Below are 71333 nucleotides of genomic sequence, written 5' to 3' on the forward strand. Positions count from 1 at the left end.
GATGTACAAGAAGAGCGATGTTTCTCCCAACCTCAAACATGCCAAATAAAGCTAAAACATCCCAATCACCTCAATCCATCTTTTTTTCCCTGTCAACACCCCAATCCAAACAACTACGGTGGACCAATAACCTTGTGCATTGTCTTCCGCGCCACCAACCTTTGCCCATAAAACCCAGCCCCGCGCGCGCGCACCCACCCTCTTTTTTTTTTGTTTTTGCCGAAAGAAAGAGGAAGGGGGGAGGAAGGGACAACCCACCCTCGCGTAGAAGCCCTCACTAGGTCCCATCCTGCCAGAAGAATGTTCGATATGGATAAAAATGACCGTATGTTGAGCATTCCTGCTGGTTTTACTCATATCCTTTCCACTGGTGGGCCCGACTCCATTACTCCTCTAGGCTCCGACATGAATACCACGTGTGAATGCGTCACACCTGACACCTCCGAGGCTACCAGCATAGCGATATGTTCTTACAGACCCCGTGTCCAAGCAGAGAGCATCTGGTTTCCACAATTTAATCGACGTCCGTGCGTTTCGAATTCGAAACCACTTGGTTGGAAGTAAGATCACGCTCCCACTAGGCTACCACCTCAGGTGCACCCAACCTCTTTATCACCAACTTGAAACTAATTAAGACTAGCCATTAACCCAAGTTGAATCAAGTGTGAACAGGATAAATGAGTAAGAACTAAGAAGTGGGTCCCGCCCACAGTAGCAACCTCCCTCCCACTTGCTCCTACTTAACCCTAAGTTCCAAACCTTAACCCCTCTCTAACCCTAGTTTTAAATAGAATAATCATTTTAGTAATCTCTCTCTCTCTCTTTCTAATATTTTATTTGTTTCATCAACTTCTAGGCAGCACCCACTATCGTCTCCATTTCTCCAAAGACTGAAGCTCGCTTAAGCCCTCCTTTCTCTGCACTCATCCCCCAAACTTTTTTCTATATTTCTGCCTTACCTGTAGAGTTCCACTCCTCATCCCTCTTTTTTTAGTTCTTTATTCCTCCCAAAAATATAAAAAAAATCCCTTTTTAAATTGATTTCCCACTCTTTTTGTCCTTTTTTTATTTCAAAAAAATCCAACTCAACTTTTTTTTTCTCCCTCTTACCAGAAATTACTCTATTTCTTTGGATGCTGGCATGGCGGGCCTAGATCTCGGCACAGCCTCCCGGTTCGTCCACCCACTCCTCCACCGCCGCCCCGACCTCCACCTCCAGCGCTCTGACGCTGATGACTCCGCAGGCGTCGGGGATGAGTCCTCCGCTGCCGCCGCCGCCGCCTCCGCAGGGCTGGAGTTGATGGATCCCCCCGGCGGGTCCTCGGCCGCGGGGCCGGGCGATGTCGTCGCCCGGCGCCCCCGCGGCCGACCCCCGGGGTCGAAGAACAAGCCAAAGCCCCCCGTTATCATCACCCGGGAGAGTGCCAACACCCTTCAGGCCCACATCCTCGAGGTTGGCAGCGGCTGCGACGTCTTCGACTGCGTCGCGACGTACGCGCGCCGCCGCCAGCGCGGCGTCTGCATCCTCAGCGGCAGCGGCTCCGTCACCAACGTCAGCCTCCGCCAGCCGGCTTCCGCGGGCTCCGTCGTCACCCTCCATGGCCGCTTCGAGATCCTCTCCCTCTCCGGCTCCTTCCTCCCGCCCCCAGCCCCGCCGGGGGCCACCAGCCTCACCATCTTCCTAGCTGGCGGGCAGGGGCAGGTCGTAGGAGGGAGCGTAGTGGGCGCGCTCATCGCTGCCGGCCCGGTCATCGTGATCGCCGCGTCGTTCACCAACGTCGCGTACGAGCGGCTTCCTCTTGAAGATGAGGAGCCGCCACCGCTCCAGATGCAGCCACCTGTTTCGCAGGGCCCGGGAAGTGGCGGCGGAGGTGGTGGCGGGACTAACGGTGGCGGTGGTGGTGGAGGTGGGAATCCGTTCCCGGACCCTTCGAGCTTGCCGTTCTTTAATCTGCCGCTCAACATGCCACAGTTGCCAATGGACGGACACGCCGGGTGGCCTGGGAGTGCTGCAGGCCGGCCACCCTACTGATCACAGGTGAAACTTGGTCGTATTTAACCGTCGATCCATCGACTGAGATAATCATGAGAAGATGGCGGAGCAAATTCATGGCAGAGGCAAAGGTTAGACATTAATTTATGAGGATGTCGATGAACGATCTCTCTCTCTCTCTCTCGTTTTGATCTTTTGATCATTTGAGTTCTCTTGTTCATTTCCTTCTGATAATCTTCTTGTTTGCTGTCCAATATGGAAACCAAAGTCTTTTTGCATAAAACAATGGGTTTGAGACTACTACATGCCCTAGCACTTGGATTTAACTCTATCTCTACTTGTAGTACTCTCTGACCTTCTACGTATAGATATCTTTCTGAAATTAGTTTGCAATTTTTTTTTGCTGATATTTTAGGCTTCTCTGTGAAAGAAAGAATAATATAACAAATTAAGCATATGATACACGAAGAAGCTGGTTTTTTTTTATTTATTTCTGAGAGTTGTTTTGGATATTATTACATGATTTTGTATCCAAATTCTTACAAGGATAAAAGCAACCTGCTAAATGACTGGTGCTTTCTTATATTATTTCTATTATCACATTCTATATTTATATTTTTTTGATAATCGGTGCGGCTTCTACTTTTGCGATGAAGAAAACAATATATATATATATAGCAAAGATTAAGATATACGGAAGATTGGGGTTTATTATATATTAAGGATGGTTTAGAGATTAGTGAGAAGGGGGATGTGCGAGACAGGAGGAGGACATGGGAAGTGAGTTTTTAACTGAATGCACGTGTGCATATCTTCGTTATAAGTCCTTCTTGCTTTTGGCCTCTCCAAGCCAACACCTTGGAAATTAATCTTCTCCCTCGATCTATATTTGCTCTTCTAAAATCTAAAATCTTTGGAACATGAAACACTTGGATTCTTTTGAGTTGAATTGAATGGCAATGATACCAAAAGAAGCAAATCTTGGCTCTTATATCAATGATAATGTTTTGTCCTTTTGACTCATATCGGTCATTCCAAAGCCAAGGTTTCCTCATGTCTCTTTGTTTCTTTTTCCTTTAGGAGATCAAAAAATCTTAGACAGCACTTTCACCACTTTTTGATAATTTTTGGGGTGCATTATTTATTTTTGCAAGTGATTTTGTTAATTTTGTTATCACTCAAACACTTAATATTGTTAGGACTGAAGGGTCAAGTATAATATATTGCACATAAACCTATTTGATATTCTCTTCCCTTAATGATATGCTGCTCCTTAGAGTTCCTGGTGGCTCCATTAATCCATCATGTGGCCACAGCTAAAAACACAGTGCAAGGTCGTGTAGGGAGTAGTGTTCTTGTTTTATGTCCTTCGTTCTTGTAAAATCTGGTTTGGCAGTGTATTTGTTTGGCGTTTGAGTTTGGTAAAATCATAAAATCTGGCTATATGAGGTAGAGGTAAAAGGTTACAAGGCTTTTTGGGTGCTTGGTCCTATTATCACCTTGATTGATCTTGAGAAAAAGCATTAAGATCTACCAATTCATGGTTTGCTAGAGAGTCCTTCTGCTACAGTGCTTTTGTCGCATGATCATGTTATCTTTTGGGTGCATCACTTAGTTCTTGATTTCTCTTAGTCCTCTAACCCCAAGTTTACACACACCACCTTCTTAGAACAATTTGCATTTCAATGATTGTCTGCTTGATATTATGCATAATTAACAACTCTTCATGACCGTTATTGACTCCACCATGTTGATCTGTACAACTTTTGATGAATACCTAAAATAAAAATAGCTGAAGGAGGGAAAATGCATGATTGCCATTCCTACTGGGCTAATCACATATCTCTTCGCATCGCAATCAAGATACACAAGGTAAGTAAATTTATATAGACACCAAATTAAGTCTGCACTTAAAAGCCTATATACAGAAACTCTTTAACATGAAGTGGTTCCTTTAATTTCTTTTTAATTAAGAATATTTTTTTCTTTATTTCTATTTGTCTTTCCTGGCCAAAAACCAAAAGATTAGAATATGGAACTCATGACATTTAACCTTATGCTTGAACCATATGAGAATTCCTGAGATTGTTTTCTCCTGTGGATTGAAGTTGATATTAGAAGTGAGTTAAGCCTATGCTAATGTTTGTGCTTGTTCACTCTCTTCTTCCATCTATAGTATGGGCAAATGTTTTCTTTCTAACATGAGAAGTAGAGAAATATGAACACAAGAACAGACGACATCTTCAAATTTGCTTCATTCAGAGGAAGATTTAATTCTGATAGTCACTTTGCTAGATTATTTCTAATCAGGTTTCTTCTGCCAACCATTTAATAATTCTCATTCTAACTAAAGCGTCATGCTTACTTGGAGTAATAAGTTTGTGTATTTTTAACATGCTCTCTTTGTTTTTACATTGACTACTAAAAGTTCATAGGAACACATACACAGTAATATGCTTTGTCCCGTTACACAATTCATTTTGGCATTTCCCTTTGTTAGGCTTTTGGATCAGATTAGTTCTAAATTGCATCAGATAACTTGTGATCTAACAACATCACTGTTTCTTCTCTACCTTGAGTGCATGACAAAAATGAACCCCAACTAGGAAAAGGGTAGCACACCCATGTTCATATGCCGCAATATTGTCCAGCTGGAAACGGTACATTTTTAATCAACTCTTGAGGATTACATGTACATGTACGCTCAAATCTTTTCGTTTGCTTCTTTTTTTGTAAGATTCTTTTCAGGTCTAGGAGAGTTTGGGAGGTTTCATTTTGTTTGCTGTAATTTTAGAATGCCTTAGAACTGAGGTAGTGATTAGCCTTCAGATTTCATGCTTGAGCCTCTTTCAAGACGATTTCTCTAATTATTTGTCAAGATTATTTGCAAACTAAGGAACAATTTGAATTGAAGAAACTTTGGGAAACTTCTTAAAGGTTTTGATCTCATGCCATTTGGCTAAATAAATTAATTTCTGTATTACCTTCGGATTCTTGACAAATGTTACATATATCAAAGTTCCTATACAATAATTTACAAAGACGTACTGCGTCTTTCTTCTACTCTCCTTGATGTGGTTCCTCGTCATCTTAGTCTAGAGGCTTAGATATCAATATCTCCTGCTTTTTCCCATAAGTTTTAAAATCTGGTTTTGAAAACAAAGTGGCCTTCATTTTGACTTTGCATTTTTTTTGCCTCAGATATCCATCATATGACCTGATGATCCATATATAGATTCCTCACCATCTAGGCGTCCATCTACAAGCCTTTCGTTACATAATTGCATGTAGATTGGGTAAGGGGTCTGGTCTAAGTCATTTTTGAAGTTGCAAGAGTAAGTCCATAGCCCATTGCATTCTTTTGTACCTCTAATGAACTTGGATAAAACTTGACAGCCATCCCTGCTTAATGAAGGAGAAAATGTATAAATTGTATATAAGGTTTTACTTCAACTTACAAACCAATCATAAAGTAAAGGTATATAGCTTTCTTGTTGGAGCGCTCTTCATGGGAACTTACCTTGGATTATTATTGGGAGATTTCAGCATTTTGCTAATTATGTATATTGAGTTATGAAATAGCAACAGTAGCTTCATTGTATTTTTTTGCTTCTTACAAGGTAGCAATATTCCTACTGCAGCTAACCCGAAAAAAGAAAAAGAAAACAAAGCTTTAGAATGGAATCGTACAGACATGACTAAAGAGTTGAGTGCAATTTTCATCAAAAAAAAAAAAAGAGTTGAGTGCAATCGAAACAAAAGAAGATAAAGCTTGCTTTAAGCATATTTGGCGACATGGTTGGTGGGATTTGTAGAGTATGGTTCACAACTTTTTAATACAACCAAGATCTTCTATGGTGCGGGCCATGCATCATAAAGTACTGTGCAATCTTGAATGGCAGCCATCAAACAACACATGCATGGTACATACTTGTGGACTGCCTTGTTTCATGGTCATCCATCTTTTAATAGCGGCCACCCACGACTGCACGACACTCTATGGTGCCATGCGTGCACTGCAGAGGACCCGTGCTCCTTTAGTAATTTGTACTCATGTAGTACCACCCTCTATGGGTGGTTCTCTATGTTTGGGAGAACAATGTCTTTTTCACACCACAAGAGGCATGCATGTGAAAGATGGGGGTTGCGTCTTTTGCACAAAAGAAGGATTAACCTTCCTTTGTGCAAATCTACTATTGGATCGCGCAGTAGTCACTTTCAGATATGTACATATAGATGAATGAAGGAGTTCAGAGTACTTTGAGATCTATGCAGGGCGCAATGCAATGGTCAATGTTGCAAAAAAAGGATCAATCATTCTTTCGCATAAAAACTACACCCAAACGAAAGAGTGTTTTTTTTCTAATTATGTTGTCCTGTGCTATCAATTAGCAAGTGAAACTAAATCATTTGATTCCGTTCCTGCATAGAAATTGGATTGAGACCATATTTCCATCAACTTAGCAGAGATGCGTGTTTCATGCAATGATAAGATATATAAATTTACAAAGGTTTAATGCATTTCATTTTTACAAAGAAGTAATTATTCCTATACTACTGAATTAAATTTGCCAATCCAAGCAGTGTGATAGCAAGGTCCAACTCAAATTACTCTGCCCCTTTCTCCAAAAAATTAAGAAAGAGTTCTTCCTCATTATTTAAAAATATGCACATTTCATGTTTCTCTAGAAAATGTACACATTTTTTGAGCCTAGGAGGAACGAAAGATTACCTATTACTTCAAGCACAAGATACAAGGTAGTTGTTTTGAAGTAGAAATGTGGTTTGTGATGGCTTTAACACATACCGCTTATGCTGATATATATTCTTTCCTCCATTCCAATTCCAGCATCAAAAGGATCAAACCATATTGGAACTAGGCAGAAATAAAAATTGCACAATTTTAGATAAAAATGAACCACAATAGAAATGATTTTCTCATGCCTAACACATGCATGTGAATGGTCCAAAGATTTTGATAGATTCTAGTATAAATGTTAGTTCAGATACTCCGCACTGCAAATTAAGGGCTTTACAACATTGGATAGCTACCACGTCAGCCATCTTAAAAAAACGAGCAGCTTTCGTTCAATACAAGACATGATGCATTGCAGAGATGAAGGAGAGCTATCCATCTCCAAGATAGATGACATGATGGCTATTCAAGGTTGTACAGCTCTCTACAGTGCAAAACATGCACCATAGAGGATCTCAACTCAATGTGGGAACCCTTAACCAGTAAACAAGACCTCCTCCATAGACTTGTGAGAAATAATCAATAGACTTCTTACACTAGTTTCTTCCACTAAACCCGTTGAATATACTCATAGTGAGTTGGTTAAAATAGTCGGTGGTGAAGCCTACCCTCTCATTTGTAATCAACGAGTTAAAGCGATGGAGCTTGCTGTCTTGAAGTGTGAGTAGGAGTCCTTCCCTCACCAGTTCAACAACCATATAACCATCTAAAATCCTACACCTTTTGTATGCCTGTTCGGTCCACTAGGATGAAAGTTGCCGTCTTAATATTGACCCTAAGCATTATGATCCTCAACGAATGCTACTCTTGAAGCACAAAAAACTTGAGTGAAGTGATCATCCAAACATAGCACTGTACAAAACGAGGAGCATATGCATCTATGGTCGTGCCAAGCACTGTCATAAATCCTTCTCACCCCTGCAGATAGGGCAGAGGAGAAATGAGAGCATTGGTTTCTTAGCAGGTATTTAAGATATTGAAGTTCAGAACTTGTTGATGGTTATCCAACAGTCCTTATCCACATCTCTCTAAATAAAAAGTGATTCCTAGATGCCCTACAAGATATAAAGCACCAGGCCATTACAATATCAGATGGCGTTCATCTCTGCAACAACGTAGTGAACTTACATTTTATGAAGAGGATCAAAAGAGAGCCCCGTGCATGTCATTGCAATTCGAACATGGAGGAGGAGAACATGACATCCTAAGATGTTCCTTGGAATAAAGAGAAAGCATGTTAATTTTCCAACGAAATGATGATTAGAAGTTTTATCGATAACAAAGAGTCGCTGCAGAGTGAATACGGTAAAAGGAACTTGTCTTGAAATCTTTTGTTGATCTGACAATATGATCAGGGTTTTTTATGCATGTTGTTAAGTTGGTTGGAATGACCAAACATGTAAGAGAGATGCGAGGATTTGAAATTCGCCATGCTCTTTCACTAAATTTTATAATAGTAATTTATAAATTCAAGAAATTACTGCTTACAAATGGCGAATGCTGCGAGTTATCCAAGAGAACTTGATTTAATAGCTGAAATTTGAATTTTGTTAAAAATCAACTGATTAAATTGGGCAGATCAGATTATTCAATTGAGCTGGAGGAGTCGGGTTGATTGGCAGCATATTTGATAAACTTAGTTAGGTTGGATGGATTCAAGGAATCATCAAAGGTTAAAGCCATGAGATCCACAGTGGTGCCTGGGGCTAAATGGGGAAGGGGTGGGGCGTGATGGTAATGCGATGGGTCATGGATTTACGCATAAGCAGATAAAAATTAAGGTTTCTTTGGCTTGTTCAGGGCTATGAAACTATGTTAGGGGACCAGTTAGACCAAGGATACCTCCCATTGTTGTCGACAATCATGATATTTTATCATCTATATCCCAGTTAGACCAGTTAGACCACTAATACAAGACTAGTTTGGCGTGGCATTGGAAATTAGGTAGTTATAGTTTGTTTAAGTTAGGACTATAGAAAATAATAGCCAGCTTTGCCGTGTTCAATTCAATAATCTGTACATCAACTTGAAGTAAAACCTCATAAGCAAAAGCCAAAATAAACAACCTGCCATCCAGCATTTACAAAACATTATACTGATCTTGCACCACAAGGAATCAGACAACAGCACACATACAGACTGTTTGCTATAAAGAGAGAAAAAAAATGGAGGCGAAGCAAAGGAGCACAAGGGGCGGCTCCTCATCTAAAGGCTGTTTTGCAGGCACAGGAATGCATGATCATGAAGTAATAAAGTATCCTGATATCAACATTGTTCAGTTGGAGAGCTGGGGAGCCGCCTAAACAGTTCCGTCGATGTGCATGAAAGCAGTCACAGATTCTAACATCTTATCTCATATGACCCGGCTTTTGTGATATAACGAACCCACTCTACGGTGTTGTATCCACTCTTCTCCCAAACCTGCAGAGATTTTGGAGAAATGAGGACTTAATTTTAGTCAGGTCCTAAAGCCACAGAAGGCACCTGAAGCTGCATTAGTTCCAAACAAACCTTGAGAAATCGGACTCGTAATCCTGATGCAGTGAACATAGGAACCTACAAAACCAAAAAGATTTCAAACATTAGTTTTAAAATGTGCTAAGAAAGCATGCAGAGACTCCAGACAGATAAAAAACACAAGTGAATCTAGGCTCCAAAGTTAGTCCAGGCAAATAAAACAGAATTATTTTGTACATTAAGCAACCTATTATGTTGGTATCAGCATAGAAAATGTTGCAATATGTTGCTGACTCATGATGGCGGAATAGTATAAGGCAACACTCAGTGATTCCAGAAACTAATAGCAGACTAAATAGTTCCACTTGGGCAGAGCAAGAGTTATGAATTTATATTGCAACTCCATACAACGGTCTCATTTTTGCACAGAGCATGTACAGTTCACTTGGTTATGGTGATTGGCCAAAGAATGAGAAAAAAAGAAAACAAGAAAATGGCAAAAAAAGAAAAAGTTTCAAGAAAAGAAATATCTAACAGCTAAGGCAACTCCACAAAAAAAGTTCCTAAATATATAGACGCATCTTATATATAGACTTTCCATGCCTGATTCAGGCTTCAAAGCAGGAACTCTCTCTAAATGGCCATACCAGTTCAAGTTAAAACTCCCTTTTACGAATAATTAACACTGTTTTTATAATTATAATGGTGAAAATTCCAACAGGAAACCTGGATTTGTTTCGTGAAGCTCCACCATGGGGTGATCTAGAAAATTTTACATTTCCTTTTTTTAGTGGAAAAAATCTACAGTTTCATGCCACAGTACTACCTAACTTGCAATGGAATATGAAAACTGAAGGTCCGTTTGTTGAATTGAACATGCCCCGCTTATGATACAGTACGGGAAACAGTGTGAAAACAAGCTATTGATTTTAATCTATTGTGATGTGTGTATGATCTATTTAACTCAGGAAACAAGAACAGGAAAAGTGTTTCCTCGAGTAAAGCATGCAAAGCAATTTGCATTTTTATCAAAAGAACTTGCAGTCAAGATTTTAGTCAAACCTGAAATTCCATTTGAATTGGAGGTCGAGTCCATGGCTTCTTTTCTGCCATTGTAGAAATCAACTCAACTTCTGCACTCATAGTTGTTTCAGTTTGCCCTGGAAATTTTCTTATCCTGCATGTTGAATATTTAAAGTGTAAAGCAATTAACAAATTCAAATCAACACAATGTTTCTCTAGATAGTGCCTACTAAAGTCTACTGTTATAGCTCAAATAGCACTTAATAACTTCATTCTCTTTAATATATCAACTTTGAAAAAAGCCAACACCAAACATGAATTTCAACATGTCCTAAAGAACTTACGAGGGTAAAGTGGGGATAAGTAATTTAAATGTTTAGTGGTAAACAAGTTTAAAATAAAGGGTCCCTGCCGATAACACCCCTACAGAAGCATCTAAGAGCATTCATCATTAGATTCTCAAAGAAGACAGCTCAGATTCTGCTCTACATCAAGAAAAGCCACTATTTGGTTATATCCAAAAACTGAATCAGCTAAATGCACTGCTCCTAGGAAGACTTTAACACCTTGTATTCATAATTAAGAAAAGCAAAAGAATACCTTAAAGGAAACTTAACAAGCAAAAAGCTTAAAACTCTAATGGCCATCTTCAGTACTGATCACATCATACAAACAATGCTCCAATCAACATTGTGGATATAAAATTTTTAAATTCAAAGGGAACTGAAAAATGATGCTAATTTCCTCAATAAATAGGGCCTCACTATCAAAAAAGAAGAAAAGGTCTTCCCCTCCAAAGTTCTCATGAAATCACTTCATGGATAAACTCCTAATTGTTTTGCCACAATGCGAAGCTTGCAGTGCGACTAAATAGCATTTCCTTGATTAAGCAAGAAAACAACCCACAAACTCCATAATTTAAGTTCAATACACCACCAAGGTTGCAAGTAATGCTGATTAACTTGAACTTCAGATCAAATGTTTCTTTTTGCAAAGGTACACAAATAGTCGTGGCGCACACATAAAATGTAAGGCGGATCACGAGGACAGAAATAAGCTCGGCATTTTGACTAACTAATTGGAGAAATTGAGGCATTAACATTCAAAAATTATACCGTGTGACAAAATGTTGAGCACTTACTTCCAAACCAAGCAATCAATTGAAGCATTATATTTGGCTCGACCCGATGTCACTTGGAAGCTTGCCTTGGCAGTTTGCTTTGGTACTGGAACCTTAACCACAACTCCAAGTGCAAACATTTTTGCACCAAAGACACTCTTCACCTGCAGAATAAAGGAAACGAGGTAAATATGAGCATAAGAAATATGCATCTATCATAACATTGATGACAAACCTTGACATTAACTTCCATGCGTGTCCTCCCCAATTCTTTGATTGTTGGCAACACTCGGAATGGAAGATTTACACCCTCAGTAATACGGTACCTAAGAATACAGAATATTATCATTGGAACAAGAAAGAGGAAGCAATCATTCTTCATGTATTTTGGCTATGGCACTTCTTTAACATTGTTAGGTTATATAAATGCATGAAAATGCGAAGTCGTGAATGAGGAATCTGATTAAGATAAAGACAAGGCATATAATCCCTTCTAGTGTACCATATGTTGTTTAGTTTAGACATAGGGGAAAAGGCATTTCTACATATGAGACACAATAACGCTAGAAGTTGTATTTAAACAAAATAACGAGTGAATAAAGTGAATTGAATTTTTAAAAATATAGAAGTATGAATTCAAGGTAGTTATATGTGACATGTTGACTAAGCCAAAGAAGTTGGAGTATGAGGTAAGAACAGGGTCAAACTAAGATCGGTGTGCAGCAATTCTATAAAATCAAGTTTAGGCAAAAGGTGCTTAATTTAGCTTTTGATTTGATAAAACAAACTATATTACTGTCATAAGCGGCTCTGCCAACCAAGATAGATAGTTTCCTTCAGGCAAGCAAACCCCACATAAAACTCTTCTTGAACAAATGCCAGTACAATTCTATAAACATTTTTTGTTATGTGTCAGGAATTCTAGGCATTTTTTCTTTAATTAAATCCAAAATCAATATCCTGAAATAAGTGTTTAAATAGTTTGAATATGAAACAGAATAACTAACTTTGACCACAAAGGAAAGCAACATCACAGATATTAAAAAACAACACAAGGCATATGCACAAATATGGCAAAAAGCAAATGGCTTTGACAGGCTTCATAGCAAGAACAGAACATGGCAATATATTTCATGACTTAGAAGAAAGGTGGCATAAGGAAAATGTAGTACGATTACTTCATCAATTCAAATTCACCATCAGGAGGCACGAAGCTGACTGTCTTTTCTGAGTTGAACCTCGTCAGGTTTACACACTGATGAAAAGTAACATCATCAAGTTCGATGGTCTTTCCACTGAGTAAGGAGGGAAAAAAAAGATGCCAAAAGTTATCAATGATGCTAGAAGGGTCCATGTGGCAAATACTTCAACAACAATTTCAATAAACTAAAAATAAGTCATATTTGAGATTCACTTATGATTCAATGTAGGAGAAACTTTTTGTAGATTATTGAAAGACTACAAGAACAATGCAAATTGCTAAGGCAAGAGCATATTTCATATTAGAAATTTCATAAAACGGACAGCCTTTTAGTTCCACAAATCATTTTATGACTTGGCCTGACAAACAAATAAATTTACTATATGAACATTAGACTCCGGGGTGGAGAGAAAAATTTGTGTGGAAAGAATCCTAAATATTTGAGACCATACTTACTAAACCTTCTTAAGCACTGTATCACTGCTCATTGGCATAAATTTAGGTATTTAAAACTACTCTTTCCAAACCCCATACAGAAATACAAAACACTCCCTTTAGTAGCATCTGCTCAGAATTTCACTGTGGATGCCCATACTGTCATGGCAACATCTAGCAGACAAAAAGTTGAAAGCTGGTTAAAAAAGAAAAAAAAAACTTCCCAGAACTATTATCTGAGCAAATAAATCCATATGATACAAACAATTTGAACCAAGGAAATCATAGAATGTATATAAAGTTTTTTCTTCAGAAGGACATGAAAGGGCTATTTAGTTGTCTGTGAGGTCCATTAAAACAATAATCATAAAACCTGATTTTTTGTAAAATGGTACAAAAACAAGGGTAGACCTGAAAAGTCTCTTTTTTTTAATTTTGACAAGCCAATATTTACAAAATCATTTATATGGAAAATAACCAAATGAGTGTTTTTTTTATAAAATTCATTCAGTTTAGGTTTTGTATAAAAATATTTTAGTAAAAATTTGACAACCAGACAGCCCTACAACTTTCATGAGCTTACCTTTTTGCTGGCCTGGACTTGAGTTGTGATTCTTTTTCAAGCCCAATTTTGTCATTTAAGCCTAGTTTTAGATCAGGCATCCCAGAGAGGAAGCATTTCATGAGAATCTTTCCAGTCACATCACAACGTAGAACACTCCCTAAATAACCAGCAAATTCACCAAAGAGGGATAAGTTTATTAATAAAAAATATATTGCTGTATAACAACATAAATCAGGAGCTAATGCTTTTCACTGGTCACCTTTAGAAGACATAAGAAGATTAACACTTTCCACAATGTCCAAGAAAACCTGAACCATACTAGCTTGAGAAAATGTGCATTTGTTATACAGAACTCACAGCAGGAAGGTATAAAATAAGAGTCACCTCGTTCTTCTTATATACAAGACCCTCACGTCTCCAACCAACAGCACCTGTAACTTGTAGTGTTGCATTTGGGACTGGCTTTTCTGATGGCTATAAACATAGAAAGACAGGGAAATTATAATAAATGATACCTTCAAAATCATATAAAATCAATAAAGCACACTATCTACATACGCTAAGAGATCAATTCAACCACATAAATTGAAGTTTGACATCTGACCTTGGATGAGAATGAAGAACGAACCCCTTCTTGAGTGATGTAAAGCTTCAAAATTTCAGGTGAAAGATTTTGGGGATAACCAAAATCCATAATTTCTGCAGATTAAGTTGGGGCATAAAATATGCAAGTACTTAGTATTACTAACATCAACTGATAACAATAGTAAGAGTTCCAGCATTTTCTCTTGAAGCATGATAAAATGACATGATGGTGACATTAAGCTCAGCATACTTCCAGAAAACTCATGAGTCATGAGCACATTGACTAATCAGTAAGACCAGTTTCAGCACCTTTATTTACTTTAAAAAAGAATCATCCTAGCGTTTTAAGTAACCATAACATGTGCTAAAGATTGCTGATAGTTCTACATCTTTTGACGGAATTGGGCACCTACATAACTAGTGGCCTTAAGCAGAAGGAATTGGACCTAATTAATTGTAACAGACCCCTGAGTTGCCGACAAACACTCAAGGGATTGGGCTCCTATCCACTTAACCAATAACATTATGATAAGGGGGAGATGCACAGCCTGATGGAACAAACCGTGCATCTCCTCTCTCACCTTGTTTCCTTTCTTCTTCCATCTCCTGTTACTCTCTTCCTTTTACATTCCCTCAATTCTTTCATCTAGAGATCCTTTCTTATAGTTCCCATTATCAGAGGTCATAAGCCACAAATTAAAACAGCATGGGCTGAAACTACATGCCAGTGTTTGAGACCTTAAGGCGAAACAAGATACCAAAACCCAATCTAGTCTATCTACCACATACTTTCTTCTTAATGCATGATTTTCATGTTCTCCACTTTTCTGTATTTAGATTATTAGATAACATTTGTTAATTAATCACAAGAACTTGGAATCTCATTCCAAAAAATTGCAACAGCCTCTGGTTTCATAATGTGAGAACAGGTAGAATCATGTTCCCTGTGGCTCAGAAGTCCGTGTGCACACCCATACACACTTAAAATCAGCAAGCAAATGTTGATGTTGCTGTGTCTTTGTTCACATAAGCAGTTGTTTATTGAGATTCTAGTACCCAGAAGACATATGTTGCACATAAACTCTAGGGTTGATCAAATCACATCATGTTAATTAGTCTCAGATAATATAAATGATAAAGCTCTAAAACCAAGCTTCTTTCTAGATCAATGTGGGAGAAACCTCTTATTACTTGAAAACTTGCCACACTTTGTTGTCCCAGATGGTATTGGGTCATTCAGTTGTGGGAAGCAATCTAGCAGTTTACTTGTGTAATTCGCAAAGTCAAACAGCAAACTTTGTTGCATTATTTAATAAGGGAGTTAATGGCAGGTTACTTCTTTATAGACTAAGCATATCAAAATTATCTTCAATGGGCTAGATCTCCTTAACCATGAAGCAAGTACAAGTATACAATGGAGTTGATATTACCAACTTTTTAATAGGTAGTTGCAGAATGTACCCAACCAAATGACCACATAATGATCATAGAAAACAGATGCCTGGGTGGATGATAGTTAAAGTAAAAGACCAAAAGTAGAAAGGAACAAAGAAATAAAGGAAAAAGTTATTCAGCAAACAATTTCCATTTGCTTGAACCTTATTAATGTAATATTACATGTTAATTAGTAAAATTACAAATTTCCCTGAAAGTTATGCAATGTATTAATTAAACATTCATAAAGCATGCTCAATGTCTCATGCGATTAAATGCAACAACTCTACCAAATAATAAATAATATATTCAAAGATCAAGAATTAGTGGAACTTGCCACCAAGTAAGGTGTTTGGGCACTACTGCAAAAGAAATAGGTTTATGATCCAGTGGTCTAATACCCTCGTCTGCCCCAAAATAAGTCCAAACCTGACCTCAGGCATTGGCTGATTGCCTAGGTACCCAATAGGTGGCCAGCAAATAAAGGTTGTCTGATAGGTTCGGCCCTTTAAGAGGGATGGCTAGGTAACAGTCCAAGGCTAGGCAGACCAAGCAACCACTTTCTATGATGGTGCATATCACAATGAAAGTAAAAATGTTGAATGCAATCAAAGCAAACTACCAAGTCATGCCGCTGCATTGGAGTTTGGAACAATATGGACCCCTCAACTGCGATAACATCATGTTCTATGGGGGCAGCCAAAGAAGTATCAAGAGCCTTCGGCTACATGCACTCTTAAAATTTGATGTATTTTTCGTTTACAGTGTTTCAGTTAATCTCAACTCATTATAAACAACTTTGGTCAAATATAATTTCCTTAATATGCCATTTAAAAACATAAAACATCCAAAAGCAGGATGAGTTATGATGAGAACAGACCTGATTTAGCATTGTTTTGGATAAGTCTTCAGATCAGACCACAAAAGTTTTGGATATTCTCGATCCAGTGACATTCCTAGGGTTGAGGCTTGTTGACAAATATTTACAGGGGCGTTTGGTAACCCCAACAGGATCACCACGGTGATCTAAGATCCTCGGTGATTCGAATGCTGGGGTGATTTGATCCCCAGTGATTTAAGATCAATATGTTTGGTAGGCCATGATCCAGTGATTAAAAATCCCCGAGTATCCATGAGTAACTTGTTTGGTATAGTACGGGGATCCAAGATCATCGACCACATAATACTACAAATAATCATGATATATCTTAGATGGATTTTTTTATGTGTTTTTAATTCTCATGAATCAAAAATATAAGTCAATATGCTAATTCCTATAATAGCTCCATAATTTTGTCACATATTCTACTTTAAGTAGCCCTTATCATATATTTATTAATCATATAAAATATATTATAATAAAATATTAATATATTTATCAATATATTAATTATTAATATATTCTATAAAAATATATTTATTACTCCTATAAATTATTAACCTTATAAAAATATGTTATTTTTCATTATAGAATTAATATTTTTATTTATACTTATAATAGATTTTTTAATAGTAATAATTATTTTGCTTAGGAAAATAAGGTAAATAGGAGTAATATATTAAATATTTTCATTATATAAATATAAAATATAATAATAGATTTCTTCTATAATTTAAAATTATCCTTCAATAATAATAGGATAATAATATGATTAGTAGTATATTATAATATAATATATATCATTAATATAATATATAATATCAACATAATATTATATATATATATAACATTGATATAATATATTGATGGTATATTGATATATCAATTTTTCTGCTAAATTAAGAGGTATTTTTGTCTTTAATTTTTAATCCAGGATCACTGCCCTGGGGTGATCTTGCATTTCCGACCTCAATGATGGGTATCCCATCACCGAGTTGGGCGGTGATTTGAGGAGTGGAGGTAATTTAGGGATCACCACTACATAGGATCACTGTGGTGCAACCAAACGCGGTGATCTCATCACCTCCACCCACATCATCCTTGATCCTGGGACGATCACTCCATACCAAACGCCCCCACAGTTTTATCGACACTTACAGTCTTGTCCCAATATCAACCTCTAGAACCCTTAGTTTACTAATCACTAAGCTGGTCACCACTACCCTGGATCAACTCTACGTTTCCTGACCTCTTCTTTCCTTAACCACTCACAACCACCGTCATGAACCTATATACTACAACCATCTGATACCACATGTGACCATTCTCTGGCTACTATAGCTGCAGGCACTGACCACTACCACCCAATACTTTCATTGTTGGTTGTCAATACCACCCCCCATCGATTGTCATATTACCTTCTAAAACAAATGCAACCAATAACACAACTTTAGTCTTACCTCACGACGGTTGTCTCTTCATTCCTTAATCAGTCAATGCCACCAAGGTCTGAGATCTTAATTGTTGAGAGAACCAACAGCCATCACCACTGGAACCAGAACTCGCAGACTGTGATCTGCCACAAATTACTCCAATTTCCATAAATTACTACAAGTAAATAGCGATCATCAATAATCAACTACTGAACACACCGCCCATTATAGCTTATTGCAACTGCTCTCATAACTATCACCAACTAATATGCCTAAGGGATCCACCATTACCATGGTAGCCTCCTCAGCCATTCACAGATGAAGTCTGTCCTCAAGTCCCAGAGACCATTAATTAGGACCACAATAACCACAAACTCAATTTGACTGCAGTAGCAAAAGCAGCACTCAACCATGCCTGCTTAAAGAATATTATATATTATTCTCTGGGAGTCATTTTTTTTATGCTGAGACAACCTAAACTTAAGATACAGACCTTAGAGAAGGAATGCAGTTTTTCTGAAAAACTGTAAATGTTATACAAAGTGCTGATGGTAATAAATTATAATCCTACCAACACCTAACAAACATGCAAATGCCAGTCCCAAGCCAGGATGGAAAAGGTGGAACATTGACATCAAGTTGACAGCTAGTCGGAGTCCTCCTTAAACATAGTAACATGTTCAGCAGCAATATAGTTATTTCCATGCATTTAAGAAGACTGCGTCACACAAAGATCATAAACTCATGAAATCTTTTTAGCAACAAACGGATAAGGACACATAAGGATGAAGATATGTGTTTGATCACACAGACGGTGCAAGATATTAAAGCATTACATGGACCCTTATCAAATCATAACGCATTTCATAAAATGATGATGACAACATGTTAACACACTGATCTACTATGTGGATCAATAAACGACAGTAGTTAGCTGTCAATTAGGAAGCCCAATTACCTGACTGGCACAGGAAATACATGCAGAAAAACTATAGTCACCTAATGTGCATCACAGTTGTGACAAAAAAGTGTTAATACATCTTCTCTTTCACATGGAATCATGAGTTCAACCCAAAAAAATGACAAGAAGTTCTCCCCTAATAATTGGTTAAATCATACATTTATCTTCAACTAGATCGCCTAAAATTCAATAACATATAACAGTATAGCTAACAGAAGATAAGAGGATGAAACCATGACAGCATAGAGAATAACATGATTCGGATGCATACCATCAAGAAGCTCATAGATCAGAACAAAATTATTCCTGATGGCATCTTCATCAAATGCCCCACCAAAATAAGACTTAAACAATGCAACAGCCTGTCATAAGTCAAAAAAGCTTATTGCTAATGAAACAATATTATTAGGAAACTAACATAAGCAAATTTTTGCCCAATTCTGTTCGCAGCTGCATATGTAGTATAGTTCAACAGCTCATAACTGTTTCAAGCCATGCTATCATGCCACATAAAGGAATTATTAAGATCATGGTTTCCACTAGGTTCTCTTTTCACTGAAAGAACAGATTTTTCCCTCAATTCTTCTAAAATAGGAAACAAAACAGTTTTACGATAAGTTATGAGCTGATCAAATCAAGAATGCATAAATACTTGTCTTCCAATATATATTTGTAGAATTTCTTACTTGTTGCATCTACGTACATTTGTACATGCAAATGTAGCAGTAGTAAGAACTTTTAGGATCCTACTTCTCTAGTAGTAGAATGAAGTAACAACAAACAGACAATCATGTTATGGTCATAAGCAAAAAATTCCAATTATTCAGGAAGTATTGTTAAGCATATTCAGATAAATTTAAGTGGCATGATATTCACTGTTTCTTGAACGTGGTAAGTAGAATGTTGACTGATAATGGATAAATAACAATACATGCAAAGAAGACTGAGGCAATATAGACCAAGAATTTCAACGCGGGTATACCAATCTTTATCACATGGTGTGCACCACCCCAACCAGGTACAAGCAGGATACAAGGGACTGCAAAATTGTCTTGTGTAGAAAGGATTGAAATATCAGACTATACTGGTCCATACCAGGTATATTCATGCTGTACAGGTAGAAACTGGTACTACCCTTCCCTACGGAGTGTCATATCAAGGGATGTGTCATACTGACACTCAATAAAGGGTGTACTGGTTGCATACGAATATGAGTACTAAAACCTATACTTGAAACTTTGCTATGTATACCAATATTTAACCATGTTGGTAAATGCCATCTGGCACATTCCAAAATGAATCAATGTGGCCTAACACAAAGCCCTTTTACATTGTCATGAGCCTAGACAACTAGCTGGGCACATGGTAAGCATGACATGGCATGTTCCCATACCATGGTATCTCATAACTAACATGAGTGGGCCACATAGTATTCCATTCACACATATTATAGACCACACAGTACTCAATCATTGACATAGATTATAGGCCAATTCAGACGCAACCATTCTCATCCGCTCCTAACAATACATTAGCATATCATGACACTAGTCAATTTGCAACTTACAACACCCTCTTATAAAATGCAACTTCCTTTGTAAAAATAAAATGCCAGTTTCCATGGTGTGACACCCTAAAAAGCCTACTTGATGGTGTTTGTGGGATCCCCCTTCTATCACTCTGTTAAGTATGATTGCACATACAAGAAAAGTCTTAACTTCCGCAGCATTAACCCTTGTTCCCCACAAGCTTCGAAGCATTCATATAACTTGCTCAGTCTAAAGGAGGTACTTCATTGTAGAAGATGCTAGAACTCCAACCAAGATTCCAAAACATGATAGCTTTTATACCATTGATGAAGAAAACTAAAAATGCGTCCTTTGTGTGAGTGCTTTAAAATCTTCAAGATTTTCCTATGATGCAAAAGAAGGGCCTATTGGCACCACATTTCTTGCACACAACAGACAAATGATGGGATAAAATTTTCTTGAGATTTCTCATTGCATATAGTTGACAAATATATCATATAATATTGTGATATTCTCATATTAGGAAACCATCCAAAGTCTTCGAAACTTTTCCACTAGAGTTGTCTCGCAGGCCTTGATTGATCCAACAGAAAAACACCTCTGGGTCAGGCAATTCCTTCCTTTTGTACATTCCCTCCCATTAATTCCTTTTCATATTTCAACTGATAAGCATCCATTGCAAATACTCCCTATTCTGACTTAATTTTCTAAAGCCATGTAAAAGAATAGGTAATTCCTTCCCTTCACCCCAACGCATCCAATCCTGTACTCCCTTAATCATCTTTGATTTCTTTCTGATCTTAAACAAACATGTTATTTATTAATATTCTAGAAGTCGCATCTAAGTATTAGCTGTCCCAACCTTACTGCCTGCGATCCATGTGAAGTTTATAACAAGAATTGAAACGTTTTAAATTCATTATCAAAAGGAAAAGATTGTAAAATTCTTTCACACAGATAAACATGATCCATGGCAACTCTCTCTCATCCAGAACACTTGCCGTGATGCTCCAGAGAACTCTCTGTCCTTATCCTTGAAAAAACACACTGGTAAAAGTTAACCATAAGGAGAGCAACACATAAAAAGCTGGTCACTAATATAATGGTCTTGCAAGTAGAAATTTGAATGGAACTTACTATGTAAAATCTAAGCATGCTAATGCCATCAAATATAATATGTGTATCTGTCTGTGAGTTTGTGTGCCTGAGTCTACGTTTCTTTCTTTTTTATTTTTTTGCGGCGCGCGCGGGCTGGGGGTGGAGGGGTGCGGGGAAGGGGGTTTGATTAATTTAAGATAGCAAAAGTTAGAAATTTAAAGTGATACCCCTTTAGCTACACTTGCTAATGGCACTACATTGGGGCAAGCACGCATGCATGCGACTAATCATATAAACAGATAGAGGAGGACAGGAGTAGCAGCAGTTTGAAATTGAAAACAGATACTAGATAACGCATACCTCAACGACGAACTTGAAAGCGCAAGCAACATTGGCATTGCCGCTAACAACAATCACAATGTACACGTTGCTGATTCTCATGTAAAGGAAAGAACAACCTCCAATTTGCCGGACAGGACAAGTACCAAGTTCTTTTGTCTGCATTATATGCATTCGGAATGCATCCACCATATTGCCACTGGATATGCCACAATTTTAGAGAAAGCATGCATGTCATTACAAGAAAACAAGCAGCCTGGGTGACTGTGATACATTATGATACAGTTTTTTTGGATCTCCACCGGCAAGAAATGATGGAAGAAGAATACAGATGATTGTTAATGCAGGTCTTTAAGATATATACTGCATGTACAAATGATAGACCAAAGTGCATAAAATGAACTAAGTCGGAGGAGTCAAATTGTTTGCAAATTAAACTCAAAAATTTAAGAACATTAATGATAGAACAGAAATCGAGGAATGTGGCAAATTCAAGGCATCCTATCTCTATACTCCTACCACTGTCATGATTCATTATCTTGGAGTATAGATTTACAAGAAGTAAACCAAAGTCCATTCTCCTATTGCTTCCTCATTATCAAATCTTGAAACAAATGCAAGTTGGATTAGGTGGACAAAGAGACACCTCTTCAGTCCCTCTACACAAAGGCTTCTTTGCAAGAGACACCATACCAAATTCAACTTCCGACCAAAGTCTTAACTGAAATTATAAAATTAGGAGATGAATAAATTATTTCCATTAATGCTAATGAAAATTCAAGAGCATCATTCTATAAATTCAAGACATGGTAAAAACAACATGCAGTGTACATCAACTAATCAGATTTTTTTATTGTGCGAATATGATCACAATGACGAGCCAGTAATATGTGGTAATTTAATTATAAAAGGATATCATGTGAAGAGATCAGCTATTCTTTGTGTATTTATAATAAACAGAAAAGGCACTATTCCCTCCCCGCACCCCCCCACCCACCACCCCCACCCTCCCCTTTCAATTGTAGTTCATCAAAAGCAAAGTGTGGCTTAGAACCAACAAATTTGATATTTAAAAATTCTCATTCGTGGCACAAGTAATTCAGCAGATCACTCAGCATTCTTGCAAAAGAAAAACATGATTTGAATGTAGAAAACATATCGTAACGCCCAAATTTCGTTATTACATCGAGAAATCAAACAAAACTTAGATTCCGTAAACTCTATTCCGTAGGAAGTGTTCTCACCCGACGTCATCGCGGTAGAGGCGGTTGATGAGAACATCCCCACGAAGATTGAGGAAGTATATGGCAGACGCCGCCACAGGCATCTCTTCCTAGGCCAAATTAACCCCAGATCACGGCGAGTAGATAGCCCTACCTCCAAAGAGAGGGGGGGGGGAGCAAAGGGATGGCAGTCTTCCCCTTCTCTGGTTACGAGAAAACGAGATCTCGGATCTAGGGTTTCAAAGATTGAGCTAGCGTTTTTGCGACGCGAGCTGGAGAGAGAAGGATTGAGTCTTGTGGCGTTGGGGGAGGCGGGAGGTCGGTCGGAGCGCTGGAAGTCGGTCGGAGCGCGGAAGTCTTCTTCCGGCGTTCCCCTCGCTAGCCTTTCTTTTTTTCACGCACGAAATTTCCAATTGCCACAATATGAAGGTAAGAAGCACATGGTTCCTCCAGGGAAACGCCAGTTTGATCCACCCAACATGGGTCAAAAGTCAAAATAAATGATTTATTTTTAGCCCTTATTAAAAAAAAAAAATTCTTGAACCACTTTCATGCTTATGGCACATCGAAATACTGCAAGAAAAAAAAATCCAACTTATTGTTATCGGTTAGTTAACATGTTGATTAACCGTATTATAAAATATAGAATATACAATATAATTCAATATGCGGCTCTGACATTAATGTTTCAACAAACATGAAAATTGTAAAGCGTGTCATAAATTTCATTCTTTCTTGTTAAAAGAAGAAAAAATGAATTTAGTTAACGTAAAGGCAAAATATATTTTTTAAAAATAAAACTTGATGGAGGTAAGAAAATAGGAGACTCCTGCCTTATTTCTCAATAATTATTATGTTAAGCTTGTTATAACAATTATCCATAATTCTTATGCCTCTGCGGTTATAAAAGCATGGAGTTTTTGAATTTTGGCTTCCTTATTGTTTTTCAAGTAGCTCTTCTACCAAGCGATATCGGCAAAAGAGTGAGCTTTGTGTTAGATACTTGGTTGAGTTGCTTGAAACTATTTATAATTTTGAGTTTTATTCTTTTCCAACAAATTAATTGACTTCCTTATGGAGGAATCTTAATTACACTTTGAATTCAGTTGGTCATTAATTTGAAAAACTTATACAATAATATTTTCTTTCCAAAAAAAGTTAGAGATTAAAAATTAAAAACTGAAAGTAAAGTATGGAATAATCTAACAAAGTGATCAAGAAAATCGGACCATCTTGGTCTAAGGTCTATGTAGAAAAAGCGCACATAAGAATATGGTAAAAAGTAGTGATAATATAACAAAATTAGAAACTAGCTAATGTCAACTATCTTCTCAATAACACTTATCCCATACCAGCATAACCATGGTATTTTCATGTTATACCTATCTCACCCATAGTTGATTAATTTCAAAATGATAAAAAATCCTCCTCCAACATTACCGAGGGGACCAAAGAATATATTTAGCTTTTTAACAAATATATAAAACTTATCTAATAATTGAAGCATCAAAAACAAACTTTGCTTTATTCTATTTTATCTTTGAAATAACTAAGGTTCATGGTTCAGCTCATAAAAACTATACTTGGTAACTACATTTATGCGAGAAACGTACCAAGCATTGATTTCTTATCAGTATGAGTCAATATGCTTAGTGTTGTTGGGTACTACAAACTATCAAAATAAGCATCGCATCAGAGAATATAAAAGAATAGAAAAAATAAGTCCAAATATTTTATCTAGTCTCCAAACTTCAAATTTAGCATTATCAAGGTTACTATTCTTTACCTCCCTTTCAACCACATATAATTAGCAATGCACGTGATTATTCAACTAATAAGATTATTCAACTGATAATATCTATAGTTACCTGTCAAACTTGACACATTATCAAATCATGACATAAAAAAAGGAAAAAATTATGCAATATGATTTGGTGTATTGCCCTCCTATTCTCTCTCCCTCTCTTTTTTAAAAAAAGCTATGAAATTAATAAAAGATGGATACAACTATAGAAGATACCCATCAAGCAACCATAGCTAAACACTCTCCTGGCAAATCGCTCCTTAGTGATTAGGGCACTTTCTTTTAAAAACTTTGACAAGGCTTTAAAGATTGGCATCATCCTCTTCCTCTTCAGATTAACCGTAACTAAATATACAAATCTAACGACAAGCATTACTCGTGTCGGAGTGCCGGATTCCGTAAGATATTTATTGGTATAATATTGATATGTGTGGTATAAGGGTCGACTTGGCATGTTGTACCAAAATCTTGGTTCACTGCTGGTATGATACGTTACGCGCTTTGGCGATCCGTGGAAGCAATCAAGCAACCGCCACGTGGATCTCCAAGAATTTGGTATTCACAACCAAAGGGGCAATTCAGGAATGTATCGCTGTTGGATCCTTTGCGCGCCTTCCTCGCTTTGAGAGCTGTGCCGGTGGATGAATGATAAGAGTTCGGAGCGCTTGGAGATCTATGCAGTGACTGATCCAACGGTGGATCGGCGCGAAGGAAGGTGAATTTTTTCGCCCGAAGCATACGACCGCGATCCTTCAGAAATTCCGATCTACACGTCTGTTTTTTATGAAAAAAACTACAGTCTCTTTTACCTTCTTCCATCGCGGTTAAAACCCCAAGATAAAAAGCCCCACCCACCACCCCTCTCGGACCCCCCCACCCCTTCCCAAACCATAAATCTCCTCGTCGAGTGGTTCTTGATCGAGAATGGGGTTCTTCCGGAGGATCGCCGGTTTTCTTGGCCTCGCGAGGGACGAAGCAAACGGGGCCGCCGCCGCCGCCGCCGTTGCCGCCGGCGGCGACGGCGGCGAGGAGGAGGAGGAGAATAAGCGGACGGGGAAGAGCTTGCCGCGCGGCCGAGCCAAAGGGTTCAGGGTCCAGGTCCCCCTCACAGTCGAGAGGCCTAGCATAGGGCCCGTCCTCATTCCTTGCGGTCCCGGCGAAGGCGGAGTCCAGGTGCTTGCCCCTTCCCAACCTTTCTTTCTTTTGATTCATGAGTTCTGGGTTTCTTGATGAATTCGGTGATGGGTTTATCAAGAATCGCGGTCTAATGGGTTTTGTTTTATATGATGTAAAGTTGGTTTTTTTTTGGATTTGTTCGGGCCTTTGAATTTGTATAGTTTAACCATAGTTTTTGTTAGTGGTTAGCAAGAAGAACGTGATGAATGGGTGATAAAAGGAGGCTAGATGTATGATTTGGGGGCAGGTAAGCTTGTAACACGTGGAAGTGGTAAAGGAGACAGGACTGAACTTTTCCTAGGAATGATGTGTTTATATGAGTGAACTGGAATCTCCAGTATGTCAAAGCCTTGCAAAGATAAATTGCCAAGCGAACACATATCATAATGCTTATCTTTAACCTTCTGGATTGCAACAAGTGAACCAAGAATTGCATGTAGGGATTGTGTTAAAACACCATCTTAATTGAATTCATTCTTTTTTTCCAAAGAATTTAAGATGAGAGGTTGAGGGTTATCCGAGACATGAGACAGGGGCTTGAATATATGGGCTCGATAATGTTACTGAGGTCTTCCAACACTATTTAATTCACAGCATTACTGTAAACTCTTTTACTAACTATTGTTGATTTAAACATCAACAGGTTTGCCCTTAATTTTTTTGTGGATATTAGGAAGTGATGTTGCATGAGGAGTGAAGAGCTATTGGATCGCCAGGAATTACACTTTGGAGATTATACATATAAATTGAAGGAAAACTGGATTGAAGAACCCTTCGTTTCATGAAGGAAGTTCTCTCCAAGAATTTCTTTTATTAATATGTCAAAAGCTACCATCATACAATGTAGTAGAAGCATATATAGGACATGACCCTTAATCCTAATTTGGGACTTCAACCTAGTACAAAACTATACTAGAAATAGGACTTAGTAATAAGAAAATATGCTAGAATTATTCAACTACAAATATAAAAATCTAGCTAAAATTTGACTCCTTCTGTAATTGAAAATTTATAAGAGGCTCGGTCACAAACTTTTAGCTCGTGCAAAATCTTCGCCTATGAATCTGTTGCTCCTGAGAAGTTTGGTATGATCTAGCTGATCAAAGTACTTGTTGGTTGCACCTTGTGCTGCATCAAATTGTCTTCCTTATGAGAGTTGTATGTTCTTTTATTCTTAGGAACTGTATGTAAAGCAATTCAAATATTACAAAAGGTGGTGACAAATGGTTTTATTGCTTAGGCAATAAAATGGGATTATAGCTAAGACTCTAGATGCAATGTAAGGACTAGATGAATGTCAGGAACTCTAGAAGATAGTAACATTTATATTTATGGAACAATATATTGCCATTTATGCAAAATAGTGGAGAATTTGAGATATCATGTTAGCAAATAATAGATTGGAAATGGTAACATGATGAGAGTTGTGATTGTTGACTTTGTGGTGGTGCATTAGTGAATTTGATGACACTAAAAGTGGTTCCAACTTATCATAAATAGGTAATTTTTGTTACAACAAGGAGTAACATAATACAGTCATACAATGAGATATTTGTTGACATGATAACTAGTGCAGTTGTCTATAATATGTTAAGTCCCAAGAAATGAGACAAAAGGATTCCAAAGAACATAGACCTTGGAGTGAGAAAGTTGCATCATTCAACGGTAAGTTGTTGGAGAGAATCCACAATTATAACCATCAACTCTTGTCCCGACAATTTGACGTCAGTTTTGTTTATCCTTATTTGCCAATCAGCGTATCAACTAAAACCTCTGACACAACCTCAAACTTTCTGAATTATTTCTTGTAAATCCCTTCCCTGTTAAAGTTGGTGTTTACACATATCTTTCCAGGTCCTTTGACATAATTTAAGGACCTCTTAAGATTATTCTAATATATATTATGTGGGATTATTAATCACAAGTTTTTATAAAAAAATGTTCAGGGACTTAGGCCCTGTTTGGGAGAGCTTTTGGAGGGCCAGAAAGCACTTTCTGGCCCTCCAAAAGTACTTTTAGATAAAAAACTGTGTTTGGTAAATTTTGCAAAAAGCTGTTTCAGCTTTTGCAGGAAGCTGAAAACAGCTTTTGGGAGGAAGCTCCAATTTGGAGCTTTTGGGAGGAAGCTGTTTCAGCTTTTTCGGAAAGCTGTATTTTTGACAAAAATGCCCATATTAAAATAACATAAATACATAGTTTGTCCCTTTATAAACCTAAAAATCTACTGGAGCCAAGAACCCTAGCCGTCAGACTTCCTTCCGTAAGAAAAGGTATTTTTCTTTTCAATTTTTGTATGCATCTCTTGAACCACATTTTAGAAGAAAAAAATTTTAATCTTTTTCCATACCTTCCAAAATCAATCTATTGTTTTTTTTTTTATCATCAACCTCGCGGCCCACGCTGAGGTCCTCCTCGAGCGTGGACTACGAAGAAGAGCCCCTGGACCGCGGAAAATTATTTTATGAAAAATTATAAAAAATTATTATGGAAAATTATTTTATACTAATAATTATAATATTTTATATCTTTATTTTTATATTATACTATAAATATAATATCATATTATATTATATCATAATACATTAATATGTTATGTTAAATAATTTAATATTATGTTATATTATGAAAAATTAATTTATAATAATAATTATAATATTTTATACCTTTATTATTATATTATACTATAAATATTGTATTATATTACATTACATTATAATACATTAATATGTTATTTTAAATAATTTAATATTATGTTATATTATGGAAAATTAATTTATAATAATAATTATAATATTTTATACCTTTATTATTGTATTATATTATAAATATTGTATTATATTACATTACATTATAATACATTAATATGTTATTTTAAATAATTTAATATTATGTTATATTATAAGAAATTAATTTACTAATAATTATAATATTTTATACTTTTATTGTTGTATTATACTATAAATATAATATATATTACATTATATCATAATACATTAATATGTTATGTTAAATAATTTAATATTATGCTATATTACCAAATATTAATTTACTCTAATAATTATATTACTATTATGCTATATTAACATAATATTATTTTATATTACAGTAATATTATACTATATCGTATATTTATATATTAATTTATGTTATGTTTTATTATGTTCTGTTGTATAATACTATGCAATGTCCTTTATGGTAATTTTGTCATACAAAAGTACTTTCTCAGTTTGTTTACCAAACACAAAACAAAGTACCACAGCACTTTACGAATGTAGTTACCAAACAGCAAACAACTTTTTTATAACAGCTCTACTTCAGACAGCTCTACTTCCAACAGCTCTACTTCCAACAGCTCTACCGCCAACAGCTCCCCCAAACAGGGCCTTAAGCCAAGCTGCACACTTATAAAACAGATGCTATAAAAGATTGTGAATGCTATTAACTGATGTCATCCATGCAGCTTTAAGAGGTACACTTTGGTTAAGGTTAGAATTTTCTTTTTTTTTAAAAGGCAGTCATTGGGAGACTGGGGAGAGGAGGGGAGGACGAGGGGAAGCACTATATATTACTATGAGGTAAGGATGATATAATTTTGGTGAAATATGACAAGTAAAGGTCATGTGCAGGACTTTCTTAGCCAGGAGTTGGAGCCTAATTGTAGCAGACCTAGAGTAGTTCTGAAATCCGATCAAGAAAGCACTTTGACAGTAAAGATTAACGAAATGCTGTTAGTATCATTGCAGAATATTATAGATTGTTGATATTTTGTTAATGCCATAGAGCTGCTGAGCAATAAGAAATGAAGAGACAAAAACATGAACATATGCCAAGAAGGGTAGTTAAAATGAAGAAGCAAATTTATGTAATGTTTGTTTTCATCAAATATCATGCTTTCCCTTTTCTAACAGAAACTTTAAAAAGAACAGAAAAGTTTGCATACATACTTTATGGAAGGTTTGCTGTACATGAGGAGATTTTATGCCAAAAATTCATAATAGAAAAGAAACCTGGAAGAAATGTCATGTGAGAGTATGTTGTGGAGACTACTACATATATATATATATATATATATATATATATATATAGAGAGAGAGAGAGAGAGAGAGAGAGAGAGAGAGCCTGCAGTCTGGGCTCTGGATATATTCTGCAGTTGATAAAGACATGTAGAGTGGAAGATTATGTGCCAGTATATCGACTAACTGAAACATAATTGAGGAAAAGAACAATGCTTGTATCTAATCACTGGCTATACCGGGAGAATATGTAACTTTGCATGAGGAATGTATCTAGAGAACTTCTTTCACACACAAACACAAAACAGTACGAGTGTACAAGTTTTGCTTAATTTAGTTGCCATGAAGTTCTTTCTTATTAAAAAGCTTAAGGAATAGTTGCCATGTGGTTATTGTGGGAATCATCAGATGAGACCTAAATCAAAAACTGCAGTCTTTGATGTTTGGGATGAACAGGCAACTGTTAATCTGTTATCTGTTGTTTCATTAATTGGTCTGGTAGGAAACAAAAAGTTAATTAAAAGAGAATAACAATTTCTTATTAGTCCTTGTAGAGAGCCTTTTGTCCTCTCCACAATCCCCTATTGGGTTGTCAAAGTTTCAGCATTAATGGAGGACAAGTTTTAAAAATTCTTTTTTTTTGGGTGAGATCAAAGGATGATATTGACTGGCCATTCTTTGGTTTGGAAAATCCCCTGGCAGAGCCTCTCAAGGTAAATGCCTCCACTGATGAACATGCGATGCTTGATCGAGCGATTTTCTACAGAGATAATTTAGTTGCTCAGGCTAGTGCTAATCCTCAGGCGAACTTGCTATCCAACTGCAGTTTTTGTTTCTGATCTTTCTTGCACTCATGAACTCCTCACTGCTACATCTCTATCTCTTAACTATAACCACAGCCAACAAGTGCAAATCAAATCTTAACCCAGCTTTGCGAACCTTTCTATACTGGTTATTCTTAACGACAACTGAATATCTTCTTGCTTAACTTTGTCATATCTACTCTACAGGCTTGTATATTGTGTATTAAAGACTATCTAGTGCCTTGTCGATGTTTAGTGGCCTTTTCTGAGGGTTACCAGATGCAACTCATTCGTTTCGACCTGGTCTTTTTTCGTGGTACAGGGATTCAGGTGGTACACAAGGAGACTAAGGATTGATGAGGATGGAGATGTGGCAGACGAATTCCTGCATGAGATCGTGCCTCAGGCTTCCAGCACTGATAAACAGATGGCACGGCCGAAGTTTCAGGTGAAGTACAATAACTGGCCCACTGCCATGGCTATGAGAAAACAAGTTATCGCTGTTGATGGGAACGTCAAGCTGTGCCTGGAGCACCAGGGGAAATTGCAGTGGGTTTGAAAGGGAATTCCACAGGCTTTTGTAATGATGCCACTGTTTTGCATCCCCGATGGTCTCTGGTAATTGGCATCACGCATCAGAGCGCTCTGGAGCCTAGCCTGCATCTGTCATCAACTCCAAGTCATGCTGGGTGGTGGAATTCGTGTTGCTGTTACACAAAACTAACCAATCATTTGTGCTGATATGTGATTGCATCTAGTCTGATCCATTCTTCAAACTGCATTGCGATTTTCTCCACCCAGTGTGAAAATTGCTTTAGCCACGATTCTTAGAGTTTTAAAGAAGTGAGGATTCTTGTTTTCTTTTTAATGCTTTCGATGTTACAATCAAACATCTTGTTCATATTAGAATGTACACTTGAGAAAAATTCTGTCATTTTGCCTTAACTCACCTTTCCCACCACACCTTTCCTTCAACTTCTCCATGGCTGCCTGCATTTTCTTGCCTTTTTAACCTCTGACTTTTTCTTTTTGCTATTGTTTGATTTAATGAAGCAAATCCAATTCCAAGATTGGAGTTTGTCTTGTGCTTTACATATGTTCGGATTCCATAAGGAGTGGGGCATGCCATGTGGCCTGCCACGTGGAGTGCACTTGAAAGTTATCTCTACTGCTTTGGCTACCACAATGACAACTAGATAGATGTGTAGTTTGCTAGGCTAACCAGTATCAGCAGATCTCGACCGTGTGATTGCTGACGCTTAGCTCAGGGCAGATCTCTGGAATTCAGGAAAAAAATGAGGATCCTTTGCTAATGCTTGAAAAAAAAAAATCCAGTACATGAAAGTAAATAATACTTGGTGAAAACAACAAGAGATTAAGGTTATCAATATATGTGTATTTCTATAATTATGTAAATGTGAAGATTAGAGGGGCTAGAACAGCTAATATAAGTGGAAAACACCTCTATCTAACAACAATAGATGGGATGATAAATTTCCAATACATGAGCACATCCTGAATAGGATACTTGGACTTTGCAAAAATAATAGGAAGAATCATATAAGGGAGAAAAAGATAAGTTACTCAAGGTTTTTAAAAATTCGCAGAACATTTACCGTGCTATTTTAGTATCGATGCTGCAGATCGCTATCTGAACCTTGTACTTCCTTGGGATCATCATCATAAGCATGGCCTCGTCCGCTTAGATGCGTAAATGGTGGGAAATTAGGAATTTATAGTAATCTAAACAGGTCAGGAGCGGGTTACATGATAGCTAATCTTATAAAAATGGAGATCCGATCATTGATGAGCAAAATGGCCCTGATGTTGCTCGAGGATGGTCACCTCTCTGAGAATTTCATTATGGTATATCTCTTAACAAACATAATAGCTAACATTAGTCGCTTTCTGTTATTGATATCTACATTACTTTTTATATGTACGAGTAAAAATAGACATCTAACTTTTCTTGGGGTTACATAGAAAACGGATCATGCATTAGCATAGGAACTTTTATGGGACATGAGAGTGGGCAGTCGAGCGAAGAGAGCGAAGCACTTGATGTTAAGGAGTTGGGATTGGGCAATTAAGTGAAGAGAGGGATCCGAGCATTTAAATTATCTAGTGAAGCATCTAAAGTGTTGAACAAAGATAAGGTCACATGAGAGCCACCTGAGAAAGTACACAAAACGTTAATTAACGAGCCCTAGCTAATTTTGTTATCTAGACTGTAGATAAAAGATTAAGAATAGGGTGGTATTTTTGCATGGGTTGAGCAGTATTTTTTCTGGCATACTCAATTAAATGATCTAGATAGTATTAAGCTATCATCTGAGCATTTCTTAGGATAAGTTTGATATCATCCTACCTAGTAACTCTGTTACGCCATGTTGTGTTAGCTCCTCTGCTGCTCTGCCAACCAATTAGAGGTCATTTGATGGGAGTTTTAATACAACAAAGACATGAGCGTGTGAGCAAGTTGGTTTATCTTTTTATCAGGCATGGATACTTTTGGACATACTCAGTATCGGAAACACGTACATACACTTGAAGATAATTTATGATTTCTTCACAATTATGATGATACATCTACTTTTCTTGTTGGGATCACTTGGTAAGTGCTTGCCATCAACAATACCGGCAGGTACTTTGCTTTCATAGATTTAAGCCAATTTTAGATTAAAAATTGTCATGGACCAGGACGACACAGTCACATTTTAAAGCCATATTCAAGAAACATGGTAGGTTCCTCATGAACCAAGAGCTTGATTTAGACCTAACGACCATCTCGCCGATCCCTGATGATGACTAACAATTGGAACACCCCTAAATTTTAAACCAAAGGGAGAGACCAATTTTCTTGCTATGCAACAGTCTCATCAGGTCCTTACCATGCAATTCTCAAGTCAGACTGCATTACATAATAAAAAGTATACCACTAGAATTGTTGGGTTTTCCCACGGGTAATTAACACTTTCCATCCATACATTATTACTTCATTTCAATGGAAGTTTCAAGCAAAAAAGTCATCAACTCCACAATTCATCATTCCATAATAATAAGCGGTAAACAACAACTAAAACGTAAGCATTTCCTCATACAGCTTTGCCTACTCTTTGACAACTTAACACAGACAGACCAGAAAAAGAGAAACTACTCAGCATAAAGATTAATTACATGGCTGCCTGTAGGTTAAAAATAGATAGACATTTTAAACAGTATAAAAATTTCTTTGCATGTATGGAAATCTCTATCATCAAGATCACTTCAATATTTTGGTTGGTGCATTGTGTTTGCTTTACATTACAATCTCAGGCTTCACAAAATGTGATTTGATCTCTTTGTGAGGCAGGACAACTGCTCCATTAAGGAACACAGTCTCCCCGACATGGACATCCTCTCCGAGCACCGCCATGCTGCTAACTTGAGCTGACTCCCCAACTGTTGAATACCATCCAATGATGCTGCCCGACACATGAGCTGATCTCTTCACCTGCACCCCCTTCATCAGGGTGCATGATGATAACCTCACCCCCGGCTCGATCACACAATTGGGACCAATCACCACATCAGGCCCAATTAAGCACCCTTCACCAATCTTTGCACTCTCATCGATCAACACATTCCCAATGATGTTGCGTCCGACAGCAAGCTCCAATGCTGATTTCCTCCTCAGATAGTCTAAATAAAATCCAAGGCCTGTGAGGTAATCCTTGGGCTGTCCAACATCCATCCAGAATCCATCATAGACCATGGCATATAGGCATCCCTCCTTGGCAATGGAAGGGAAAACTTGCTGTTCTAATGATGAGGGACCAAGTGGAATTCGATTGAGAACAGAGGTGTTCAATAGGTATATGCCTGCATTAATTTTGTTACCTACAAATACTGCAGGTTTCTCAACGAATTTCTTGACCCTACCTGAATTCTCATCCAAAACTACAACTCCATATTTTGATGGCTCAGCCACCTAGACACATTAAAGCATATATATATATAAGTATTAGCATCCACTTCCTCACCATGGAAACATAAATCAACGAGAGCAAGGCACGCCATTTTAGTATTGGGTCCCATATCGGTGACACACTGTCACTATGTCAGTACAGTACGGTACGGGACCGGTTCAGCATACTGAGTATCGGTACACCCCCTGTACCGTATACTAATACCAATCCGGTGCAGTACATTCTGTACCGATCCGCTGCAGTATGTCCCGTACCGATCCGCTGCGGTATGGGACAACGAACCTTGAACAAAAGCATAAAATTCATCAAGAATGTTTGGTTATCTAACTCTCTTTCTTCTATCTTTGATTGTACCCACATCATGAACCGATCTTAGAGAATTCGGGGTGAAAATGAACTCTACCTTGGTTACCATGATTGATGCTTCACCTCCATGAGCATTATGAAATTCAAGCATCTCTTTTAATGGGTATTCACATGTGATATCGCTGTTGAGCACGAAGAATGGCTTGTCAGCCTCCTGAAGCAATTTCTCCTTTGCAAGGGCCAAAGGGCCGGCAGTGCCCATTGGCTCATTTTCTTGAGAGCAGGTGATCTCGATCCCAAGCCTTGATTCAAACTCTTCGAGAAAGCTCAGCATGACCTGTGAAAGAGTAACTATGAAATCGATGAAACAAAATAAACTTGTAGATAGATAAGTGTTTTGCTCACTTGTGGCTGGTAATTGATGGCTAAGATGACTTCAGTTACTCCAGTAGCTTTAAGGGCTTCAATCTGATCAATTTCATGTGGCAATTAAACTTCATATATGAAAAGGTGGAAAAATGACAAATCAACAATGGCTTAAGAATGTAAAGTATAACCTAGTTCTAGAGAGCTATAGTTTGGTTTCAACTAACCTGATGCAAAATCATTGGCTTGTTGGCAAAGTCAACAAGTGGCTTTGGCATGCTGATTGTCAAGGGCCTCAGTTGAGTCCCAAATCCACCTACAAGGATGAGTGCCTTCATGGTGATTTAGTTGCTAATACTCCTTTATCTGGATTACTCTATAATCAGAGTTACCACTTCACAGCTGAACTTCCAACCTTATGACGTGGTCTAAAAAGACAAGCTGGCTTGAAAAACTATGTTCGCTCGAATGAATTTTCTGTATCAAAAATACAACAGATAAAAAATATTCTTAATGCTAAATTGGGATACATATTAAGAATAATTACTTTAAAAATGTAAAAGTATTACTTAAAATTTATGGATCTGTCAGATAACTTTTGAGTTCTTAAACATTCATCAGATGCTGCAGCACAGTCACTAGTCTTAGATAGGATAGCTCAGGTGTACGAAAAAATAGTGACAACCCATAAAGGATTTACAAATTGCAGGTCATAAATAATGTGCTTCTTTAAAGATATAATGGTCTGTCACTTACTCCCTGTCATGACAAGGAAATGAAACCAATGCATTCAGACATGTAGACATAGTACAAATTCGCAAACTCCATGTGGATTCCCATATTCTTAAAGTAAATATTTTCCTAACTACCAATAAGGTGGCATTTGGTGACCCAAATGGAATCACCAAGATGATCTTAGATCACTGGTGCCCTTATTTCGGGATAATCTGATCTCCGATGATCTAAAATCACTGTATTTGGTAGGCTATGTTTCAGTGATTAAAGATGCCTAAATATCTGCGAATAATCTATTTGCTATTCCATGGGATCCAAAATCACTGATCTTATAAGACCAAAACTACCACAGATATAAAATATATTATAATAAATTATCAATACACTTATTAATATATTAATTATTAATATATTTCATAAAATCATATTTGTTAATCCTAAAATTATTAATCCTATAAAAACATATGAATTATTATTATACAACTAATATTTTTATTTATACTTATAATATATTATTATTCTAATACCAATATTTATTTTTATTAAAAAATAAGGCAAATAGAAGTAATATATTAAATAATTTCATAATATAAATATAAAGTACAATAATATATTTATATTATAATTTAGAATTATAACTAAATAATGATATGATTAATAATATATTATAATATATATATATATATCATAAATACAATATATATAATATGAATATTAATATAATATAATAGGAATATTGATATATTATTTTTTTGCTAGACTGAGAGATATTTTTGCCTCCAAATTTCAACCCATGATCATTGCCATAGGGTGATCTTGGATACCCGACCTCAAGGAAGAATTTTCATCACTTGATTGGACGATGATTTGAGAAGTGGGGTTATTTAGAATCACTGCCATGTAGGAACACTATGGTGTAACCAAATGCGGTGATCTCATCACCTTCATCCACGTCACCCTTAATCTTAGGATGATCACCCCATACCAAATGTAGGGGTGCAATCAAGCTAAGCCAAGTAGTTAGAGGTTTGAGCTCGACTTGAATTAAAATACTCGAGATCGAAATTCGACTCAAGATCAATCGAGCCTTGATGTCCAAACTTGAACTCGACTCAATAAAAAAAAAGTAATATTCGAGATTGACTCGATTCGAATATCAACCAAGCTATATTCGAGTTCGAACGTAAATTCAAGCCTTGATCATAATTAAAAATATGATTAAAACAAAGATAACTCAAAGATAACAGAGTCCAGCTCAATAATTTCATGATTCCAAAGTCTACCAGAGAAGGGTAGAACGGCAACTATTTGCAAATTCATCACTCCACATAGTTCCAAGCATACCCTAATGATAGAGGAACCCCACCAAATTTAGAATACAAAAGTGGACTTCTAGCTTGAGTCGCTTACCAACTCACTCAAAGAGAGGCCATGCCATCGGATGTGCATCCTGGTTTAATTTTCGTTTCTCATGCTTGATCGCCCTATTAGATCACCTATCATTTTTAAATATACTAATAACACTTACATTAAGAAAAAATTATATCTATAAACAAAAAGGTTTTGCTCACATCAATTCCAGCTCCCAACTCTAATATAACATAGAACAAGTTGACGAAGAAGCAAGGCAGTGCAACTCAAAAGAATAAATAGAACATCATACTACAGTAGAAACCACGAATTAAACCAAACTTATCACCCATTATACCACAACAAAAAAAAAAACAAATTTCTGATTCTAATGGCAAACTTTCCATCAAAAGAAACTAGAAAAAAACCCATCAAAATCTTGTATTTAGCTCTCCAACAGACCCCCCCCCCCCCCCCCCCCCCCCCCCCCCCCCCCCCCCCCCCAAAAAAAAAAAAAAAAAAAAAAAAAAAACCACCGACATTAAAAAAAAAGTACCAAAAATAGAATTTTTCCCATCTACTTTCCTGCTTTCTTTCAACACGATACTAGCAACTGTTACATCCGAAGAACTCCCATACATACATACCGATCACAAACCAAAAACTACTAGAAAAGATACATTCCCTCTTTAAAAACAATCAATCGAAAAACCTCCAGTTTTCTCCTATCCCGGAACAAGCTCAGAGATCGAACGCCAAACTGAGACCAAGGCCCAAGAATTCCTCACCTTCAAAGATCGAAGAAGAAACAAGCGAGCCGATTATCTCAGTCGAAGCCGAAAAGCCCCTAACCCTTACCCTAATTTCGAAGACGAGAAATTCTAAACCCTTGGGAGAGAGAGCCGAGTGAGGGCGGAGAGCATCGAGGCACAGGAGAAGAATTAAATAATAATAACAATAATATAAACAAAAGCCATCGTTTGAAGGTTTTGAAGCGGGTCCATGGCTTCCAGCCGTACACGTGTAAGATTAGTATGAGAAATGACTCAATTGCCTTCGACAGTTTAAAACTCCGGGCTCGCTCCATTGGCGCCTCTACCGGCGGTTGGGTGATGGGGCCCGATGCGATCATGGCCGTTGGTTCGGTGGTTCACTTTTTCTCCAGATCTACGAAACTTGATAAAGCCGATGTGGACCCTTTTTCTCGTTTCCCCGATCAGTTCTTTAGTCAAGATGGGATCCGTGGGAAACCGTTTCTGAAAATTGGAAATTTCTTTGGCAGTGCTGTAGGTACTGTCGCATTCTTTCATGGCACCATATGAACAGAGAATTTGGAAGATATTAGTTTTCTATGTACATCTAACAATATAAGAAATGAGAGGTTCGTATGTCAGTTTCAAGGATGGGTCATCAGATTTCAATGGCTTGTGTACCTATCTTCTCATTAAAAATGATAAAATTATGGTTTCCTTCCATAATAATCTTATGGATTGTGAGAAATTGAGGCTATGTCCATCATCCATGCATCCCATTGTTGGAAGTTTTTTTTTGAACGTGTGCCTTAATGCAACGGTAATTATGTTTTATTGTGACCTCGAGATAATGAGTTCAAAATAAGTGCAGATAAAGTTGGGTATATCCGACCATTTCTTAAATTTTATAACCAGAGGAGTCTTATACCCTTGGCTGCCCAAATTGTTGGAAATTTTATTTGATATCCTTGAAGCAACTATTCTTTCTATGAATGTTTCCACGTACTGTTATCATTGCTATAGGTTGATGATGCAAATTGTGATGCATTTAGTTGAGCCGATAGGATGAGTGGTTTTTGATGCATTCAAGTATTGTGCATGATAGGTGTCATTGCAAAAAAAGCTTTCATAAATTTGCTGGCGTTACTTTGTCTCTTAGTCGCAATATATACAAACGCATGGTTAAAGAGATGGATTAGGATTTATCAATCCTTTGGCTTGTTATAGGGCCAGCTATCTAGATTGGAGGCTATTATTATTTGATTATATTGGCAAGTCTCCATCTGAGTGCTTTTTGACCTACCTTTAATCGCAACATGGATACATCTCCATCCACTCATGCATGATATCCAAACTGGAATGGGCACTCTCTACTTAGGCCACTCGTTCAACGAACTGTATGAGTGGATAGCATTATCAATCTCTATTTGTTTGTTATTTCTCAATGCTCACCTCCCTCATCCCATAGGAGTTATGAAGTCTCAGCCGGTTAGAAATGGGTTCCAAGTATAAGGTGAAGCAATTAGGTCCATGAGTTATCGTGGGATTGGGACTGACATATTCAAATTAAGACTCAAAAAAGCACTCCTTGATAATATTCTTAGATTAACAATGAGGTGCCGAAGAATGATGATAATATAATACTAGGATGGCCATCTGAATCAACGAGGGAGGGCTCAAAATTGGATATTGCTCAGGATGTTTAGAAATGCTCTTGTTACTACATCAATGCCATCCCATTCATTTTATATCATGTCAAATTACACAACTTGGACCTATGTATGGTCCTTTTGAAAGAATCCTATGCATTTCTTGTCAACACTCTCCTTTGCAACCTCAAGGAGGTCCACCTCCTGCACATATAAACCTTATCTCTTAATGTGAATTACTTAAGAATTAATATGGTTCCTTTGGCTGTGAACTTGTTTCCACCTTATTTGGCTGGAAACAAAAGGGTCCACCATGTGACAATACACCATTTCTTTTTGGATGGCTGAATTTCCTTTGGTACATGGTCACCATCCCTTGATTGTGAAACTTCAATAAATGACCATTGACCTTTTGATTGTGTCCAACTCACTGGTCCCATGAGATATTAACTGCATGGTTCCTTCCCTTCTTTTTTTTTGGCTTTTTTTGGGTGCATGATTAGCCTAAGGACACCCTATTATTTTGATGTATCAGGTCTAAGCGACCTAATTTGTCTAACTTGTAATAACTTTTATGTGAGGTGGTTTTGTATGAGCCTACCAAAGTAGACATTATAACGTGATGGCTCTAGAAAGTTTTGAACATCTCTAATGATATATAGGTGGTGGAAATGCATTAGGGCACAAGCACAGTGGGGTTTGACATGATTCAAATTGGAAAAATGCAGTGGGGTGCAACAATAAATATGGCCCCCATAGAGACCTGGCCTAATTTGGTGGTTGAGGTGCTTGTGGGAGCATATGTTATTGATGAGGATGCCCATCTCAGACTTACAAAGAAATCTCAGCCAAAACAAAGAAAATATTTACATCAAGTAAGCTTCTTGCAGACTCTATATACAATTTTGTTCTAGGATAGCTATGAGTCATGACCAGAATGACCTTTGATAATGGATTATTCTGCTGCTCGATGGATCATAAGGAGGCTAAATGCCTTGAATGTTAATTTAAGATTCTTGTTGGTCATATGATGGAAATGAATCTATTCGCTTTGGCCCATCCTTCTTCCCATTTCTCATATTTTGCTCAAATTATGAGAAAATTCTACCTATATGTTGTAATAATCTTTAGCTTAACCAAAATTGATTACTACCATCCCTAGGGTGGGGTATTTTTGAACCTAGGAAGAGCCGACACCATACCAAGCGCAACAGACATGCCAAGGCCAATAAATGAAGTAGGTTGCTCGACTCCATCACCCCATAGTTTACCTATGTACAGTCGATGATTAGAGTTAGACCTAGAACTCTGACTAATCTTAGGTTTTGTTTTGGAATCTCTCTAAGTTTCTATAACACAATTGCATTAAAACTTGTATTTTGACAATTTGGACCGTAAGCAGGTTGCACTCATCATTATATAATCTTTTTTCTAGATCATGCAGGAACCGTAGAGGTCTAGTCTTGCAATTACAACCATCTATGCATCACGCCGCAGCCTAGCCTACAAACTCACATTGGTCATGCCACCTCTCTCCAGTTCAACCACCAACTAGAGAGGATATGAGCCCTAGACCAACAAAAATCAGCTTTAAGATTTTCCGACAGAGAGATGTCTTGGACAATGTTGAAAAATCAGGATCAGTACTTTAGATGGTGGATCCATGTAAAAGAAAAAGTTTTGGGAGTGCTACCCTTGGATTGTTCAGTGGGGTGACTTCTTTGGTCATTCCTTCACAATCCAATCACATAAAAAGCATCACGCATCATAGGGTGGATTTGTAATTGTAACAAAGGATATTCCAATATATGATGAATTTTGATGATTATATCATGCGGTGAAATGGGGGATAAGGATTCATGTAGCCAACACTAACTAGTTAGAGATTAAGCCTTACTTGAGTTGAGTTGAGTCGAGTCGAGGTCGTGCAACGAAATACATAGAAGGCAGCAAGATATTGAAAAGTGTGATGAATTCATTGAAAAATGGGCTGCTTGTTTGAGATGCAAAAATATTGTGGCAGACCACCTGCTCCATAGCTGATATGCTCAATGTATCATTGCGCTCAGTTTGGTTGAGGTGATCTTTCTTCATGGTCGTGGTCCTTCCACATATGACTTCTTTCCCTCCTCTTTTTTCGCCCTCCCTTCAACTTTATTTTCACTTATCAACCACCTCTTTTGTGCAGGATGTTTCAGTATATGAATTTGACTCTGACATGAAATGTCAAAACCTCATTATCTGGTATGAGAGGCGAAAATAGGCTAAATCTTAGCTAGGACTATGTCACTATAAGGGAGGAAGAGTCTACCGGCGAAAGGACAAGATATAAGAAAACCTTGATAGATGTTGTGGGAGAAGATTCAAGGATGCTGGTGACCGAGAAGTAGTTCAATAAAAAGATTGAGAATAAGAAAAATACAAGCATCAATCTCTGAATCGAAGTTAATATGTTCAGTTTCGCTTAGGTTTCTCTGTCTTCTTGAGAAAAGCCATCTATGTTGAAATATATTATTCATTATCCATATGACAAGGATAATTGAGATTTTTTAATAAAAAAGAAAGGTGAAAACAAAGGGGGTTTAAGCAGGACAATTCAGCTAATTGAGAACCCAAATTCTGAAAATATATGCATAACCCTGATTGGATACATAACTCAGAATCTGAAACTAATACTCGATACAACGAAACAAAAGATTTAAACATATACAGTGCTTTATAAAGCACACTCAGACAATCATCCCAAATTAAATGGCAGTATCTTGAACATCCAAGTCTAACATGAATATTGTTCCTACAATGATCTACACACCTCAAGCATACCAAAACTGTTTATTGTAGGGGCTAATAGAGAAATAGAATTCATTAAAGGGAAAATCTCCACACATCTTGGGTGAAGAGGAGATAGAGATGTAGCAGTCTTCATTCGTAGTACATGCATTACTGCCTCAGTTACCGAAAGATTAGCGGATGAAGTTTTGGATGTCAGAGATTTCCATCATTACCATATCCATAGTTTCAGTTATTAGGCTTGTGCTCAGTGCTTGGTGAAGCCTGTTAAAGAGAGTGCAAAAGAAAACATTAAGATTTGCAGTCCTTTGTTAACTTCCTCAAATACATAATTATGTGAAAGCATCAAATATGAGACATGGCAAATGGCAGTTTTGATAACTTGAACAGTCCAAGATTGAAATAGAAAAAGGCACACCAACAGACACAATGGAATAATGCAAGAGAATAATCAGGAATTCTAATGGGTGCTGTTTATAAAACAAAAAGCTATTTCAAGGAGGACTAACCCCAACTGATGTCACAAAATTGCAGACAGCGCACTTCACGGATCCTGCTCCATATTGGTACATGAGCAGCATTTGGCAGTTCCCACAATTGACATGTGCTACCTGATTTGCTGCCGCCAATTATTTGAAGTTCATTCAATATATATGTAGGAATCCCACATTCATCATTAGCTTATTTCCATATTTGAACACAGTAAGAACATCAGCAAAGCCTAACATTTTCATATCATATATTGAAATTCTTATTTTTACTATGTGCTTGCCGATCAGAAAATTCTATATATGTTTCCTGTTTTCTGAATCTTTTGCTTACATTTAAACAGTACTAAGAAGATAAGTAGGTACCAGCCATACAAAATACCTCGAAGCTTTGTGGGAAGCTTGTCTAGCCTTTTACTAAAAGTTACCCTTGTCTGTTGCATAAAATTTCAGGAGGTCTGCTTCGACGGGATCCAGTCTACTGTTTCCTGTTCATGTGGGTTTTGCTCTCTAAATGGGTCTTCAAGCAGGCCATAAGTTCTGAGTTTGTTGGATGCTTTAACATTGTAATTTTTGAAATCAATATGGCTTGTCGATGTAATTGATGCAGCAGTAATTGATGAGGATATACGATACCAGTTAAGCACACTGACCATTAACTTGCGTTTTGTGGTTGCACAATCACTCTGGCATGCCTCGTGTAGTATTTTAATAAGTTAAAAGCACATAGAGATCCATGAATCAGAGTATGTTTCCTTGTTTGGAAAAAATAATTATTATGCATATGTAGAGACTGCCAACATTTCATAACCAAACATAACACTCATAATTGAAGGAAATATTCCAAGATTACTACCCCATTCATGAACAGGAGTACTATCTAAAACATTTGTACTATGCAAAGATCATGTTTCTTTATGATATAGAAAGGTTTTAAGGTCTCTAACTTCTACCGGGAAAAACTGGGTACCACATATAGTGGCTGTAGCACCATTGCTGTCAAAAATTGTTCAAATTTCAAGACCATTTCTTGTTCATCAAAATGAGTCTGCGCCTATCCATGTCCATTGTTGGCTACATGAACATATTCTATCATGAAATAAGAGTTGCATCTTTCTAAATAGCATGGCCAATTCTTAACTAGATAAAAGAAACAAGCTTCTAGCTGTACTTCTATACCTCCTCTCTAGTAAGTTAGATTAGCCCCGAATATTGGAGTCAGCACAATTTCCTTACCTTCTAAAGCCAGGTTGATGGTGTGACAACAAGAGCATTGCACACTAGTTGCTCCACGTATGTACATCAGAAGAGTGTGACATCCTCCGCAGACTAACCGAGCCATCTCTGTTCCTGTTGCAAACTCAAAAAGTGGTGACAATTATGTCTGAGAACTGACATCAAAAAATGTTGAGACCAGAGAGTCAGAGGCCATTCTCAAAAACTGTTTTTAAGTTGATTGCTATTATGGATTTGCCCACCTAATGATGTAATCCTGTTTGAATCCAATGGCACACATATAGTCTGTTTTAGATGCCACAAGGGGCATGTGCCATATTAATTCATAAAACATTTCTTATGCTAGTATCAATTATTGAAATTGGGGTTAGAATCATCATATAAATGCATATATTGTCAACACTAGAATTGGAAGGGTTTCATGACCATTCTTATCAGCTCAATACAAACCAGAAATCATTTTTTAACACCACTTCCAGTCATTGAATGAATATTTTCTTCTTTCCCTAAATATTATTCAAGGAAAATGAAATAGGTAAATAAGTGCCTATGTCTTATTGGCAATAGACAAAATTTGACTGGTGCCAAAGGGATTACAATGTACAATGCAAGTATATATACTGAAATTATATATCTGCAATCTGCATTAACTAGGTTATGTCCTCCAAATAAATAACTTGGTAGCCGCACACAATGCAAATCACACAATAACATAATTAGAAGTAAGAGAAACTTTGAAGGGATTTGAAAAAGTCACATCATCTCTAATGGAAAAATGAGGAATATAACTGGTGAATTAAGAAAATAATACCAGGTGGAGGTGCGGCTGTCACTGCATTGCAAATGGCGCAGCATATGGATGTTGCCCCTAGCGGATAGAGAAGGAGATTTCGACAACCAGAACAAACAAGTTGGTTTTGTCCACCTGAGAATCAAATAGAGTATCATTGACGATATACCCAAAGTTGGTGATGTAGCACTGGTAGAAAAGAGGAGATTAAATATATGGACAACCCTTATGTGAATACAATCAATCCATGCATTCAGCATTATTGGCATGTGAATCGACACGCCATTTAGCTATCGAGTTTACAGTAACATGTTGTTGCTATGTGAATAAGAGAAGGAAACCAGCTCGTGCCTCTGATAAGAATAAAAGAATCAGATAAGGATTCATGAAGCTGAATGCAAAATGACTAGGATAATGCTTTCTGACTATGCCCATCATTGTGTTAAAAGCAAAATGATCCACAAGCTTATGTGTCACCAACTTAACTCCTTCTAAAAGGAGATGCACACACTGCAACAAAGACTTCCTTAAAAAAAAGGTGGGTACGAGAAAGAAAAGACTACAACAAAGTTCACAGAGTTTATAACTATACCGGCAAAGTTAGAGCAGCACATCGATTAGCTTTTTGGCTGTTTAACTACATTACAATGTCATTTTCAGGAGTGCAGGTCATTAGATTCAAAATAAATTAATTGTTTTCTCATGCCTCCATAAAACTTATCTGCTCAGGCTACAAGGTAGCGCCTCGAACCGTTCCAATTCCGATAACTTAGTGTCATATATTTCCAAATCCCATATGAGATGCCATCTGATCTATCAGGATATTATATATGGCAGTAACACATCTATTTGCAAAAGATAATACCCATCTACAACATATAGCTTTTCTTATAATTGAACAAAGAAATATAATCTCAATATACTTCAAAATTAGAATTTCAGGGCGGGAAATACCATTTGGTGGTGTAAATGGTACTGAAGAATTTGGATATGGGGCAAGAGGAACTGGCATTGCCGGTTTAACGTTGATAGCTTTAGTCCAAAAATCATACAAAGCCTCAAGACCAAGATGGGGATAGGACTCTCTTCTCTTCCATTCCTACCTATGTCAATAAATAAAGAAGGAGATCAGCAAACTGTAGAATCCAGAACCAGTATGTGCATATGCAGAGCAAACTAATTGAAATTAATTGAAACATGGAGCAAATTGATGCAGTTGGAAACCAAAGCACAGCAATATCACTGTATATTGGAGCTGAATTGAATCCAACAGACTAGTAATTCCACCATCACTCAAGCTTCCATTTAGATGCATCAATTTGGAAACCAGAAAGACCCAATAAAAACTTCAAACAAGTCATCACATCTTGCAGCTAAATTCCACATCCCCATACACCCAAAGCGCACATACATTAAAATATATATATTAAGACCAGTGCCCGTTCCAAAATCTTCAGTAATAACCCCGACTGGAAGCTAACTCGCAGCATTCGGAACCAAACTCAGAAAAACTTGAAAAATTGCAGCACAGTCTTTTTTTTTTTAAAAAAAAAAAAATCTCATGCTGCATCGAAATAAATAAATCAACAAATAAATAAAAATTAGAACAGAAAACATTACACATACCAACAATTCCAACAGGCACTCCTGAACTTCAACTACCCAAAGCATTAATTTCAAAATTAAAAATAAAATAAACTAACAACTGAAGCTAAAGAAGGAATCTATTATCATCAAGCGTATAACAGGAAAAAAAAAACAATTAAAGAACCTTTGAAAATTGTTATATTTATACTGTGCGTTCAGAACAGTGAATTCCTTCAGAATGCCATCAAGTTGGCCTTACTCTTCTCTCCTTTATCTTCTTTTTTCTTCTTCCCTATCTTATAATTGATCTTAGAAGAGAGAGAGAGAGAGAGAGAGAGAGAGAGACTGTTATATAAGTATATATATATTTATATACTGCGAGTTTACAGGGGTGGTGGGATCTAAAAATAATGCCTTTGCACGCACGCGTTTCCTTCACCATTCCCCGTCTCTGAAGCCTCTCCAGCAACCCATGGCATCCCTGTGAGGTCCAGGCCCTCGAGAACTGGCTGCTGAGCTGCAGCCACGTGTCCTCTAACAAGAGGATCATAGCGGTACAAACGGCAGTGCTGTAACGCTGGGCCCACCAGTCTAGTTTCCCAACTTCAGACTGTCGAAACTTGGCTCCAATGGGAGCTCTTTGGTTAGCCGTTACTCATTGTATGGTTAATAATTACTAAGCAGAACTGTTTTGTTACCTGTAACTCATTGTATAGTAACTATATAGGGCTTGTTTGGTTCGCGAGAAGCATTTTTTTTTACTAAGAATATGATTTCTAGGAAGCAGATTTTTAGAAAGAGAATGTCTAGAAAAGTACTTTTGGCATGTTTAGTTGATCATGAAAAAGTGACAGATTTTTAGAATGCTTATGTTTAGTTGACTATCCACTTTTCTGAGAAAATTATATATAATTCCTATAATACCCTTAATAAAAATTAGGTTTTTAATGCCTCTTTAATGCTGAAGGGCCTTTTTGGAAAAAAATAAAAATAGAGTGATTTTCGCCTTAGGGAAAAATAACTTTTCCATATTTTTCATGGGAAAGACTTTTCCATGAAATGTGGAAATCATATTCCTATGAGAATACAACTTTTTCATCTCTCTCCTTTGAAAACTCCAATCAAATAAGAGACATCTCATATTGTGTAACTAGAGTTAGAGTTTATTCCTTTGTAATTTATTGTATAAAAGCATAAATTACTTTAACTCTTTAATAACCAGATATACATGCATGCTACTTATATGTTTGTTTAGCTATATTTATGCTACTTATGTGACCGGACTCTCAATTCACTTTTCAATTGCAACAATTTATTTAGTAAATGTATTGCATCAAAAAAGATTGTTGCTGCAAAGTTTGACATCAACAAGACAATGGAGAGCTGAGTTATGTCAGAGTATTATATGCGACAAATTCCTATACTCGTGGCGGCATGTAATTCAGTAATTCTAACAAGGAAGGCTATTCAAGCAAGTTCTTTTAATTGGCTGAAAGTTGATGGAAATCATGTATATGAACTTATTGAAACCTCCTAATTTTACTGATGTTAGCTGGCTGTGACAATGCAAGAACCGAGGTTACAACAATTGATTTGTATCTTTTTATGAGTCACTAATAGCACAATTTTATATACTTAAATTGAGTGTTAAATCACAATTCTCTTTTACATGCGCAAAATTAATTTAAGATGGTGAAACTTCTACCTTGGTGGAACATGTTGACATTGTGAATGAATGCCAAAAATATGTAAGGGTAATTTCTATTACACATTTTTGCTAAGGTAATTGTGAGCCCTCCTTGTTTTCTCAAAAAGAATTGTCATCCCTCCTAAATCTTTTCAGATTTTTTTTTTTAGTTTCTTAAATTCCGGAGGAAACCTACTAGAGATGGTAAGCAAATGGGAAATGGAAATGATATTTTGATGGCGACAAGTGAGAGACAAAGAAATGGGTGGTAGTCAATGGTCAAGTCACTTCTCCATGGATGCCCAGGATCTTGAATACTGGCAGAAGATCATTGCTTTATTTTTGCACCACCACACACATCCTTATCCCCTCCTGGATTTTGTTGGCAAGGGCATAAGCTAGATTTCATAGCCTATGAAGCTTGGATAGCTGTAGAACTTGCGAAGAACGCTACGTACGCCTGAAAAGTGAACCCCAAAGGAAGTAGCTTGCAGAAAAGCATGCAGAAAGGCATCACGAAGGCAAGAATGGTGCAGTCCAAGAACGAGAGATAACAGTGGCACTTGATGTTTGCTCAGGTTACTGTTGGTTTGATTTGCAAAGAGAGGAAAAACAAGGGTTTGTGAACATAATCCCTCAATAAATAGTAATAGCTACAAACATGGAGGATCAGGCCTTGTTAGTGTAGAATAACTTTCCTGCCCATAGGCAATGCATGGTGTGGATAAGGCAGCCATGGATTCCCAATTCTAATTTAGCACCTACAGCAATGAGGGCAATCTTGAAATGGAGAGAAAAGTGCAGTTCTAACTACTTCCATTCAGTGAGTGATATCTTCTGTTGATAAAGCAAATAATGTTGGAAAGAGACATCCTTGTTGCTTTTTAAGCACTAGTTCCAACTTAGGTCCTTCTCAGTGCAAGTCAAGTTTATTGGCGCATCCTAAGAAAAATTCATGTTGGAGATCATGATTAGATTTTATACCGTTCCCTATCTTATTCTTATCTTGATTATATGGCTTAAGATTCTCAAAAATATAGCAGATGATTTGGCAAACTTAAAAGTGTTCATTTAAAAGCAAGATAAAGTATAGTAATTCCTTCGATGAAAAACCGAGATGAGGTGTACACGACGTCTTGGTTGCGTCATACGCCAAGATATACATGAAATCATCCTCCGCATTCATCATTCCTTTTAAGAATTCAATCTTCATATAGAAAAGTGCAAAAATAATCAAGTTATGAAAAAGATGGCAAGAGAATTTGAAGGCAACCCTTCTTCCACATCTCCTCACACACACAATTTTGGGAGTCACTCAGCTGCCTCATCCTTTTTAATGGAACAGCCGCCTCGTCTAAAATAGAATACAATTTTCTAAGCTGTATAAATCATATATCTTCAATTAGCTTACAATATAATTACATCCACATGAGAACTAGTTTCATTCCTTGAAATCTCCTTAGGTTGTTGCCTATCCGACATTACTTGTGCACCACAGCTATTTGTCTTGTTAGAACTCGGATTATTAGCTCATGATATTGTATATTATCTTACACAAGAAGTGCAAGTTGGCAAGTAGAACTTTGACTAAAGCCGTATGTGAGATATTTACTTTTTTATTTTCAATTTAAGTTGTTTTTCTTATGTCCATGGCTGCAAAGTAATACGAGTTATTTTTGCATGTATACCCTTCTAAATATATGAAATTAAATGAATGCTCTTCTAAAGTTGTTATTTACATGTACATCCTTATAAAATACTTGTTTTGCATATATATCTTTTTTTTTTCTTTTTTTTCTTTTACATAAATGGCCATATGATCTAATGTAGTTAAAAAAATAAATGGTTTAAAACTAAAATACCCTTATGGATAGGCATGCAAAAAAAAAATATATTAGAGTATACATGCAAATAGCAACTTTGTGAGGGTATGCATATAATTTCGCATAGTTAGAAGGGTATAAACTCAATTCACATTGTCAATTATTTTTGTTTAAGATCTTAACTCAATCAAGTTGGAATATTATGTGATCATTTTAGTAATGCTATTCTTCATTTAGTTTTGATATAATTATTACTATTAAGTTAATGATATATATATTTATTATTTTTAAAATTAAAATATATTAAATTTAAAATAATTATGGATGCTTAGATCGGTAAAATATTTTCAGTAATTTATAAATATTGAGTTATTGTTTGTTTGTTGAGGTTAGAATTTTATAAATGCATCATGATTTATTCTATAAAAACTAATATTAACATAGATTCATGCGACATGATAATGTTGATCTTTTTTTTTCACTCTCTTCAATTAAGAATAGCTAAATTATCTTCACTAGAATTAAACTTCTTTCACTTGACCATGTACTCCAAATTAAATATAATTCAATCACAAGCTTTGGTGTATATGCTCAAATGACATAAGCTAATTCTAATGAAAATAATTCAGTCATTTTTAATTAAGAAGGATGACAAAAAAATAAATATTATCATGCCGAATAATCCCATGGTAATATTAATTCTTATGGAAGAAATCAGATGCCTTTGTGAAATTCTCGTCTCAACAAATGAACAACTCACCACTTATAAATCACTAAAAACCATTTCACTGATCTAAATATCCATAATTAATTTAAATTCAATATACTTTAATATCCTAAAAATAATAAGAAATGTATAGATGTCATAGACTGAACAATGACAATTATATCGAAATCAAATGAAAGAATAGAATTACTAAAATGGTTATCCGTTATTCTAACTTGACCAAGTTAAGATCTTAAATAGAGAAAAAATGACTATATTATTTGTGTTTTGGTTTGTCGAGTCAACTGAATCATGAACAATATGGCAAGTCTCAGCCAAGTTTTCATCATTTTTTAATATATTTTTTTGAGTATATAGCATCTAAATATATGAAATTACATTAATACCCTTGCAACTTTGTTATTTGTATATATACGCTTATAATTTTTTTTGCATGTCTATCTATAAAAATATTTTAGTTATTTTAATTTTATACCATTTATTTTTTAATAGCATTAGATGATATAGATACATATGCCAAAAAAAAAAAGAAAAGAATAGTATACATGCAAAATAAATATTTCATAAAGATATATGTGTAAATAGCAGCTTTATAAGGTGTTCATGTAATTTTGTGTATTTAAAAAGATACTCATACAAACAAATCTAATATTATGGCAAGCCAATTTATGACAATATCCAAAATGAGTGGCCTATGTTAGATGCCAAAGGCGGACAGAGTACATTCACAGTAATATCTAAAGCTATCTTCATCCAAATAAATAACATATATTCTCCTATAACCAGACAATCACATTGAAAAACATTTTGATGGCTAATTCTTAATCTATAATCAAAACGTTTATTCTATAAACGTTTTGTGAAGTCTCTAATCACAACGAGTGTTGCGCACGCGCGCGCGCGTGTGAGAGTGATGAAGGGCACACGTGTGAAGAGGACAGAGGGAAAGTATGATCCAAAAGGGCCGCAAGTGGGGAGCGGGAGATAAGCACGCAGATCCCTAGCGGATATTCCGAAGGTCTACGTATCTTCAAACATCACCACACATTTGTTGTCCGAAGTCCGACAGGGGACATGACAAACTTTTTTTCCCCAAACGGCCTCCGTTATCCGCTGCTGGATCAACCACCTTTTTTGTTTTTTTTTTTTGTTTTTTTGTTTTTTTTGGTACAATAATGGCTCACGCTACTCTGACCTAGGTGCAACCAGTATAATTAACAAGATCAACTACTTTTAAACCTACCGGACAATGCTCAAATGGTTAACCTCTAATCTCTTGCCGGATGGAGTGCCAATGGATTGGGCTCACCTACCTATATCCTAAATTCCACTCAAAATTTTAGAGTGAGTCTTACCACGACGGTAAAATTGCTCCAATAAAAAAAAGTCTCTCTGTATATAGAGATAAAGCTTTCTATATCTAACCCTTCATTGATGGCTCTTTGTTGTTTCTTAATTCAACTCAAATTTTGCCGAGCTTATGCTTGAGATGGATGTGCAATTTGATTTTAGTTCAGGCCAGTATTGTTAGCATTAAATCCCATTTATTTGGTTGAATAGTTCATAACAATTAATTGGCTTGTAGAGAAAACCATATTCAAGTTATATTGATTTGTTTGTTGAATTGATTTGTCGAGCAGATTCTAAACTTAAGTTGGGCTTTATAGCCAATTTGACATACCAAGGATGGCAGCAATTACCTGAAGTAGAGACTTGTAGATTGAGGCGCAACAAGAGGGCCAATCTTTAGCATAATTTGGAGCCGCCAAGCTGAACAAAGTTTGGGTTGAACTTGCACCATATAGGTTACTAGCTGAATTTGTGTTTAAGCACTTTGTAAGTTCTTTATTTCGAACAAACCGGTGAAATAAATTTCACCCTTGTAATAGGCCACTAAGTGAGCTGATCAAATATCTCACAACACCATCCAATCCACATGGATGGGATCAGCCACTAAATTTTACTTCAGCCTTATCCATTGAGGTGAGATTCCTGAAAACCCAAAGCCCAACAACTTGACTCACAACTTGCACCGACAGCACTACATCTAGCCTCGAAGATGCCTGTAAAACATGCCTCGATCATGGTACAAACCATACCCATCATGCCAGCTGCAGCACAAAGTTGTTCAATAAATTTCAAGAACCACCTAAAGGAAAGCCTAGCATCTGCCTTCCAAGGGGCAGACATGGAGATACCAAACCAACTCGGAAGTTGCGGGCCAAACACGTCATTCAGAACTTATGGAAAAGAAATGTGTTCTTTGTTCATATTAAGCACGTATTTAGAGAAATCAATAAAGCTGTGAACTGGGTGGCTACTTATGTGGCCAACTATGCCAGTAGCACTATATGGATGGAGGATGGAAAGCTGTCTCGTAAGCTGCATGATATTCTGTTTTCTGATTTTATTAGATGTATTCGTGCACGTGTTGTATGAATTATCTATTTTAGCCAAAAAAAAAGAAAAAAAAAAACGTTTTGTCGAGCAGTACTGAGACATCTAATTCAGGCTCCACCTTGCCAGCTTTTCTTGATGGAAGGTAAGGTGGGGGCCATCTTGTGAGTTTTTGTCAACCCAAATTAGTGGTAGTGCATGCCATTGTCTCCAGAGGAGAGATTTTCTTGGAAGAGATCTACATCAATCTGTTCCTTGGAAAGTTTTGGATATGAAAACAAAGTTAGGCAAAAGAATCCTTTATCAACAATGGAAGGTCCGTTCCCCAATTCTTTGAAAGAAGTAGCTCCATACACAACTTTGAGATAATTTTTTTCCTTTACACGACTTGACATTGCTCATCCCATGGCTATAATCGTATGAAAAACAAAATAAGTAATTCAAAGCTCCATACATGCATGGAGGATGATCAACTCCGTAAGCACAGTACCAAGTTTGAACATTGGAGAATGATTCAACTAGGGGTAAGCACTCACAATACTAGGGGTAAGTACTCACAATGCAGGGGGGGGGGGACAATACACAGAATGCAACAAATTTTAAGAATAATTTACAAAATAGAGAAATATGACAAATCACACACACACACACAGAAGTGCATGCATGCATGTATACACATGAATGCAAACACAAATAGCAGCAGTTAGTATCAATAATTTGCAAACCATGAGCATTCCCTACATAACTTATGAATAGTACATGAATAGATTATAAAAATCATAATTAGATCATAATTATTAACTAATTCAATTACAAGAGAATTAGTTCAGCCAATAAGAAACATCACAAATAATGCAAGAAACTTTCAATGATTAGAAATCCTTCGGCAAAGCCGTTGCCCTGCGTGGAGGCCGTACGCTAGCGCCAAAACCGGGCAAGACCGGTTTAGGCTTGGGATGGAAGATGAGCGGGTCAACCCCAACCCAACCCAAAATCAGACCGGGCTTGAGTGGGTTTAGGCACAACCCTGGTTGTGTTTGGGTTGAATATACCAACCCAACTCAAATTTAGGTTGCGCCCAACCCTAAGTCCTAACTCAAATCCACATATATACAATATATATAACACATACATATATCCACATAATCAGACCGATTCATTTTTGAAGATCTTACTAGTATTTATTTAATTATATGAAATTGTGATGCACATTATACTGACATGTTGCTATACGTAGCTCATATTGTTTTGCTTTTAGATACTATTAATATGGCATAGGAGCATTTACAAGTTACATGGCAATCTAATCTACCTGGCATGACCCAAGCTTGAGAATTTGAGACTAAGTTTGGTTTAGGTTGAGGAGCTCAGGTTATAGAAAATTTTTCTAGGCTCCCAAAAGAACATTATCTAAGGTTGAATCGAAGATTAGCCTGAAGCCCAATGGCCCAACTCGAGTTTAAGCTTAATAGACAAAAGGGAAGGAAAAGTGCTGTCTCCATATTCGGCGCGCGCGAGAGAGGTGTGTGTGTGGAGGCAGAGGGGTTTGGGTTGTATCATCCACATGAAAGAATGATTGATGTTCTTTCACAACATCGACCGTTATATCTCATTTCATACAAATCTCAAAGTACTTTGAACTTTTTATTCACCATCTATATAGATATGGAAGTAGCGATTGCGTGATCTAATGGTAGATTCGCTCGAGAAAAGGTGAATCTTGTTTTACATGAAAGTTACAACCTCTGTGCGGGGAAAAGGGAGAGAGAGGGAAATATAAGGGAAAAGGAGAGCACAACAGGGGGTAAAGAGGAGAGGAGAGAGAATAGGTGGACGGGCTCAAGCTTTGGGCCAAATATATTAAGCCCAAGCTGATCCGGACTTTCTCCCATTGGAACTAAAGCCTGGCCTGACAGACCTTGGGCCAGCCTGGGTCCATTCCAGTCCTATCGCATGCTGAATAATTTCCCTCACATGCCCATGGTTGACAATAATAACATTAACATTCTGATGTGGGGGGTGTATGTAAATTTTTATGTTAAGCATAGACATGTTGCAGTAAATAATTTACCAATATCACAAGTCATTTATGCTGAAGAACTTGCCGTAATTGAAGGTCTTCTAGTTACATGCAATATTTACATACTATAGAGGTTAATATAATGGTTGCTAGCATTAGTTCAATAGCATCAACCATCTAGGAATTTTCACACACATGAGGTGTTATATATACAAATATCAATTATCATGTGAACCAAGAATCAATTTCACTTCTCAGGTTGTTTATTTATATACTAAGGAATGAGATTGTAGCCAATAAATACACAATAGCCACTAGTAGGTCAGAAGCATTAGGAGAATTAGGAGAACCAGCCCAATGAGTACCAAAATAAGCTGTCAAATGAATGAGCCCTAAATAATAACATGGCTTATAGTTATATGTCATTTCAAATAATGCAAGATGCATTTAACTTCTTCCTAATGAGCCAAAATATGTTTACACATGAATTGAAAGAGCTGAAGTAACAACAGAGATATCCGCATTGTTCAAGTTGAGGTATAAGAGTGCACCTACAACACCATTTTAAGCAATTATACCATGAAATGGTTCATTATAGAATTTGGAGAATTTAACCCGACAAAAAACCAGAAATTTAGAGGCTTTGCGTCGTCCATCCAAACTCTTTGTAAAGGATATATCAAGGATTAAGAAATATTAACACAACTAAATTCTCCGATTATCTTTCTGTATTGGCTACATCTATAGTAGCTAATAAAATGACATATATATTAATAACTCTTTCTTTTTCATAACCATTACGTATTATTGTGTATTTCGCGCGTTCTTAACTATCTGTCAAACATTATATGCGAGGTAGCAATGCAAATATTAGCACAATCGGATTCTTTGACCATCTTTTTGTGCTAGTATTAGATTAACAACTCAACTCTTTTTGGAACAACTGTTATACACCAGAGTGAATCTCATGAGGTCTTAACTGACTATAGTGTGTTTTATGCTGTGGCAGCACAAATGTTAACACAGACAAGATATCTTTCTACTTGTTTTTTGCTACTAGCCTCGAACATGGTAAAGGTTAACAACTCAACTCTTTTTTGCATAACTATTACGCACCAACCAAATATCAAGTGCTACGAAGCAAAACAGATGTTAACATAATCAAATTCTATGACCATTTTTTTGTACTAACCTCGTTCATAGTAACTAATGAAGCAACAAATAGGTTTATCAGCTTTCATTCAGAAAAAGACAAATACGTTAATGAATTACTTTTTTTTTTGTACAACTCTTATACACCGGTATATATGTATCTCATGAAGGCTCATCTTGCATACTTTGCGTACGAGGTAGTAATACAAATATTAACATAGCCAAGTTCTTAGACCATCCCTTTGTGCATGCCTCATGCATAGTAACTAATGAAATAACAAATAGGTTAGCAACTCTACTCTTTCTTTTCGCAACTGTCATGCACTAGTGTGCATCTTGTAAAGCTCAATTGCAAATCAAATATTCTAATACTATATAGCAATGCAAATATTAATACAATCAAGTTCTTATACCTTTTTCTTTTATATTAGACTCATCCATTGTAACTAGTGAAACGACAAAGAAGTTAGCAAATCAACTTTTTTATTTTGGCGCACGGTGCTATGCACCAATGTGCCACTTGGGAAATCTTAATTGTTTGTCAAACATTTTATGCGAACTATCATATGTAGACATGAACATGTCAATGTTTATAGACCATCAGTTGCTTTATATACTAGACTTTCTTACCTAAACCCCATCTGCTCTTCTCCAAACCATCCTTCTCCTATGCTCCATCCTTCTTCTCGAAGCACCATCCTCTTCTACCACCCTCCTTTCGTGCCAACTCTATCTCCAGCTATCTTTCTTATTTTACCACCTTCACATAAGACTACAACCGACCATCCCAGCCACCACCATCTGATATCACCATCTCCCCATCATAACTTTCTTGCATCATTATATCCACATCACCTCTTCTAGTAAGTTTACTAACATAGACAAAATCTTCTTCCATCACCTTTCTCTATGATCACTATTAGTCATATTTGCCACCTTTATCTTACTGCTATTTCTTGCAATCACAACATCCCATCCTTATTGCGACCATGCGGTGCCACCGCTACTATTGTTGCCGCAACCATTGCCATAACCTAATTCATTTTATTATCCTTCAAATCAATTCCTCCGACAATGGACCCAATAGACTAGGCCCAAACTCTCCCATACTTCATATATCCAACTAACCCAGACTCCCCCTTTACCATCTGCATCGCCCACTTCCCAGCCAAATCAACCCATTCAACCTTTGGGCCCCTCCCTCATTGTCCCAGCTCCACCACCTCCACTTGGGTCTCTACGAGGCCTCCCTAATGTCATAGTCTTACATTAACTAATAAAAGAGATAACATATTAGTTTATTAGCTTGAGCCGATCCTCCTCCCAGCAGCTTAAGCTTTTGGATCGTGAACCCATAACAAATGGTATTAGAGCAAGGTTTATTATGCGCCACAACTTCTCTAAGTTATTTAGACCTATCCTTAAGAGATACTAAGATTGGTGAGCACATGGTAGGGCCAAATAGAACCTGAGGTATGAGTGAGCCCCCCTTTCTTGAATAGAAGTCAAATCGTGACAAAGAGTGTCACAAGATTAGATGGAGGAGATTATTATCATCTACATGGACTAATAATAAAAAGGCACCATATGAATTTACCTTCTCCCTAAGGTTGCAAATGAGTTGAGCAACTCGCGAGTTGCTTGAGCTCGACTTGATTTGTCTATTATTGAGCTTAAGTGGCAAAATACTTCACTCGAAAACTCATAAGCCTAATTAAGTATATATATTTTAATAATATTATATTTATTTACAATATATATTATTAATTTAATATTTTAAATATAATATTTTGTTATATTTTGTTTTAATTATATATATTTTTTGATTGTGACCAAAGCTTGAATACGTGCTCGAACTTAAGTTTGTATATGACTTGGTTAAAATTTGAGCTGAGTTCAATTGATCTTCAATATTATTTTTTTATTTTATTTAATTGAATTAAAGTTAGAGCTTAAAAATTAAAGCTCCGTAGGTTTTGAATCAAATTTCGAGCCTAAATATTCTAAAATCGAACTAAAGCCTCTTGCCACTCAGACTCGGCTCGGTTCAAGCGCACCCGCTCTCCTCCCAATCGCTTAGCTTTTGAACGCCCCTCCGCCTCCTCTTCCCCGCCGCGACGCTCCGCCTGTCCCGTCCGCTTGCTTTTCCCGCCTCTTTGCTCTCAACCCCTCCCGACTCTCCCTCCGAACCCGAAAGCCAACCCCCTCCCTCTCCCCCACCTACCCCCTTCCCCCGCCCCCCCGGAGCCGCCGCCGCCGCTGCCGCCGACTCCAATGGGCAGCAACGCGAAGGACCGATCCGCCCGCAGCGGCCGGAAGGCCTGCCACGCCGGCAAGCACCAGCCCTCATCCTCCAGGAGCCCCCCGCCGGCGTCCTCTTCCTCCTCCTACCCCTCCCCTTCTCCCGCCCTTGCCGAAGGCGATCCGCACATTGGGCACCCGATCTCTAACCCTAACGCTCACCCTAGCGGTGCGTACGACGACAACGGGTGGGGCTACTGCACGGAGGAGCAACTCGAGGAGCTTCTCCTCAAAAATCTTGACCTTATCTACCGAGAGGCGCTCAACCGGCTGCTCACGCTCGGGTACGACGAGGCGGCGGCGCTCCGGGCGGTGCTCTGCAGCGGGCACTGCTATGGATCCATGGATGTGCTCTCGAACATCCTCCACAACGCCATGTCGCACATCAACTGGGCGCCGGCGGCGGCCGGGCATTGCGACGCCGGAGGTGGCGTCCCGGCGAATGGGTTCACCGACCTCTGCCACCTCCAGGAGTACTCCCTCGCCGAGATGATGCGCCTTCTTCAACAAGTTCGCCCCCGTCTCACCCGGGGGGACGCCATGTGGTGCCTTCTGATGAGCGACCTCCACGTGGGTCGCGCGAGTACCATCGATATCCCCACTCCCCCCTACCCCGCCCCCACCGCCGTCCCCGCTCCCCTCACCGCCGGCGGCTGCAGCTCTGCATGCGGCGCCGAATATGCGCGGCCAACGACCGGCCTCTGCAAATTCCATGCGGCGGAGGGAGGCGGCGGGAGCACCGATCTTCCTCCCTCCGTGTGGTCTGCCATGAGGCGGAATGCCAATGCCTCGGTACGGCAGAGGGCGGAGGTCGGCTTGGGGTCGTCGTCCTCGGAGCAGCCGCAGGTGGATAGATCTGCCGCTGCTGTTGAGGCGGGGGATGACGCCCGAGGGGATCTTGTGGACTCTGTGCTGAAGGGATTGGAAGCGATGAGCCTTGATGAGGAGGGGAAGTCACCGGATGGGGCTGAGGACCATAAAAAGGAGGTGATTTTGGATCTTGTTCGCCAGATTAGGGAACTTGAGGGTCAGGTGAAGGAGCGCAAGGAGTGGGCTCAGAAGACGGGGCTGCAGGCCGCTCGGAAGCTGAGCAATGACCTAATTGAGCTGAGGACATTAAGGATGGAGCGGGAGGAGAACCAGCGCCTGAAGAAGGGGAAGCAGGTGCTGGAGGATGCGACGTTGAAGCGGCTGACTGAGATGGAGAATGCGCTGAAGAAGGCGACTGGGCAAGTGGATCTTGCGAATGCTGCTGTCTGTAGTCTCGAGACTGAGAATGCAGAGATACAGGCTGAGGTAGAGGCGTCAGAGCTGAGTGCATCAGAGTCTGCAAGGATGTGCCTCGATGTGGCGAGGAAGGAGAAGAAATTGCTGAAGAAGGTACAGGCATGGGAGAAGCAGAGAGAAAAGATTCAGCAGGAGATTGATAAGGAGAAGAGGAAGATTGCAGAAACCGAGCAGAAATTGGCTGAAGTCAAGGTGGCAACAAAAGAAACTGAGGTAAGCAGAACTAAAACTCTGGATGAATTTTCTTCTATTTCTATATAGCTCATAACTTCGATTTCTTTCGTAATATACTATGCGATGAATAGTGCTGTTGCTGCTCTCTTCTTGTATCCATTCTTCTATTTTTCTGCACTGGTTAGTATATCGTCTTGTTTGTAATACTTCATAGCTGGCTGAATTTATGCAAACAAGAATTGTAGGACAGATCAAAATGCCCTGTGAAAATGGTAAAATATGACAAGCAGGGATCTGTATGTTCTTGGAGTGTTCACTGTGTTATATACAGATTTATCACATGACTAGAAGGGGGCATAAGTATAGCTACATAGATGGACTTTAAGGATTCTATAAGACTTCAAATTGAACCTTTGAATGTTGGAGGTGATATTAATAATTTATCTAATCCACTTCTCTGTTGAAACAAAGGTGGGAGCATTATACTTGGCGCAAATGATAAGTTATCTTCCTTTGTGAGGGAGCATGAATAATGTTTTCTTTTTTAATTTGGTGAATCATTTATTTTCCTGGCTCAGTTTCAGGTGATCCTGCTCTGTGCAGAATGATAGGTTTATACTTTGTAGTGATAGGAGGCTTATTTCACCTCGTCATGCCCAGCTTGTCTATTTCAGCCTCCATCAGGTTATTTCTTTTTCAAACATTTAATAGCTATTCTTAATTTGGAATTGCATGAAAGTAGATTAAGGAATATGTAGCTCAGACATGTAGGTCTTAGAATTTTGCATAAGAATGCTTTTTCCATATGGTCTCAGATAGAAGTTGGAGGGTTAACTCTAGGAGCATCATTGCAAAGGTTACAGATTGTGATTCGTATGGTAAATCATGCAACTAGATTGGGTTATATGAGTGATTAATATGAAGGAAGATGGAAGAATGCATTTGGAGATGTAGAGAAAGGGACTAGAGTTAGAAAGAAACATCATGCATTGGGTTTCAAGATCTTAAGAGCGAGCTGGAGATTGGAAGAATAAGGACTTCTCCTTTTGGATGAAGGTGAAAAGCCTACTGCTCAATGTATTTCTCTCTTTATCCTTTTTCTTCTGTTGATCGTTAATAAAAACATATTTTAGGTACTTCATTCTATCCATAGGACCTATCTCTATGAAGGTTTAGACCCAACACCTATTACCTTTAAGTGTAGAGAATTGGCTGACAAAAAATTTAATAGAAACTTTAATTAAGTTTATAAAATACCCAAATCTGCACTCATCTTTCATCTCACAAGTTCATCAGCATGCAGTTCCTTTGAATTAGAATGGCATTGCTAGCGTGAGATTCATTAGGATAGTTATTCTTTTTGTTTGTGAGTGCATCTAGATTTGTAATTGAATTTGCTCGATCTAGGAAAGGCCATGAAAACGTTGATTGGACGATGAGCTCTGTAGGCAGATGGTTGGGTTGGATTTTTGGTATGTCTTTTCAGAAGTGCTCAAGGAGTAAGGTGTTTCATTCTCTATAATCTACAATACGCTTTCTGGACTCTTGTTGAAGTGCGCATAGGATCTCTATTTGGAGGTTTTACCATTTCTAAAGATCTTGGGTATATGAGTTTTTGATACATAAATGATATCCTGATGCATTATGGTGCTTGAAGTAATTGTAGCAAAAAGGTTCTTTTGTGTTCATTTAAGTGGTTCATACATTTTTACGTGGTTCCAAATCAAGGTCCGCCGTACCGGTACCGGTCGGTGTACCGGTGGCGGCCCGGACCGGTACAAAACCGGTCCCGTACCGGTCTGTACCGGGGGCATACCGGTCCAAACCGGTTCCGTATCGGTTCCGTACCGGTTCTTCTACAATAAACTACCGGTACCGGATTCCACGCTGATCCGGTACCGGTCCCAGACCGGATCGGTACGTACCGGCCGGTACGGACTGGTACGGCAGACCATGTTCCAAATAGTTAAATGGAATGGAGATTCACCTTGCTTGGCTTGTGCAAGATCATGATACTCCAGATCTCTCTCTCTCTCTCTCTCTCTCTCTCTCTCTCTCTCTCTCGCAGTTAAACAAACAAAGAAATAAATAGAACTATTGACTTTTCTTGGCACTGTTATTTCTTGAACAATTTAGGCCCAGAGTGTACAATCAACATGTGTAGATGAAACTCAAGTTGAATCAGGACCGTACCAAGATACTGTTATATGCCCATTCACATTCTCTGTGCCAACTGGTATGCATCAGCATGGACGCATGTTGCAATATGCTCTAGTTACCAAGCAAGAGTATAGCTCCTAGTTTGGATATCTCAAACATCAAAGCCATCTTTATTCCTTTGTGGTTGGACCTTGTTATAAAAGTAGCCAACTTGACACACATGCTAAAAGGTGGGGATTACCCCCTCCTAATCTCCAAAAAAAAGAAAAAGAAAAAGAAAAAACTTTACATGGGTACTTTTTGTGTGTCTTGTCTTCAGTAGATATTCATAGCATGTCCTATTCTGATGAGAGTTCGCAACTATCATAAATATCCATTAGAATCAGATTGCTTCTTAAAACAAGTCTAGATTTATTAGTTCTCCATCCAGTACTCCTGGAATTCTGTGTTTCTGCATGCTGTAGTTATTCCATGCTTGGCAAGTGATCGCTGGTAAGATGAAAATGAACATGCTGTAGAATTGCTTTTGCTTTATCATTGTCGAGATGGTACTTTTAATCATGTTGTGATATTCTTTTTCAAAGGATGGTAGAGATTGATATTAGATAGGATGTCAAAATTAGATTTATGGACTTTTAAAAGGCATGTGTTAATGGAAGCAATCCCACCATTAGACTTTTTTTACAGTATTAGAACAACCTTTTTGGAATAAGATTGAATAGTTGATGAGTAGTGGCGGATGTTTACATGGCTCTTGAAAGGATGGAAGCTCATGATGGTAGATGATGTTTAGTAGCATTGGCACATAACTGGCCTTAATTCTTTAAATAGTGGGGAAGTAGATGTTTGAACCTTATGAAATTCAATGGGCATCAAGTTCAATTAATCTAGCTTCTAGTTGAGTTGGCTGGGTTTGATCCAACTTTTGACGTTGGCCTGGGGGTCTATCTGAAATTATAGAATTTCAATATTCTGGTCATAGGCCTACAGTGTTATAGTCAGTTGGACTGAAATTTTCACATAATGCTTTTTTTTGTATGGATTTCAAATGCTGACAATTTATCAAATAAGATTGAGGGATGGTAAATGAAAAAGGACATGTTTGTACTGTTTGTTGGTTGCTAGCAATCCTGCTTGATGCCAATTATAATGTTGCTCTTGGTTTTTCTTTTCTTTTTTTTTTTTCAGGATTGCAGCTATTAATAGCACTTGCTTTTGTTGATTTTATACAGGAAAAGGGAACTGCGCTAAGTTTCTGTTGTGTTGCTGAGACAAACATCATATTAATAGGGATCTTTCATCATTATAGTGGATTAGACTCATTATGGATTGTGCTAGATGCTTTCTAATAATTGTACCTTTTTATTTAAAAAATTGTAGCACCCATTCTAGTTTAAAGCACCATTAGAAAATTCTGCTATTGCTGAGGTCAGAGCATACATATGAGGCTTATTTTGCAGTGAACTAGTAACTAGCAAACCTTATTCAATCATCTGTATTTGATATTAGGGATCTAAATTTTTCTGTTTCCTTCCCATCTTTGGTAATATCTATTTACACTGTCTGTTCAATTCTTTCCTCCCAAATTCTCATTTATGCAGTCTCGGTACAAACTAGCATAAAATTATTCCTGTTTCTGAAAAGGGCCATCTCTGGCCTCATCCGGAACCTAAACGATTCATGCATTCTTAGATATGAAGACTTGGTTTATGGAATTTGCATCCTTAGGTACAAAGACTAGGGGCATGGAATTTACTCCTGTTTCTAAGGGTGATCAGTTATGTGAACTTAAAACTCCAGCCTTTTGGGGATGCTGAAACTTCCATCTGTCAAATTGTTTGTGACTTGCAGGCAAAATGGAAACGTGAAGTAAAGCTTAGAGAACTAGGGACCGCACAAGCTGAGGAGGCCCGTAGAGCCAGAGAAGCTGCTGAGATTAACGCCAAGAGAAGACAAGAGGCACTGCAGCGGAAGATCGAATTAGATTTTCAGTGCCACAAGGATGACATTCAAAGGCTCGAAGAAGAACTTTCCCGTCTCCACGCAACTGCAGCTTCAACCCAGCTGAATAATCTATCCTTTAATGCTCTGAACTCAGGAGATGCTGATGCAATGAAGGCATTGAAAGAAGGCAATGAAGAGATGCATACTGGATTCAATAAACCACAGGAGTCATCTCGAAAGCTGAACCATGACAGGGTTTGTGTGATCTGCTTGAAGGATGATGTGTCTGTGCTTTTCCTGCCATGTGCTCATCAGGTCGTATGTGTCAACTGCAACAAGGACCATGAGAAGAGTAAAGGGAGCTGCCCATGCTGCAACACGAAGATTGATGAAAGGATACGTGTTTATGGTGTAAGCTCTTAGATCAAGTTGATTGGTTGCTAGGGTGCCATACGATCCAGCAAGGTGCAAGTTGAACTTTTTGTCTCAGCAATATTTCATCTGAACTTTGGTGTAAGTTCTACTGGCATAAACTTCTGGTTGCCCTCATATCAGCATATGAACAGTCCATATTTACTTTTGCTTTATGTAAGTTATCATGTCTTTACATGTTGAATAAACATGTGCTGCTGTAAATGAAACTTGAACAAAGGATAATGTAGCATTTTGGGTGGTATTTTGCATTTACATATGTTCTGGTGCTTTTAGATGCAAATAAATGGTGTTCTATATATTGGCTGCTGTGGTTATAGATTTTCAGTGTAGAATGAGGTCTGTTCATGATGCTGCATTGTGGTGGTTCATTGTATATCTTGCAATAACTTTATACTTCAATTAGTTGTACTAGTTATGTATCTGTTTTCCTACTGAATGGAAGTTTGGGCAGCAAGCTCAACTATTGTATTTTACTTCTATCTATCCATGATATACATATCTCTCAAGACCTTTTGGAGTCTCTTGATTTTACTGGATTTGTTGATGAAGATATTCTAGGATGTATCTTCTCCAAGCTTGAAGGACTGGGGGCTCTGTCACCATTATAGTAGGCATCATCCACATTGAGTTTGTGATGATACTTCAAGGACATTTTGCCTTTGGAATGAGATGACGTCCGATCCTCCGAAATTGGATTTTGGAATAGTTTGTCTTCGGCTGCTCTACTTATGAAGTGAATGTGACGTTGCTTATTAAAAGAATCTGAGTGTTGTTATCTTGACATCCTATGTAGGTCATTTCTTAGTAAGGTTTGAATTTTTGTCATTTTTTTCTTAGAGTGGTCTACAGGCAGGAAATTTGTTTTAAAGTTTTTTTCTGGCTGCTCAATTTAAGCCAGATAGCAAGGTGATGGCAGAGGCTGAGAGCTTGTGATAAAAGAATATTAGCTTCGATAAGTTAGTAGCCCTACTTTTTATTAGCTCTGATAATTTAGTAGCCCTAGTTTTTATATTAACTCTCATTCTATGCTTCACCTAAAATGCAATGTAATTTAGTTAAAAGCTGGTGCCACTAGGCTTTTAATACGTTTTCTCTCCCAAAAATCTTCTTTAGTTAAAAGCTGGGGTCCCATATCGCTGTCATAGTGCCCAGAATTATTCTTGTCACTTGGGAGCCTCCACTCTCTAATTTTTTCAAGGTGAACTTCAATAGTAGTGTCTTGGCAGGAGGAGACAGAGAAGGGATGAGCTTTATGATCCGGGATCACCACTTCAAGTTGGTTGTTGCAGGTGGGCGGCGCACCTGTGACATGACCGTTATAAGAGCGGAGCTCAGGATAGCATGAGAGGGCATCATATATGCGAGAAGTACTTTAGGGGCTGATAATATTCTTCTAGAAGGTGACTCTGCCATGGTGATCGAGTAGATCCAAGATGTAGAGCGACAGGGCGACAGTCACCTTTTGCTCAGGAATATCTAGAGGCTGGTGAGAGATTGCCGTTCCTTTCGGGCTACCCATGTGTACTGGGGAATGAGATGACGTCCAATCCTCCAAAATTGGATTTTGAAATGGTTTGTCTTCGATTGCTCTACTTATAAAGTGAACGTGACGTTGCTTGTTGAAAGAATCTGAGTGTTGTTGCCTTGACATCCTATGTAGGTTATTTTTTAATAAGGTTTGAATTTTTGTCATCTTTTCTTAGAGTCGTCTGCAGACAAGAAATTTGTTTTAAAGTTTTTTCTGGCCGCTCAATTTAAGCTAGATAGCGAGGTGATGGCAGAGGCTGAGAGCTTGTGATTAGCTTTGATAATTTAGTAGCCCTAGTTTTTGTATTAAGTCTCATTCTATGCTTCACCTAAAATGCAATGTAATTTAGTTAAAAGCTGGTGCCACTAGGCTCAATACATTTCCTCTCCCAAAAATCTTCTTTAGTTAAAAGCTGGGGTCCCATATCGCTGTCATAGCACCCAGAGTTATTCTTGTCACTTGGGAGCCCTCATTCTCTGATTTTTTTCAAGATGAACTTCGATAGTAGTGTCTTGGCGGAAGGAGATAGAGAAGGGACGAGCTTTATGATCCAGGATCACCATTGCAGGTTGGTTGCTGCAGGTGGGCGGCGCACCTGTGATATGACCATTATAAGAGCGGAACTCAAGGTAGCATGGAAAGGCACCATATATGTGAGTACCCAAGGGGCTAACAATATCCTTCTAGAAGGTGACTCTGCCATGGTGATCAAGTAGATATAGGATGTAGAGCAACAGGGCGACAATCACCCTTTGCTCGGGGACATCTAAAGGTTGGAAAGCAAAGGAGCATCTTTACCAAAACCAATTTTCCATCCCAATTGCAGTTCCCTAAATGCTTTGTTTGGGTAGCACCAGGGAGCACAAGCATAAACTGACCATATGGACACTGGAACATGGTCACCCATTTCGCTTAGGAGCAAATGACAAATTTCAAATCGGTGCAAAACAAACTTGATCACAATACATTTCAGTGTTATATGCAAAAAGAATGTATGAATTAGGATTCCTAATGAAATGCTTATTACTCAATTCTTATATGCAACAATTTTTCTAATGTATCTCCTAACTAACCCTAACTTCAGGTAAAAAAAAATCGGCTCCATCATATCATTTTTCTCGAAGATCTCCAGAAACCTAAAATAAAACCCGATGCATAATTATAAAAATTACCAAAGACTGAATTTTGACATACTACTTTTGAATGAACCTGATTCATTAAGGAAGAGCAAATTGTAAATTACAGATCCAAATCCAAATTAAGTGGACCAACCAACCAGGTAATTGACCAAAATTATTTTAAATCAATCACCAAAAACAATAGTCTAGACCAAAACCAATTTGCCCAACTTATTCAACAGAAATGTAATGATGATATGCCAATAAAGTGCCACTTCTTGTGTAGGGTATACCTCAAGTTTGCACTTACCCTTGGAAGATCCGGAACAACAATTTATTAAAAAAAAATCTATGTTAAAAGGCCAAGTATAGAACGGCCACACCGGGCAATGCAAAGTTGGAAAGCTCTATGAAAAAGGTCCCCAATTTCGAAATAAACTGTTGAGTCTCAATATGTAAATTAAATGGCATGGCATCCATGAGCATCCGTTTTGCAGTCAATAACTTGAACCAATAATTTGATCTTTTCCATCTCAAAGGTCTTTGCTCTCCTCTTCTCTAGCGACAACATTTGACACTATAATCAGAAACCTTTTTTTTTTTTGTCTTTTTAACACTTCTTTGGGTAAGCAAACATCATTGCTTTAACAACCAAGTATCAATTAGATTACAGACAGGAGTGAAGAATGTAATCAGAGAATCATGCACTGACAGTTCTTATGCCCAACTGTTGGAAAAAAAAGAGATTCTAGGATTTCACCAGTTAAGGTTCTTCAAGGTAGGGTTCCACCAGCTATTGTGTTTTCAGCCTATTTCATTACCTTTGCCTTGATCTTGTGGGGCAATCAATCAGATCTTGTGCCAATATCTGAATAATCACAGACCCATCTACCCTGATTATAGTTCCTGTACGAGTGCACTGCTTGTTTTAGAAGTCCCCAGCTGCAGTGGAGTACAACAAAGTACGATGGATCTACTTATTGTCAAGGCTAGTACAAGCCTCTGCATTTGATTTGTCTGGTTGATTCACCCGGATCCTGACACGCTTCCCTTTGATGTAACGATATTCCCATCGAGGAGGTGGGTATTTCTTCTTTAACTTATCGTACTTGTCCAACATACCTAATTTCTGAAATACATCGCCTAGCATCCTCACTATTGATCCATCAGGCCTGATGCCCAGTTCTTCCATGTCAGCAAAAATCTAGAGATAAAACGAGTAGTAGCATGATTAAATACTGAATATATGAAATAATAAATAAATAATGCTTTAGTTTGCCCACCACAAAGGGGGAAGGAAAAAGGACGCAACCAGTCCTCTGTAGGAGGCAGTTAAACATTTTCTCTGACAACGAAGAGCAATGCTTAACAGCCTACAACAACACCCAAACTCACACTCGGTGCTTGTCGGGCGTGGAAATGGGCCTGAAGTGAGCAAGAAAAGGACCACACGAGGAAGGAAAAAACATTGCAGTGATAACATTCAATAACAAGACTAAGCCATTGATAACAAGCACATTATCAACTAAAGTAATACCATATGAAGAAGTTTCCCAGATCCATGAATGCCTTTTGAAGTTTGATAAAAGATATGCCGAAATTCTGGTTTGGAAGAATGTTTTTTCAACTAGAAATATAGCAGAACATTCAACAAATTGCCAGCATGCCAGATCGACAGCCTAAAACCCTGGACATGGAAAATAAAGCAAGTGATGTCCTTTCATAATGTTGGCGATGCATTTGATGCCAACATTTACATGAATAATATTGTGACTGCATCATAACAGAACCCAAATATTATACATTATCAGCTGAATTGCTTTGCTAAAATGACTCTGCTAATTATTCACAATAACTAACAAAAAGAAAGGGATCGTTTGAGTCATTTCTTCTTTATTTTAACTTGATTTCTGGCCTCTTCTTGGGAGAAAACTTCAGGTCTACCCTCCAGGTTTCAAATACTGTAAAGTCAAGCTCAAACATTTAAAAGAAGATTTGGGACCAAGAACTTCATAGTTTAAACTCGTGTTTTAAATGACCCATAACCTATAGATCTTAATCTACATGTAGTAGTCGATGATTAGTTGACAAATGACTAAAACAACACTCCAATCAGATCTTGATTAATGTGTTACAATTAGTCAGGACCACTGTATATGTTGTGTGTGTATCAGCACCATGATGTGTTACTGTTGGTCTGTCAAACCAGAGCTGCTGATCCCTGAAACTAGTTACATGTCCATATAGCAGATAATATTATGATGCCCTTCCTCTACAAAGCGTGGAGAGGATGATGTAGGTGTTGAAATTATCTTCATCTTCAAGGTTGATGGCATCTTGTGATCATTGACAACCAAATCATATATGAGATTGTGCTATAGTTCACTATGATTTCTATTAATATTTCTATCATCATACTTAAAGGAAAAAGAATGTTTTCCAATATGCAGGTCAGTCATTTCTCTATATAACTACTTGCAATATCACAACTAGAGGACTAGACAACTGGTTGATGACCAACAAGTCAAATTGACGAGAAGGTTAGATGTTAAAGAAAAAAGATATGGCTAATGAATATATAAATGTTGCCTATTCAATATAACTGTATAAATTGTATACTTAAAAAAAGAAAATGTATTGATGTGTTCTATGCAAATATGTGAACAATGTTTAGAAGTTTATGAACATGCAAAATAATGTTTAGAATTTCACTGTAGTGCAGGTTAGAATAAGCACTCATCATGATGGACATTCAGATGCAGAATAATAACACATGCAAACATGCACATTTGGAATGACAAGGATGACAAACTACCAGAAAGGGATCACACTGTGTTACCTCAAACATCTTTTCATGCATGCCTTTATTGTAGTATAACGTGATCATTTTCATAAAGAAAACACGAGGTAAGCTTTCCAGATATTGGGAAAATATCTTCATATAAAGTTCCTCAGCCTCTTCCAATCGCCCATCCTCAGCTAAAGCATTTAACAAAGTGTAATAGCTTCCCATAGTCTTTCCTTGACCTTTGCTGAACATCCACTTAATCAACTGCAGCCCCAAATTCATGCATAAAATGAATATAGGAAAAATTATAAAGACAAAAAGCATAGAAAAATTAACAAAATCACTATCTAGCCTAGCTCAATAAGAGCTTGTCTAAGAAATGATTTGCAGCACTTGAATTATTCTCTTCCACTCTTTTTCAATCTCAAGTGTCTTCAATGCCTTCTTCACTACGATCAGAGGAAACTCTAAGTCCCAGGCAATAAATGAATCAAGAGCTCCATAAACTTCCTCCTTCACATTTGATAACCCCTTTACCTGTAAGAGAATAAAAACATCATTTTTAGGAATTTAACAAAGACAAAAGCTGAGTATTTTTTAATACTGTTATGCACATACAATGGCAATGCAGGGTGAAAAAAGAGACTTCTTAATGCTACCAGTAAAAAGTACATGCTCAATTTGCATCAAGTTCCAAACTGAGCATTGTGGGGTTTCACTTCATGATCAACTTGTTTCCTAAAAATTGTCCAGCTACTAGCATTGTCATAGGTATCGCATTGTTCCCCTTTCCCCTTGCAAAGGTCATCCATTAATTTATGTTTTCTAACATCATCATATTAACACCAAGAAACCTTGTTCCATCCATGAAGGCTCAGGTTCCAAATTTTTCTCAACTATTTAGTACATATACTAAGTTATGATCTTAAATGGAATTGCATAACCAC

At 37.6% G+C, this 71333-nt stretch overlaps 7 protein-coding genes across 21 annotated transcripts in view; 3 read left to right on the forward strand and 4 right to left on the reverse strand.

Annotated features, from left to right (window-relative positions):
* The first annotated feature begins 868 nt into the window (after positions 1 to 868).
* LOC103714037 (AT-hook motif nuclear-localized protein 23) lies at positions 869 to 3539 on the forward strand. The gene is made up of 2 exons (XM_039115511.1): positions 869 to 961; positions 1114 to 3539. Exon 2 carries the CDS (start codon positions 1142 to 1144, stop codon positions 2030 to 2032), a length of 891 nt encoding a protein of 296 aa, XP_038971439.1. The 5' UTR covers positions 869 to 961; positions 1114 to 1141; the 3' UTR covers positions 2033 to 3539.
* Positions 3540 to 8720: 5181 nt separating this feature from the next.
* On the reverse strand, positions 8721 to 23453 carry LOC103714038 (AP-2 complex subunit mu-like). Its single transcript, XM_008801160.4, has 13 exons — positions 23054 to 23453; positions 21831 to 22008; positions 19115 to 19205; positions 14155 to 14249; positions 13935 to 14024; positions 13810 to 13858; positions 13569 to 13707; positions 12528 to 12644; positions 11585 to 11675; positions 11371 to 11513; positions 10269 to 10383; positions 9261 to 9305; positions 8721 to 9170 (listed from the first exon to the last, which is right to left on the reverse strand). The coding sequence occupies exons 1-13, from the start codon at positions 23134 to 23136 to the stop codon at positions 9090 to 9092; spliced, it is 1317 nt and encodes a 438-aa protein (XP_008799382.1). The 5' UTR covers positions 23137 to 23453; the 3' UTR covers positions 8721 to 9089.
* A 2249-nt stretch (positions 23454 to 25702) lies between these two features.
* LOC103714036 lies at positions 25703 to 31789 on the forward strand. The gene is made up of 2 exons (XM_008801158.3): positions 25703 to 26009; positions 31151 to 31789. The coding sequence occupies exons 1-2, from the start codon at positions 25761 to 25763 to the stop codon at positions 31385 to 31387; spliced, it is 486 nt and encodes a 161-aa protein (XP_008799380.2). The 5' UTR covers positions 25703 to 25760; the 3' UTR covers positions 31388 to 31789.
* Positions 31790 to 33850: 2061 nt separating this feature from the next.
* On the reverse strand, positions 33851 to 38479 carry LOC103714035 (mannose-1-phosphate guanylyltransferase 1-like). Its single transcript, XM_008801157.4, has 5 exons — positions 38342 to 38479; positions 35696 to 35945; positions 35508 to 35570; positions 35200 to 35439; positions 33851 to 34798 (listed from the first exon to the last, which is right to left on the reverse strand). The coding sequence occupies exons 2-5, from the start codon at positions 35804 to 35806 to the stop codon at positions 34127 to 34129; spliced, it is 1086 nt and encodes a 361-aa protein (XP_008799379.1). The 5' UTR covers positions 35807 to 35945; positions 38342 to 38479; the 3' UTR covers positions 33851 to 34126.
* A 4076-nt stretch (positions 38480 to 42555) lies between these two features.
* Positions 42556 to 47338, reverse strand: LOC103714033 (protein LSD1). 7 transcript variants are annotated; one of them, XM_008801154.4, is made up of 6 exons: positions 47260 to 47338; positions 46213 to 46361; positions 45280 to 45393; positions 44469 to 44582; positions 43254 to 43363; positions 42556 to 43008 (listed from the first exon to the last, which is right to left on the reverse strand). In XM_008801154.4, the coding sequence occupies exons 2-6, from the start codon at positions 46268 to 46270 to the stop codon at positions 42973 to 42975; spliced, it is 432 nt and encodes a 143-aa protein (XP_008799376.1). In that variant the 5' UTR covers positions 46271 to 46361; positions 47260 to 47338; the 3' UTR covers positions 42556 to 42972. The 7 variants fall into 7 exon arrangements, with proteins under 7 accessions (XP_008799376.1, XP_038971440.1, XP_026663067.1 ...); XM_039115512.1 differs by having other exon boundaries at positions 43254 to 43355; positions 46213 to 46357; positions 47260 to 47278; XM_026807266.2 differs by lacking the exon at positions 47260 to 47338 and adding an exon at positions 47030 to 47194 and having other exon boundaries at positions 43254 to 43355; positions 46213 to 46357.
* Positions 47339 to 58678: 11340 nt separating this feature from the next.
* Positions 58679 to 65208, forward strand: LOC103714071 (MND1-interacting protein 1). Its single transcript, XM_008801205.3, has 2 exons — positions 58679 to 60452; positions 64425 to 65208. The coding sequence occupies exons 1-2, from the start codon at positions 58926 to 58928 to the stop codon at positions 64938 to 64940; spliced, it is 2043 nt and encodes a 680-aa protein (XP_008799427.1). The 5' UTR covers positions 58679 to 58925; the 3' UTR covers positions 64941 to 65208.
* A 2846-nt stretch (positions 65209 to 68054) lies between these two features.
* The window catches only part of LOC103714032 (pentatricopeptide repeat-containing protein At4g21190), a 6409-nt gene continuing 3130 nt past the window's right edge, over positions 68055 to 71333 (reverse strand). For 8 of the 9 annotated variants that reach the window (XM_017844472.3, XM_008801143.4, XM_008801146.4 and 5 more), the window contains 3 exons: positions 70780 to 70923; positions 70438 to 70650; positions 68055 to 68802 (listed from right to left, as the gene is read on the reverse strand). In XM_017844472.3, coding sequence (XP_017699961.2) covers positions 68572 to 68802; positions 70438 to 70650; positions 70780 to 70923 — 588 coding nt within the window. In that variant the 3' untranslated portion in view covers positions 68055 to 68571. Of the gene's footprint in view, positions 68803 to 69135; positions 69286 to 70437; positions 70651 to 70779; positions 70924 to 71333 lie in introns of all 9 variants that reach the window. The other variant, XR_003386937.2, reaches the window with a different exon arrangement.

The sequence above is a fragment of the Phoenix dactylifera genome, chromosome 18, assembly GCF_009389715.1.
Source record: "Phoenix dactylifera cultivar Barhee BC4 chromosome 18, palm_55x_up_171113_PBpolish2nd_filt_p, whole genome shotgun sequence".
Lineage (NCBI taxonomy): Eukaryota > Viridiplantae > Streptophyta > Magnoliopsida > Arecales > Arecaceae > Phoenix > Phoenix dactylifera.

Bases quoted from the DNA above. Each gene is read 5' to 3' on its own strand.
- LOC103714033 (XM_008801154.4), bottom strand. From the start codon at position 46,270: ATGCCAGTTCCTCTTGCCCCATATCCAAATTCTTCAGTACCATTTACA. The intron at 43,364-44,468 runs GTAAGGAAATTG...AATTGGCGGCAG, and splicing joins CATCAACCTGGCTTTAGAAG to CAAATCAGGTAGCACATGTC. The intron at 43,009-43,253 runs GTTAGTCCTCCT...TCTCTTTAACAG, and splicing joins ATTTTGTGACATCAGTTGGG to GCTTCACCAAGCACTGAGCA.
- LOC103714037 (XM_039115511.1), top strand. From the start codon at position 1,142: ATGGCGGGCCTAGATCTCGGCACAGCCTCCCGGTTCGTCCACCCACTC.
- LOC103714071 (XM_008801205.3), top strand. From the start codon at position 58,926: ATGGGCAGCAACGCGAAGGACCGATCCGCCCGCAGCGGCCGGAAGGCC. The intron at 60,453-64,424 runs GTAAGCAGAACT...TGTGACTTGCAG, and splicing joins TGGCAACAAAAGAAACTGAG to GCAAAATGGAAACGTGAAGT.
- LOC103714036 (XM_008801158.3), top strand. From the start codon at position 25,761: ATGGGGTTCTTCCGGAGGATCGCCGGTTTTCTTGGCCTCGCGAGGGAC. The intron at 26,010-31,150 runs GTGCTTGCCCCT...TTCGTGGTACAG, and splicing joins CCGGCGAAGGCGGAGTCCAG to GGATTCAGGTGGTACACAAG.
- LOC103714038 (XM_008801160.4), bottom strand. From the start codon at position 23,136: ATGCCTGTGGCGGCGTCTGCCATATACTTCCTCAATCTTCGTGGGGAT. The intron at 22,009-23,053 runs GTGAGAACACTT...TGGCATATCCAG, and splicing joins CTCTACCGCGATGACGTCGG to TGGCAATATGGTGGATGCAT. The intron at 14,025-14,154 runs GTCAGATGTCAA...CTATGTTTATAG, and splicing joins GTTCTTCATTCTCATCCAAG to CCATCAGAAAAGCCAGTCCC.
- LOC103714035 (XM_008801157.4), bottom strand. From the start codon at position 35,806: ATGAAGGCACTCATCCTTGTAGGTGGATTTGGGACTCAACTGAGGCCC. The intron at 35,571-35,695 runs GTTAGTTGAAAC...GAAATTGATCAG, and splicing joins AGCCAATGATTTTGCATCAG to ATTGAAGCCCTTAAAGCTAC. The intron at 35,440-35,507 runs GTGAGCAAAACA...ACTCTTTCACAG, and splicing joins CCATCAATTACCAGCCACAA to GTCATGCTGAGCTTTCTCGA.